We start from the raw sequence: 71,013 nt of genomic DNA, 5'->3' as shown, positions 1-71,013 counted from the left end.
CAGTTCACAATTAGCAGGGACTTACCAAACAGCCCCCGCCTAGAATAAATCACTACCGTCACCATTGGCTATAGAGTCACATTTGGTGAGAAAACAAATATTATCATAACTTTTTAAGATCATGTTATAGAGACTCTTAAAAGACATTTGTTAATAGACATTTGTTAATAGATTATTTTAGAAAAAATTTCATACCAGTTTCATTGAAAATATTTAAAAAATAAGTTGTCTATTTTTTCTTTTTTCATAAAAAGGTTTGTAAAAATACTTCATAAATCAATGCTCTTAGTACATCCCTAATCTTTCCCCAACTTTTTATAGGTCTATTAGATTACATTTATTCAAGTACCCAAATTCCATAATGGTTGAAAATTAAATATTCAAACAGATCTAACTTAAACTAAAACTTTAATTAATAATCAGTAGATCATGGAAACAATCGTTCAATATCAGCATCAACAATTACTGCTGATTAAGACACCTTACTAAGCATAGCTACAGCAATGATATTAAATTTCAGTAAAGCCAATGCAAATGTCTTTAGTAAAGAACCTGCAACCAAACTGCAATTATTCCTTTTCATGACGCCAGGATGGCCAATTATTGTCGTTGTTGAATGCAATCAAGAAAACAATAGCATTTGCAAACTACTAATAATTAGGCCCCACAGAAGAGATGTTTTTTGGACACTTAGTGGCCCCTAAAGAATTTAATCTACCATTATAAAAACATGCCTAATGCACTATTTGGATATAAGCTAATTAGCATGCCTGCAAAACAAAATTGCTACCCTTGTTCTTAACAAGAAATTATAACGAGGTTTAAGAAATGCACCGCAACTTGAATCACATAGTAAATAGCTAACCACAACCACTAATTCAAAAAGGCATGGAAATGATAAATAGGTAAAGGAAAAAAAAAACGTTGTCTAGTATAAGAATCGAAAAGAACAAGGCATGACCACAGGGGCCAACACTAGACGGTGGTGGGCAACTCATTCCAGCTTTATCCTGTCCACATCAGTGATCACCCCTTCAAGCTGTTACCAAAGAAAACATGGAAGATCACTTTAAACAAATAATAATAATAATAATAATAATAATAATAAAATAAATTTCTAGATATTGGAGTGACAGAAAATAGCTTCACAGCAACAGAACATGCATACCTTGACAATCTGTCTCAAGAAGTAGTCCCCATATCTCTTAGCTGGTCTAGATTCAACAACATGAATCATGTCCTGCAGCAATATAAAAAGATGACTTCCAGCACTCTTAATGGTCCTCTTCAAAACATTTCAATTGTTCAACAACCTAGTCATGTTTGGCTTTAAAACTTCATGTATGTTTAGCTTATTTATTTCTTATATCTTAGCTACATAGACAGAAGTAATCCAAAACATTGATATAAATAAGAGATATAACAAAAGAACATTAAATAGGCAGGGCAACTGAGCAAGAGAAGGCAAGGTCACAGTCACCAATAGTTTCCAGAGACTTGAAGCACCATTTTATTATTCAACAAACATGTTAGTACTACTTGTAATCCATATAAGGGTTGAAAACGCATGCATTGATAGGGATAACGGCATGACTTCAGCTGACCATATTACATTAAGTTAGGCTATGAAATTTCATATTTAATTTGCAGAAACTCCATCAACAAGAGCTCAAAATTGTCTTTGAATTCAACCATATGATAAACTCTATTTTGCAGTTGAACTATTTCTGACCCATACAAGTTTCCCAAGGACCAAAAACAAAAAAAGGAAATAAAATAACTGCAGAAAACAAAGTGGCATACATCGTCAATGTAGAAATCCAAATCAGCATTGGATATAATTTTTCCATCACCATCAACAGCATGCGTCTTATGCTTGTATGTCATCAAGATAGTCCTGTATGGCAAAGCAGGAAAATGCTCAAGATACCATTTTCACAAATTACCATACAAAGAAATAGGTATAAAGCCAAAACCGTGTTTCTCATGAAATACCTCAATGTGGGTTCATCAACTTCCATATAGTTTGCAAGCTTCCCAAGAGAGATGGTTGAATACACTTTCAAGAAGGTCCTCACGCCTGATAATAACTGTTGTTGCTTCACCTCATAAAGGAATAGTTTCAACTGAAGCCTATAGGCGTCCTGCAATAAATAAATGCAGTTGGTAAAACAAGAGAGAGAGCAAACATGCAACCAAACATAGAGTAAGTTAAATAACCCAGCCAAAGTATGCTTTAATTTTAGGTAACCCCACAATGTGGAATGACATGATTTTTTTTTTATAAGTGTGGAAAATTTGAGGATCATAATTGAGGATCATAACCATCTTCAAAAAATTAGTGAGATATTCACATAAAAAGATGAAGAGGGCAGACAGTATGCTTGCACAAAGTGATGGTGAAACAATGGAAGCCCCTAGAACATAATTGGAGAAGCCCATACCTTGTTCAGAATGTCTAAAGTTACATTCATGGGGAATTATTAACACTCGCATGATGATATTTCTAAACAAGTCATTTCACATCTATTTAAGGACGAACCAGTTGATGTTTCCAAAGAATCAACAACAACCAAGCCTTAGTCCCAAAGAATCAAGCACCTAAAATTAGTTCGCAAATTACTGAATACTGTTAAAGATGAATAGAATATTTACTTATAAAAAAAATGATGAATAGAATAGTTAAACCATATAAAATTAGTCTTCATGAGAGATCTCTACACTGGCTATTTTTCTTTCCCCAGCAATCCCCTTTTTGGCTTTAAAGTTACAATATCTAAAACAAAGTGGTTCATTTAGCCAATGAGAAAAGAATATCTTCACTTCTAATCTCAAAAGTATTCTGTCAAAGACATCTGGTGGGGAAAAAAGCCTAAAGGAGATACACACTTAGTCCAAATCTTTTCCAAGCACATAGGCTCCAAAATTAAAGGGCAGGTAAATACCTGGTTGTAATTTACAAGAGGCTCCTCAAAACTTGGAGCCGAGGGGGTAATGAACTTAGGGCATGCATATGAGAAGAGCTCATCATAAATAGCAAATGCCTCATCATCATATCTTTGCATTCTGATCATCTTTTCACCATACTTCTCCCGCAACTGAGAGTTCACAGTTTCCTCAACAAGCTTCACTTGGGGACAAAGTGAAAGGCAAATAGCCAGCAAGGCATACATCTGCTCATTCTTCTTTAGTATTTGCTCATACTGTGGAGACTTCTGATGATATTGCTTGGTCTTGTAAATGTACAATAGAATCTTATTGAATTCACGAATTGCCTCCACATACCTGAAAGTTATGTAACAGTAGATGTTGAGCTCAAAAAGAAGGGGAAAAAATGTGTAGAGATCTAACAAGCAAATTTATAGTAGTTTTATAACAAACAGAACAATTTAAATGAAAGTAGTTTTGGTGTCCACCCAAAAGACTCCTTTACTCTCAGAATTCATACCGTTTTGTCAATCTTGGCGCTACTGTATTGTCAACAAAACAATCTAAGAACTACAGTATCAATAATATTTGTCTCATGTCTAATCCATGTCCCACTCCCCTGTTAATCTTGGTGCTTCCTAGGTTTCTTCTACCAATACAGACTTCCTAAAAAAATACTCAATGACTACTATGTAATGACATCTGAATGATTTCACAATCATAAATGATCATAGTTTCCATTAGAATTTTTTTGAATTTTGTTACATGCTTGCACCTCTAAACTCTGCTGACAAGGCAACATTCTAAATCATCGTTAGGACCATACTTTTGAATTGGGGAAGTAAGACAACCATCCACAACTTATATATACTCAATAGAAGACACTAGTAGGAATCCATAAGTTTACTTTAATAACTAAATAATCAATAATAATTAGGAGTAAAATAACAACAAACAATCAAAATTAAAATGGTTATATATGAAAAGATAAAACAGAAAACTGGGTAAACATACCTCCGCAACATTAAATTGGCAAACCCATAATGATATATGGTGGTAATGTGGCTTCCTATCACACTTGTATAAACACCTTGTTGACTAATGTCAATAGGCTGTAAACACTTTAAACCAGTGTGATAATCACCTAAAAGGCAATGAACCCTCAGCAATCCCACCATGCTGAAATAGCCCAATACCTTTAAGACATTACTCCCTCCATTGTAATCATATCCATCTGTCGAAGTAAATTGTTCCAAACCCTCTTTCTCCTGCTCAAGAATCTGAACGATCATGGACTTCTCCACAAGTGCTTGCAAGAAGTTGAGCACACCATACACATTCCAAGCCTGTGTTAAAAACACCATGACGCAAATTTCAATACACAGATTGTAGGAAGAGATCAGAAGAGGAAGTACCAGTTGAGCTATAGCACACTAGTAATCCCCTATAGTTTCAAAAGTAACAAATTAAACCCTTACCATATTTTACATCCTAAACACAATATCATTAGACTTAAATGAGTGGAGGTTTAATTTGTTAAATTTTAAAACTTAGGGTTTAATTTGTTACTTTTTAAAACTTTTTCACTATTGAAAACTATAAGGTTTAATTTTCTTTGTGTAAGTGAAGCCCAGATGCGTGATTGAATTGTTGGAATGTTGGCGAGGTATGGCGAGCCTTGCCCTTGTGTGTCATGTGGAAAGAGCATATTTTGCAGACATTGTTTGATTGGGTACATGCTCTAGGCGGCACCCCAGCCACATCTTTTGTCAATTTTATTGACCATCTCTTTCCTTTTGAGTTGTATTCTTTGAAAAGGGTCCAGTACATAGTTTTTTTTTCTTTCTCTTTTTCTTCTTTGCTGTTTGTACATATTTTTCTGGCTACTTCATTATTCTAATGAAGTAGTCTTCTCTTAATACAAGTTCTCTTACCTATCAAACCAAAAAAAAAAAAAAAGGGCTACTACCTAGGAAGAATGAACACTTCATTTAGGGTGCCATACTTGTGTTGTACCAGCCGTTTCATGTTATAATTTTTCAGAAATTGCTTGTGTTGCTGTGTCTAACCGTACCCGTGTCCGTGTCCGTGCTTTCTAGACTAATACACATCCATTTTGTGTCTTTCCCTTTCTTTTTCCTAATAATTTTTTTTACTTATAAAAAAAAATAAGTTCAAAAAGAGTAATTATATACACAACAATTTTCACATCAGTTGAGTTGACAAGCTATCACTGGTTCTTATCAGCCCAAACTAACATTACTTTTTTTATCTACCAATAACAACTTTTAACATCAATAATTGTGAAATTTTTTTGCAACGTTAGACTTAATAATGCCAAAATTTTAATTTCTTATCACTCACCACATTTGTTCCAAACAATTAACTACAACGCAATTTGAAACTATATCAATTCAATTACGCAATCAAATTCACCAACCGAGCAATCCATTCTCATTAAGCAATATAGAAACAAAAGAAGAAGATGATGAAATGACCTGATCGAATTGAGTGAGAAGCGCAATCTCTTGTTCTGTCTTGTTCTTCATCTTAGCTCTATACTGACAGAAGCTCTGAAACTGGTACACAAACTCATCCACCATATCCCAAAGCCACTGATTCGGCAGCTGCATGTTCACAACACCGTGAAGCACAACCTGAAACAAGCTACAGTAATTGTCCCAAGAATCGATCCTCTGCTTCAGCGTAGGTGAAAGCCTCGCGTACAAGTGCCGGAACCACATCTCACGGTAGAGGAGGCAGAACACGTGGTCGTTGTCGACGTAGTGAGCGACGGCGTCCACCGAAGGCCACGGCGTGTCCTTGAAGAGTCGCTCGGAGAGTGTCTGGAACGAGGTCTCGTACATCTGGTGGATCTCGTACACGTTTTTCTCTCGGATGTGACGGTACAGGTGAACCACGAAGGATTTGACGGAGTCGGGTACGAAATTCGGGTCGTACCCGAGGGCATCGGAGGAGGCTACTGGTGGTGGAGCCGCCGAGTTGGGTGGTGCGTCGTCGTGATCGAAGTTCGCCATTTTTTGTGTTAGCGAAGCGTTTGAGGCTGAGAGAAGAGGAAGAGAGAGTGAGAAGAGAGAGAGGTTAGGGTTTATGCGTTACCGTGGGGGAGAGAGAGAAAGAGAGAAACGGATCTACCGTTATTGATATTTGGGTTTTTGGATGATTTTGGACTTTTGGTTATTATGAATTTGTGAGAGACCCAAACACCCAAAATCCAATATATTGGCCCTAACTGTATTATAGCCTCATAGGTTAGCCTGCCTGATGGGCCCTTTTTTGTTTTGATAATTCATGGTTGGAGTAGGGGATTTGATTCATTTGAACTTATGACGTACCCGAAAGATCCTTCAGAAAATGTCAATTGAATTATAAAATCTTGACCTACTTATAAGCCGTTAATTCTTAACATGAATCCATCTTCAATAGTAAATTTTCATATGTTTCACATTACCAATTTAGCATAGAAATTAAATCGAAAGTCGAGACTGACCCAACTGGTCAAACTGATGAATTGGTGATTAGTAAATGTATTTGGATTATTTATGTACTCTAAATTAGTTATTTATTTGATAGTTAATTTTTTTAAATAAATAATTTTAGGGGTTTGGCTTGGATCTAGTGTCCTGTACACTGGACTCGATAAGATGCTACCACATGACAGCATCCTATTGGGTCAATGCCTAATTTATTTGATAGTTAATTTTTTTAAATAAATAATTTTAGGGGTTTGGCTTGGGTCTAGTGTCCTGTACACTGGACTCAATAAGATGCTACAACATGGCAGCATCCTATTGGGTCAATGCATAGGACGCATGAGACATAAGCCTTTCTATTTTTAGATAAAAATTAATAATTTGTATTTATTATAATTTGGGATTTCTACTTTTTCCAATCACAAAAAAAAAAAAAAAAAAAAAAAACCTAAGGGTGTGATGAAAAAATTATTTCCCCCATAAATGCATAAATCAATACTACCAAGAATTTTGGAAGATACCTGTTTACTCAACGAATGATTTGAGTATTGATTGCATTTGTCAATCTCAATTCCAGACCTCGTGAAATGTGTCCCTCAAAACGTGAGATTAGAGTAATGAAATTTTTTTAAAAAAAAAATTGAAAAAAAAGGGGGACAGAAGAAACAAACACATCGTGATGAAGTTAAAAAAAAAATACTTCGGGTGAATTTTGTAGATTGGAGGGGTTTTAAAACTAACAAAAAGAATGATTCTATTTTATAGGGAGTAAGTGAGTAGAAGTATAAATTTAAATCAACGTAAAAGTAAGAGTTTATTAGAAACAGAAACACATTTTAACGCAGAAGTAGGAATTTATTATTTTTGTCAATTTACTATTTTAACCTTATTTTTAAGTTTTAGGTAAGGGTATTTTTGACAATAAAAAAATAATAACTAACTTTCTTTTGCCAATTTACTATTTTAACCTCATTTTTAAGTTGTTAGTTAATTAATTTAAGAGTATTTTTGACAAGAAAAAAAGCAATAACTAACTTTCTGAATCCTCTTAATATATACAGATAGATAGAATAGATAGATAATGATCATAAAGAAACATAAAATTTTAAAATCATTTTCATTATTTTCAATTCAAATCTTTTATTTTTGCATTTTATTTTTCTTTACATTAATTATTTTTACTTTTACTTCTATAAACATCCTAGTATATGTTTATCTTTTGTTTCATTACTGGTCAGAGTCTCATAAGCACCAATCCATTCACATGCAGCAATTTCCACGGCCTAATCACGTGGAACAATTCCATGTTTGTAGGCTGCTTGGCTGGGAAGGCGACTCAAGATATGTTGACAGTTGAAACCACAATTTTAAGCTTGTCCTTGCTGGACTCCTTGCCAAAGTGGCAAAGTAACCATTTCACAGTGTCATATTATTTTTTTATAAATAGTTTGTAAGAATAGTTATTAGATTTGCGATTTAAAACCAATTCACTCCCATATTTTGCTTAAGAATAGCATCCCTTTTTTCTTTCCCCAATCTTCTAGACATATAAATGCTCGATAAATAGCTCAGCATATTCAAATCTTAAGAGAAAAACAATAAGAAAGAATAAATAATTGAAAAAAGGCATCCATTTCTGTAGCCAGGTTTTAAAACATTGTGCACACATGCACAACACATCAGCTGGAACCAACTAAAAATTATGATCACTCATGACCACAGCCAGATTAAAGTAAGCACAACACCAGGCTCATAACTAGTAACTTATGGTAAACTGGTAGCGCATATTGACAGCCAAATTAAAATATGCACAGCCCCGTGCTCAAACAAGGGATCTGCACCAACAGGTGCACCATCTGACCATGTTTAGTCAGAAGCAGAAATTTCTCACATCCATTAGTAATTATCAGTCATCAAAGAATTCCCAAAACTAGATACAAAACCCAGCAAGAGTATAAAAAATGCTTCCATTTCTGTGACTCAGGCTTCCCGTCTCATCCCCCAACCCCCCAACCCCCTTTTTTCCTCTTCTTCCCGTTCCAAGTAGTTAATTATTCACAAGCTATAAAGATTACCTAAGAATAAGATGACAGAACCAACACCTTATACAGTGTACATCATCCCAAGCCAATTTAGCATTAACTCGTGTTATAATGACATCAGTGAGACCATCACAAAGCTCATGCATTCAATAAACAAAACTGAACTCCTCTCCCAATGCTTCAGTCATAAGATGCTTGCAAGGAAGATGTCTAGCTCTGAACACCTAGTTTAAAGATCACGTTCTTTGCCTGTTAGAATTAGTATGAATAATATGAGGCACTTCCTGATAACTCTCAGATTCATCTTCTTCATCAGAAGATAGGAGGGATGACCCCATCCATGCCTTAAACCCTTCATTAACATGCCTTTCCACCTCTGGTGTGACGTCCAAGGGATGTGCTTCCAACATTTCCAACCCAAGGTTTCGACCACCAGAGTCTCTCTCATCAAGAGAAACTGCTGCTTTCCTTTTTAGGAAAAATGCAGTTCCCCCATAAAGAATAACCAGTCCCCATGATGAGATCTCATAGCACCAAAACAGGGGCTCACCACAGCTGTTCCCTAAAGTGAGGAGGGTTGATCCAAGAAATAATGCAAGAAGACCAAAGATGATGGCAAAGACAACATTCAGCACAGACAAACAACGAACCCCACCTGTAGATTACAAGGAAGCTTAAAATCCATTTATTTGAGGTTGTCAGTCAACACCCAAACAACCAAACAATAATTCACTTAAAAAATAATTGCAATCAAGTACCTTATATTCCTGGCCAAAAAGGTGTTAATTATTCATATAAATCGGCCTCAAATCAATAAAGTCATATCCAAACTACCTAGAAGCTATAAGGCTCCTACCTTTCTTTCTTCAGTCTTGTTGGCAAACAAAGGAAGCATAATACGGCTATCTTAGGAAGAATATATCATCATAAACCAAAATTTTGCAGGCTAAACTGAGTATAAACTCACCTTTTTTTTTTTTAAAAAAAAAAAATATGAATTTAATTAGTTAAAATCTGAGCATCAGAGATGAGAAAAACACCAATGATTTAAAGAAGAAAGCATTGAAACGCCCAAATATTAAGTCCAGCTATTTCTAAAATACAACAGAACATGCTCACTCCTGATCTATTTTGTAAATAATTATTTGTTTGATGTCTTCAAGAATTGAAGAAAGAGAGAGAGAGCAGGGGGTGTTATTTAGCCAAACATTCAGCAGGAAAGAACAATACCACATGAGAAAAAAGCCAATCACAGAAAGGGAAAGAGAGAGCATACCTCTTTTTGAAGCACAGTAATTATTCTCAACTACTTTTAAGCACCCATGTCTTGTTGGAGCAGAATAAGCAACAGTTATTCCTGTGGCAAAACTAAAACTATGAGAAATGAAAATCATCAGGCTTAAAAAAAAGTAGTAGATTACCTAGTTATAATTACAAATAAACAATGTAGAACCTATGTGAGAAATTTTCCAATGAAACAACATCCCTCAGATTTGATCCCAGAGCAACTAAATATCAATGCAGACCATGACTTTTCCATATAATAGTGTACAACTGAAGGATCAGAGCTTATATACAAGAGGCCAGAAAATATTGCCAGGTTCTTTCTGGTAAACAACAATGCTGCAAATAATACAACCCAATTGATAAATACATAGAGTACACAACAAAGGGTGTTTGGTCCTTCATTCTTGTCACATATATCAGTTTACACAGCAGTGCAGTGACTTCAAATGCTTCAATGCTCAATTTTGCAAACCCAATATCTAAAAGATCCTACATTTGATAAAACAAGTAGCAAAAGTTTATAAATTTAGATAAAAATTCTAGGTCTCTGGCCAGAACCCTATGCCTCAGACATGATTGGAGAAGATGAAGATAAAATTTCATAACAAGAAGTTTGGAAAACTTTTGTACTTTCTTGACTTAGCACAGAAGAAGAGAGAAAAAGGGTTTTCATAAGGCAATTATAGAGTTTCCAATTAGACTCCCTGCATCTCACTGTATACATATTTCAGACTGGATTCCCATTCAAGTAAGTATGCTTTATGCTTAGGATGTTGCACAGACAGCATATCCCCATGCTACAGCATGCAAATCAACTACTTAAGAATACAAATTAAACAGTTGACGATGTTAAGTCTGAATACTTAATTATTAACTTTTTCATTTAAATTTTCCGCACACAAAATGCCCTATAAATCAAATTATACATAAAATGACTAACATTTGGAATCAAACCGAATACTTCGTTATTAACCTTTTCATTTAGATTTTTTTTCCACACACAACATGCCCTATTAATTACATTATACTTTTTTTTGATAGGTCTATTAATTACATTATACATACAATGACTATTTTTTGGAATCAATATCAAGTTTAGAAAGGCAGTGAATCCTCAGAATTTGATAATCTTATAAGCTCCTAAATAATATAAAAAGGTCGCACCCAGTGCACAAAGCTCCCCAAATACTATAAGAGCAAATACCAAATAACCCTGCATTCCATTTCCCATATATCCCAATTCCCAAATCTGCAGCTACATCTTAAATTCACACTACTTTCCAAAAACTTAGCATCGATATGAAACAGAGGAAAGGAGCCATAAGCAACAACAAATTTTATTCTTTATACAGCTTTTGTTTTTTCTTCTTTTGATAAGAAGCAAATCACCTATAATCTTTTTCTATTCATATACCAAACCAACACAAAGAACTGAAAACTGAAAAACCCAATTCACATATCAAAAAATCGAAACAAATGAGACAGCAAAAGTCTGCAAAATTTTTGCTTACCCGCAACAAGATAGGCAAGCGAGACAAAGAAAATGAAGATTGAAGGAAGGAACACAACCATCCAGTAATAATCCACAGTTTGCTGATCCGTAAGAAAAAAAGCACCCGGAAAATGCTCGATATAGCCTCGGCCTTTAGCGTTAAAAGGCAGAGGCTGAAGCCTCTCGTCGCTACAAAACGGTCTCTTTCCATTGCTACCGGGGAACACGATGTTCAAGCTGATAACCGTACTTACGATCACCGTGACCGAAACGAGCGCCATGAGAGTCACCACAAGAGGTCTCTGAAGCTTTCCCCAAGCTTTCTCTTCGTCCCTGAGGCTCTGGTACTCGTGCTTCGGCATGAACGCTTGGCGAAGAGCGTCGCCGATTATCGCCATCGGAACCAAACCAAAACAAAAAACCCTAATTGAAAAGGCTAGGGTTTGGGGATTTTAGAAAAATCAATTTTGAGGAACCCTAATTGGAAGATTTGGAGACCTAGGTTTCAAAATTAGGATCTGTTTGATATATATAGTAATGAATGAAAAACAGAAGATAGAGATTGTGTCGTAGCTTTCAGATCTTGGAGAGCAACATTTTCACGCACGTTTTGTGTTTTGTGTGTTTTTTTTTTTTTTTACAGGGATTTTTGGCGGGTGTTCTCGTGCGGTGACGTGTACAGTGACTCGAACTCTAGGATTGGTTCGTAACAGGATGAGCTAATACGAGGAATCGAAACTTGGGACCAATCTGTTTCGTTTTAAAATTAACGTTCAGTTTAATTTTGTATATTTTGATTGATTTTAATCCCCTGACTTTTACTTTTATCCACTGTTGTGTTTCTTTTAATTCGGTCATAGTTTGTTGTAACGGCTAGAAATAAACTTGTTCAACAATTTGAGTTTGACTCGGAAAAAGTACTTGTTTGTGTTTATTGAAAGTTTTTAGGCTCGAGTGTTAAAAACTTAAAATACTAGTTTCGACTTTCAAATAAATATTTGTAATTCATTGATAATAAAAATAGCTCATCTAATAGTAAAAATAATATATAATCTTAATAATATAAGGTTAGCAAATCTAATTTTTATTAGTTCATGAGAAAAAAAAAATCATTGTATTTAATTAACTTAGATATATGGTATAGTTTATAATTTAGTTAGTAAATTTTAGTATAGATTTGAAAGAGTACAAAATTATTAATCATTGTGTTTATTATATATGAGAAAAATAATTATTTGATTAAGTAACTCATAAACAAGCTTGAACTTGTTTAACAAGAAAGTGAATCAAACTTGAACATATAATATAGTTTGATGTCAAGTTCAAGCTTGATTTTTTTTTTTTTTTTGGGAGAATCTGTTCAAGCTTGATTTGTGTGTGAAACGATATTAAATTAATAATCATGAACTTTGAATACTTACTTGTTTATAGTCCTACTAAGGCCACATCCACATGGTGACCGCACTACCTACTACAAAGTGCCTCCTACCATCCTTCTCAAAAAAAAAAAAAAAAAAAAAGTGCCTCCTACCACCCCCACATGTTGGACCAAAGCTTAGGAAATAGGTTGTATTATCCTCTCTGGCTCTAATTTGGTGGCAATGAATTTTTGTTCATTCCACCACCATGTTCTATTACAATCTTTAGTGTAGTCTATCTCTTAAATATTCACCCTACAGTATCAAACATATCTTTTATCCTTATTGTTTTTTTTTATATAATTTCACTATCAAATTTACATTAGCTATTTTTATATGATGATACCTTATATGCATTGTAGACTAGACTTGCCAGGCAAGATGAAATTCTCTTGTTCGGTGATAGAAAGTTCTCATTCTTAATCTAAATTATTGTGGATTAAATATAACCATGATTTTGAAACCCGGTCCGTTCAACAAATTGAAAAAAAGAGAGGTTAAAGATTTTAAAGGTCAGACCAAGGTTCAACCAAGGTTAGATCGTAATGACATCATAATGAATTAATAATTAACTAAAATATAAATAAATGAAATAAATTTTAAAAAACTAAGCAATATTGATTAAAAAAAATATCTAAGCAAAATAAAATTATTCTCAAAAAATTATAAGAAAATTTATAAAAATAATAAAGCATAAAAAAAACATTGAAAGTTATATTTGATTATTTAAGAATAAAACTATGAAATATGAATATATTTAAAGGATTTTAATTATAATTATTTCAATATATTCCCCCTTTTGAGATGGCTAATAAAAATAAATGATATAATAAAATATTATTAATATTGATTATAATATAAATATATAGTAATGAAAGTTTAAATTATTCTTATGGCATTCTTACTTCATATATATTAGTTTGCCACAAGGAGCATAAATAACCAGCTATGGCGAAGTGGCATAGTGGTTGAACCATGACTAGTTTTGTTGAATTGTCCAATCTAACTGCGATTCATTTCAATTCGGTTCCTTGTTAACCTGATTGGACCGCTTGATTCGGTCCTATCCGGTCCGGATTGGGTTTCAAAACCATGAATATAACTTGATTTTTTTATCATTCATCAATGCATTGCCTTCCAAACCTAATGCTACATAGTTTCTAACATCTTTCACATAAGTTTCTAACAAAAAAAAACATCTTTCACATAAGTTGAGAGACAAAATTTAGCTACAAAATGGTTATAGCCTTAGGCTACAACCTTATTCAATATCTTTTTACTGGAAGTGAATTTTGACAAATCTACCATTAGATTAAATCTTTTTCTAATATTCTCCATACTTGCAAAATTTATAGAAAATTAAAAATCAATAGGTATGTCATCAATAAGTTGTTTAAATTGCAAATTTTTGTAGTTTAAAATTATGTATAAAATATAAACTTATAGATTATATAGTAAATAATATCCGATTAACACAAAATTTAACATGTGTATTAAAAGTGTAAAGAACATGCAATTCAATGATTATATTTTCAAAATATGTAGTGATGCTTATTTTATTGAGTAAGGTTGTAGCCTTAGGTTATAACCAATTTTGTCCTAAATTAGGTTGACATGATTTTTAATGGCTCTCATTAATTTGGATTCAATACTAACATCACTTTATTATTTACTATTCACAACTTGTCACCTTAGCAGATATGAAATATTTTGTAAAAATGACTGCGACTCAAGACCTATTAAATGGATAAAGTAATGTTACGTACACAAAATTCGAGGGACAACCTAATTGATGTAATTATAGCTTAGTGAGTTTGCTAATCTTGTTAAGCTATCTCTTTATATATCCAAATTGATATAATTACAGCTCAGAAGGTTTGTTAATCTTGCTAAGCTATCTCTTTAAACATTCAAAATTGATATAATTACAGCTTAGTGAGTTTGCTAATCTTGATAAGCTATCTCATTATATATTAACTAAACATATTTGTTTAAAGTTATTTTCTGTCAAAACAAATAGAACATAAGTTGTTGACATTCATGTCATTTCACTGTTGACCGATAGCTTTTGTGATGTAATACTGTAGGGTAAAATATAGGGTTGTATTTTTAACATTTATCAAATTTGTATATTTTAGTATAATTTTTTGTAATTTTAGGATTTATGATTCTATCTCATTGCTTGTAGGTGTTTTTAAACGTTTCACAGTTAAATTACTCATTTTTTGGTACTGTATCAATTATGATGGGTTTAAGAAGATTTTTAGTTGTAAATTTGGTATTTTTTGGGGAGAATTTAAATATAATTGCAAGTTATAAAATAAAATAAATCAATAAAATAAAGATTTTCTATATTTCTAGTGGATGCTAGTAAGTTGCTACAAGCCTACAACAATGCTACTCCTACGTCCTACCTAATTTGATGCTGATGCCTTCATGATCCAGGATTCCATTTTCTTCCGCTAGATGAATAAGGTTTATGGGATAGTTCATAGTTGGTATTGACTTGTCTTGCACTTTGTCGTAATGTTATTCTTTGATTTCCCAAAAGGACAAAGCTGATTCCATGCAACTTTGCAAGTGGTGGGTAAGTGGGTTGAATTTTCAATTTCCAACATTCGTCGTGTTGTGTGTTAATTGGAAGTAAGCTTGTAACTCCTAGCGTAGGATAATATTATAATGCTCCCACTATAAAAATAGTTATTGAAGTTTTCAATGGAAATATTTACGTTCCCATTATTTTAATTATTAAATTATTAAAAAATAATTATAATTAATAAGCTTAAACTCATTAACCCGAACAAAATTCCATTTTTTTAACAGTTTAAATACCCATGAATTTGCTCGAATTTAGATTATCAAAATCCATGTATTAAACTCATGCGGAAATATCAATATTTGTCATGCGAATATTTATATTTTTGGTTCTGAATATTCATTTTTTATTTGTTATAAAAGCAAATCAGTACGATAACTAGGCCTTAGGCCATAAACAAAAATTTATGGTACTGCCCCTTATATGATATCAAGAGACAAATAAATTTGTTGATGTAATTTGGCAAATTTGTGAACAAAAATTATGCTTTCTCAAACTTTTTGTTTGTACTGGACTTGCCCCTCATCATCCAAGGGTTACCTTCTCCTAAACTAGTTTAATATATGTAATATATATTTTTTAATATGCTATTAAAAAAAGTAATATATTATTTATTCTTAATTAAAGCATTTGCAAGCATTTATAATATGAATTTTTAAAAAGAATCAATTATATTTCTGAAGTTATTCATATAATTTGCGATGAATTATCAGTTTGGATGAATTTGCTTGTCAATCAGTTGCATGAATATTGTAAATTGTACCATATTATCCTTTTTGTTTTTGTTTTTTTTTCTATAGTGAGTTGGGACAAATACAGCCAACCTTTAACGTGCGAACTCTAATGTCGTATTTATCCTCTGACTATCGGGAAAAGAGTCAGTTCAGTCTAACTGGTTAGCTGTTTCGGCTTGCTTCCATGGCATCTCTCTCACCTCTCCCCAAAATTTTCTCCCAAAACCCACATGTTCATGCAAATCTCCATGATCATTTGCGTAATCCCAACGTAATATACCGAAACCTTTCATTTTCTGGACTCGGATTTCGGTGTTCTCAACATGCATCGATCGGAGAAACGAGAATTGTTAGAAAAAGTTCTAATCAAACTGAAGTTATGATTGGTGAGTTTTCCACTTCTCTTTATTCATTCATATATAAAGGAGTAAGGACTGAGGACTCCCACAGATTCATGGGTTAGCTATAGTTTCTGTTATTAACTTGATTTGATTCGTAAACTTTGAAAGGACAAATACAGATAGCTATGTATGTGTGCTAAGCTTGCATGTAATGCTTTTGGTTCAATTACACACTGACGCGACCTTGATTTTTGTTATGGCAGAGTCTGCTACTCAAGTTTTTGATGTTCCACTCTTGTCTTGCTCAGAGGTTAATTTCTTAGTCTCTACTTTTAAATTAGCTATTGCAATGGATTGGTTTATGCATTTTTTTTAAAAAAATTTGAGTTATGCCAAAGTTGAGTCTTTGGGTTTCTAGACCAAACTTCAGAAATTAGTAGAATTACTGTTTCATTGAGTAATGATTTGTTCCATCTGGACATTTATTAAGGCTATTGAAAGGCTAAAAACAAACCGAGAAACTCAAAATGTCAAGCAACCGTTTCTGGCCATGTACTCTAGCGTTTTTGGTGGAATAACAACGGATCCTGCAGCTATGGTGATCCCCATTGATGATCACATGGTCCACAGAGGCCATGGTGTTTTTGATACTGCAGCTATAATGGATGGGTTAGTGATTTCAACCCCATAACAATGAGAATTTGTTTTTTGAACTTTATTAAGTACATTCTATGCTCTTCTTCACGCACACATGCACATATATCATACCAAGGCCTCAAAATGGTTTATATACAGATATAGCATATTATGAATATATATCATATTGATAACGTTTATAGAATTAGAATTGGTCTTAAATCTTAATCAATTGTGAACTTGAACTATTACAACTCTTTCTCGGATAAAGCAGAATCAAATTGTAACTTATGCATGTTATTTGAAAAGCAAAAACAATTACTCGTACATAGTGAATCATATGACAAACTTTGTTGGTAGCAGAAGAAAACGGCTAATATGCATTTTCTAGTTCAAGTCTTAGATCAGTTCAATACTTCAATTCTATGTAAATATTTTAGTTTTAACCTGGTCTTAGGCTACCAATTCTAAAGCTAATTATCAACAGAGCTCCTAATTGTATCTTTGCTTTTAACCCCAGATTCCTCTATGAGTTGGACCAACACCTTGACCGAATTTTAAAGTCTGCATCTTTGGCTAAAATTAAGCTCCCATTTGATCGGGAGAGCATAAGAAGAATACTGATAAAAACTGTGAGTGCCTCCAAGTGTAGAACAGGATCATTGAGATACTGGCTCTCAGTAGGACCTGGTGATTTCCAGCTCTCCTCATCTGGCTGCCATCAGCCAGCTCTTTACGCTGTTGTCATTCAAAGTGAATCACCATTTGATTCAAAGGGCATTAGAGTAATAACCTCATCAGTCCCAATAAAACCCCCTCAATTTGCTACCATGAAAAGTGTGAATTACCTTCCAAATGTGCTTTCAAAGATGGAGGCAGAAGAAAATGGTGCATATGCAGCTATTTGGCTGGATAGTGATGGGTTCATTGCTGAAGGGCCTAACATGAATGTGGCATTTGTTACAAAGGACAAGGAACTTCTTATGCCTAAGTTTGACAAAATTCTAAGTGGGTGCACAGCTAAGAGAGTTTTGACTCTTGCGGGAGAACTAGTTAGAAAGGGTGAGCTTCGGAGAATAGAAATGAGAAATGTGACTGTGGAGGAAGGGAAGAAAGCTGATGAGATGATGCTTATTGGCAGTGGGGTTCTCGTTCGGCCTGTAGTGCAGTGGGATGATCAGATCATTGGTGATGGTAAGAACTTTTCTGCAATGTACTCACTGTGAACGCCCTAGAAACAATAATTTGTTTAGTTACACATATATGTGCAGGTATATTTGCACTTTAGGTTTTTTGTAAAATCAACATGGCATTATTTCCTGTTTGCTTATAAAAAATACATGACATTATTTACTGAGTTGACGTAGTTATATATACATGATTGGAACCACAACCTTAGATTGATTACTGCTAGTTATACTTAAAGGATGCATTAGATTTCCTCTGGTATGTGGTTTATGATGAGATTTTTGAACTTATAAGTGTTGCGAGAAGCATTAGTTCCTCCCATAAAGAGCTCTAGGAAGCATCATTCAGCAGGTACAGCTCATTTGGCATCATTCAGAGCAGGTGGAGCTTATAATTTGAACATTTTTCCTTAAACAATAAGTCTATAGGCATTGAAAACTTCACAGAAATTTCCCACCCTTCCTCTTTCCTTTGTGTTGTAGCGGGCCTAAATGAGGTGAGGGGCAACTATACATGAGAGAGTGAAATATTCAGTGCCAGTAGCATAGCTGTTTTTTTTAAAAAGTGTTACATGTCTTAGTTGCTTCTCTATGCACTACATTGTAAAATTGATTCAGAAATATAAAAAATGATGCATTATCTATCATTCTATGGCCCTTGAAAGTCATTCATCCTTCCTTGAAGTGGGACATCTCCTCACTTAAATTGTTGAGTTGAAATCATGTTTGCTTATAAAGCTGCGAAAGTTGACTAGTTGCAATTTTTGTTTCTTTTTAGGCAAAGAAGGTCCTGTGGCTCTCAGCCTCTTAAATCTCATTTTTGAGGACATGAAATCAGGCCCCCCTACAGTCCGAGTTCTTGTTCCTTATTAAGCTTGCTTAATTGGTGTTACATGATCAGAGCTCTGAATGCCGGAATTCCTCTAATTGTGGATCACTCCATGGTTGTGATCTTCCTTTGTGACAAATAAGTGCTTTGAGTTCTTGACGTATTGCCCATCATCTATCTTTAGTACTGATGGCAGGCATTGGCAGATTTGAGATAGTTTATCTCTTTGGTCTTGTATCAATGATAAGAATAACAGTACTCTTCATGTGTGTTTATAAGCTTCTAGGGTGTACAGCTATATGTTTTGCATTTTTCTTTTTCTTAGTGTGACAGGTTAGTATGAACGCATAGTGCAATGTTAAAAATTTCTCCCTCCCTCTAAAATGCCCCCTTAAAAATTCCTCTCAGGTGCTGTAATTGCTTGAATTTTGCAATCTGAGCAATGGAGTTCGTGGGTATTTTTGTTGTTAAACTTTTAGGAAAATGTTTGTTAATCATCATCATAAATTCAAATCTTATCTCATATATATAATGTTATTTAAGATTTATCGCCGTCTACAATAGTATGCACAAACTAAAAAATTAACCCGTCCCAGCAAGAAATTGGAGATCATAGATACAATCAAGAATTCATATAAAATTCAAATAATTGCAGAGATTAGGCTCTAATCTAGATGTTAAAAGGCTCTAATCTAGATAAATTGTTAGTATACTTCTGTATAGGACGTAAATAACTAAATATATGGAAGTTTAAACTACGAGCCATGGAAGAAATAAACACATGTTTCGTGCTCATGTCGACTATAAAAAGGCTGGTGGAGCATCCATCTAGTGTTAAATATGCTGTGTAGTTGTTTCCTAAGCCGCTGCTTTGCAAAAGCTGATACGTACTTGTTTTCTTCTTACCTTTCGCATACCAAAAAGATATTCCAATTCACATTTTGTTAAGTGGGGTAGAATTATATAAAAAGCATCTTCTAGTTCTCACAATGGCTTATATATATAGCATGGCGCTGTTGTAACAGTCACTCTATACTTCAAAACTAAACAATGTTTTCTCTATTCTCCCCTAATTATCAAATTATTAACAAAAAAAATTACTGATTAATTAATAATAAACACTATGTCTTATTGACTGAATTTCCATTTATTTTAATAGAAAATTCAAAGTTCTATCAGACATATTTAAGAAACAAATTTTTTTTTTAGTTATATTTAACAAAAATCATAATGGAATGAGGTAACTACTTACTACTAATAAATTCCTGGGGGCATTACTCAGTTTAGAAGTTTAGGAGGACTAACTACACGATAGTAGGAGGAAAATTGCCTCTAACCCTATAAAAAGGTTTAATATTGTAGCTTTCCATCCTATACTATGGAGGCATTTGTAGTGTGAACTATAAATTTCAAAATTTGTAATCAACATCCTAATTTTAGAATAATTTGTGATATCCTTCAAGGCTCCAACCATTCAAGTAATAGTCTAATGGTAATAATATCCTTTATGGTGCCTCATATCTGTGATTTGAACTCCATCTCGCCCCTCTTCCCTTCACTATCTACATTTTTAAAAAGGTATTGCATATTACAAATGTTTTCATGGTTTGTGGAGGGTGGACATTTTTAGTACTCTCATAATTTACGCTTTTAAGAGTTGCCCACCAAATTATCAGTTCTTACACTAATTAAGAGTTGTTAATAATTATGAGTTGTAGTGCACATTTTTTTTTTTCCAGTAAGAAATACCTTTTCCTTACTAATTCCATAATTCATGCATGAATTCATTAAGGCTGTGTGTGTTTTAATATTTGTGCACAATTTGACTTTTTTTTTATTTTAAAAAAATGTATAAAAACATCATCTATTGAGAGTATTGAATGCCATATAAGCTATAAGGGCACTCAATAACCAAAAAAAAAAAAAAAAACCTTCATTTAATAAAAGATGATACATGTAAACATAAGATAGTTCAATAGTGATCGTATATATTTTTGTGAAGCTTAACAATGGAGGTCGAAATCCTTTAATTGACATAGAGCTTAAAAAAAATAAGGAAGGTTAGACAGTCTATAAACACAAACTTTTGCATTTATTTGTAAATTGTAAGACATGATATTGAATTGTCTAAATTTATAAATGATTTGGTTAGATGTCAAATTATTATTTGTAATTTGTTGATAAATAAAAATAGTCAATTTCTTTAGTTAATATTAGATATGACTTTTCACTAAACAAAATTAGTTAATCTAGTTTTATAAATTAATAAATGAACATGATTTTATGTGGTTAACTCTAATAGTATAGTCTAAATTATAAATTTTTTTTTGGTGATAGGATAAATTATAATTTTTATATAGAAAGAACTCAAATGAAACTTTGATTGAAAACAAACTAAGTAATGTCATGCATTATAAGACAAAAGATATCCCGAGGAACCTCTTCTAATCATGCTCAATTGTAATCTCGATTGTCATGCATAATGCACTACAAGAGAAAACAAAGTAAGTAATCTCAATTGTAATTTAGTTTTTAATTTTAATTATTAGTATAGGTTTTTTTTTTTTTTTTTTTTTTTTTTTGGGTGGGTAAAACTAGATATAGAATTAAAACTAAGAAGGCCATAAGGGTTTAGGACAAAGCTTGTTAGAGTACAGCCCATGGCAATCAGCCTCCACAAAAGATTGCAAGTCCACAGGCGGACAGGAATGCATTACAAAATCTAAAGTTTGCAAAATGCCTAAATTAGCAAGATAATCAGCGCATTTGTTAGCTTCCCGATAGATATGCCTAATACAAAACCGAGGAAGCCAAGCCATCAGCACCCTGCGATCATCAAATAAAGGGGAAATAACTGAGTTAGCATATACAGGATTATTCAGAGCATCCACCAAAACTTTAGCATCCAATTCTATAATAACTGCAACAAGCTTCAACCGGTGGCATAGAAGGAGTCTGTCCCTAAAGGCCCAGATTTCAGCCATAAAGCTATGGACTTTCCTAAGTTTCCTAGAGAATCCCTTTACCCAGTTACCCTTATCATCCCTTATGATGCCCCCTCCCCCTGTTGCACCGAGCGCATCATTTGAGGCCTCATCTGTGTTGAGCATCATCCATCCCGCTAACAGCTTTTCCCATCTAACTTGCTTGATGGTTGTGAGAGTGCTTTTTTCTTTAGCACACAGGCCCAAGGATCCTGGGCCAAATAGTTGTATTTTGGTGGACTGGGCTTGGTTCACCGCAGCTAAATATGGGCTGATTACGAACCAAGTTGTGCGCAAGTCACATAAATCTCCTCAAGGCCAAAATGCGATTCCTCCTAAGCAATAAAATACCATTATAAGTGTTTTAGTATCATAAAAGGATCCTTTACTCTTACAAAACAAGTAAAAGAGATGTTCATAATATTCATAATGAGAAAGAGATTGAAATATAATATTTAAGGCTTATCTTTTATCGTATAAACATTTTGAAGAATTCCTTCACTTGCTACCCCGAGCGTACTGTCGTGGGATCCCGGGGCGTACTGTCGTGGGATCCTGAGGCGTATTAGGCCTGTAAGAACCCAGAATCTCTGGTTCTGCACTATTAGGATATATATATATATATATATATATTAATACACATACATATATGTAAGTGAGTTTTATGAGAATGATTCAGCCACGAGGATCCTGGCCCCAATTCTCACAGACTTATACTTTTGCACAAGACTTGTGGGATTTGGAACTCAAGTCCGAGTGGCTTTGCTTGGGCAGGGACTCAGCTTTACAAGCAAGAATATATATGTATTGAGTAGCAAGAAGCAGTAAAGAAATATGCAAAGTAATTGTTAGAAATTCTCAAAATAATATGAGATATTTCATTATTTTTCTTGATTGTGGATTACAAATGTGCTCACTAAGACGTGATACAAGGTTCAAATAAGCTCAAAAATTACAGACTTTGATGGCTATTCAAGCCTCTAAGACTTGCAAAGTTTGAATCCTTTTGAATCCAAGTATGTGCTATAGTGGCTGTTTCTGGGATACCGGGAGACATTCCTCTGTTTTTCTTAAATTTTACAGAGTTCTAATGACTCTGTTCTGATGTTCTTCCTACTGAAAATCCTCTGCCCTTCAACATGGGTTTTCTCTTCCTTTTATGGTGTGTTTTCTAGGGCTCCATGGTACTAGTGATTTCTCTCTTTTGCCCCTCAGAGCTCGTGCTGTGACAGTTGCTCAAGGGCTGGTCTCTTCCCCTTTTTCTCATGGTTTTCATCCTTTAATACTGTTTCTCTAAAAGTCACTTGCTGACTTTCCATTCCGGGGCGTCCTAGCCTTCAATCTCTCTTCCTTCAAGATTTCTCACTTTTCAGACTCATCCGTCGGTGTTGTTTCCTTGTTGTCATTATTCCCAAATAGTTGGAATCTTTTACTGCTGGGTTGAAAGTTCTCTTCCAGTTGCTTCTACGTATGATTTTCTCATTCTTGGTTCCTTGTGATACAGCTCCTTTGTTCATGAATGTTTGCTTTATACTTTCTGATTCTTTGCTGCATCAGTGGGTACTTGAGAATGACATCTCTGTTCTTCATTTCTTGTATTTCGTGGTACCTTTCTTGAGTTGTCTCAATCCTACAGCAGCTGCCCTGCATTACCTGAGGATCCCGGGCCTCTGAGGATCTCGGGCCTCTGGCAGCCTCTGGGTATCCCGGCCCAGTTCTTTCACTGAATTTTGCTGGACTTTTTGATGACCTTTTTGCTGGAAATCTGAATATAAATTGGGCCTTAATGTTGATTCTTCTTGCTACTTGAATTGGGCCTTCTTTTCATGGAATGGGCATTCTTGTGAAATTTTGGCCTTCAACAATGGTCATCCTTGGATTTTGTCTCAGACGATTGGCACACAAGAGAAATTTTGAGGCTTGCGAAACGATAAACTTGGCCAAGTTTGGATTAAGGTCCCCGTTATTGAAAACAACTTGGTTTCTCTATCTCCAAATAAGCCAAATAGCGAAAGGAAAGGTAATGTTCCAAGGAGGTTGATTAGAAGCTTGAGTTGTCTTTTTGACCTGTTAGCATTGGAGGCAATCCAATCTCTGGTGTCTTGTGTGAAGAATAAAGTATCTGAGGTCCCGATTCCAAGCTGATACCATGTAGGCTTAACCAAGGTGCAGTCCCGAAGAGCAAGGGTAATGGATTTCAACTCCCTGTGACATCTCAGGCAAGTGGTATCTAAGGCCATAACCCTACTTGAGAGGCACTCCTTGATCAAGGGAGTCAATTCCATACTGTACCGCCCGGTACTGTCGAAATATACCATACTGACAAGCAAACTGGTACATATAACCCCCTGTTTCCTACCGGAAAAAATACTGGCCGTACTGGCCAATTTCGGGCAATACCGGCCAATACAGAAAAAAGTTTTTATTTTATTTTATTTTTTTTATTTTAAGATTTGTAATTTTTGAATTTTTGTTAAGGCAGAATGGTAACTTATTTTGCATTAACTTATTAGTATTATTCGTTTTCTTAGTATGCAATGGTAACTTTTAAGCTCTTTATTTTTTATATTGTGTTTTTTTTCTTCTTTTAATTGATACTAAAGTCTAAAATCATAAATAATTAATTCTGAATTGAGAAAATGTTTTATGGTAAATTTTTTATATTTATTATAATACACACACACACACACACACACACACACACACACACATATATATATATATATATATTTATTTATTTATTTATAAATATAAAAAATAGCGGTAAACCCAAAACGGTACACCGGTATTGATCGGTATCTGAAATATATCGTATCGCTGGCCAAACCGGTACAGCCTTCGATACGGTATTGACTCCCTTGTCCTTGATGTTGATGCTGAGATGCATGCACTTCCAAATAAACAATTGAACTTTTGGAAAGGATGGAAGTTTCCAAATCCATGAACCCAAGATGGACTCCCAATCCTGACCTTCTGAGGCTAATAAATAGGCGCTTTTCATATCAAAACCTCCTCTGGTCAATAACTTCCATGATAATTTATCACTGTTTCTTGCTACAACAGAGAGAGGAACTGCTTGAAAGTCCGCTTTGACATCAACGAGTGGCTTAAATGGAATATAATCCTAGTTCTAGCCCGATGAGGATATCACATCCTTGATCTTAAGATCAGTTGTTGCTTGCATTAGAGGGCCATAAGTAATTTGCCTAATGGGCCCCAAGTTTGACCAACAATCCCACTAGAAGCTCAAATTGCTTTCATTACCTGGAATCCATTTAGTCCATTTTCGAAAAACTCCTTCTCCTTTTATCAATCCTTTCCAAATGGGAGACTCTAGTAGTCTAGCATAATTTCCGGAATTAATTCTCTGCCTAGTATCGTATTTCATTTTGATCACCTTAGCCCACATGCTATTACTCTCTGTGTGCAATCTCCAGTTAAGTTTGGTGAGAAGGGTTATGATTCTCTCTTGGCAGATTGTAAGCCCAACCCTTCTAAATCTTTGAGTTTTGTGACTTTTTCCCATCTGACCCAGTGCATTTTCCTAGTCTGTTTAGTGGACCCCCAAAGAAAGTTTCTATTGACTCTATCGATACCTTGGAGGATCTTATTGGGCAGGTGGGCACATTGCATGGTATAGGCTAGAATAGTTGAGGATGACGCTTGGATGAGCACTAATCTCCCAGCCATAGACAAAAGATTTGCTTTCCATCTCACAAGCTTTTTTTTTTTACTCTATCCAAAACGAAGCTGGAATCCTGGTTTCGACTCCCTAGGTGTTTTAGAGGAAAACCTAGGTATTTACCTAAGTTTGGGGTTGAATTAAACCCAAGAATATCCGAAAGGGCCTCTCTCTGATCTCGGTTGACATTGGGAGAGAAGTAAACTCGGGATTTTGTTGCACTAATGGATTGACCTAACTTAGAGCTGAATGCTTGTAATACTTCCTTAATGGCGGCACAATTATCGGGGTCAGCTTTGGCAAATAGGACAAGATCCTTTGCAAAGAAAAGGTGCTATAGAAGGCAAGCCCACTCCTTGAAGTTTTAAAAGGAGTCCAACACTTCTACTCACATTTTGCCTTTATTAAATACCCCAAGTATTCCATGCAAAGGATGAAGAGGTAGGGAAATAGCGGGTCGCCTTGCCTTATGCCTTGGGATGATCGGAAAGGCTCAAGACAACATCCATTAAACAAAAGAGAGGTGGATACTGAAGAAACACAACTCATTATCAGATCTATGAGGTTACTCGGGAAGTTAAAATTCACTAGTATCTCCTTGATAAAACTCCACTTGATTTTATCATAGGCCTTCTCCAGATCAATCTTGATGGCCATGTACCATTTTTTTCCCCTTGGATTTGCTTATGAAGTGAATTAACTCTTGAACAATGATGATGTTATCAACACCCCTCCTCCTCGAGACAAAGGCAGCTTGGTACGGGGCAACTAGGGTATCAAGATGCGATTTTAGGTGAGCAACAATAATTTTTGAGATGATTTTGTAAACGGAGTTGCAAAGACTAATGGGTCTGTAATTTCCAATAATCTCTAGTCCTTGAACATTGGGAATGAGCACTATGTTTTTTTGAGATAATCAGGGACCTTCCTTTCCACAAAGGCTTTCATGACCTCCTCCTTCACCGAGTCCCCTACTGTGAGCCAAAACCTCTGGAAGAACCCCGCATGTAGTGTTGTTAAAAGTGTTGAGTGCACTTAAGCGCAAAGGGCTCATAGAGCCTAGGCACAAAGCGCAAAGTGCAAACGCGTGCCTGATTGATGTGAAGCACACATTTAAAAAAAAAAATTAATAATAATCAATACAACAATCAAGTGATCGATTAATCATATAAATTACAATAAAACATTTTATATAATTTATATAACATATTAGCATTTATATAATTCTATCGTGCTTTACAAAATATATGCAACCATGATATTTGATGGCCATGATTACAAAACATGGTTGAATCAAAATAGAAGTATAGAACCAAAAAGGCAGAGGCTAAAAAGTACTAGAATGTTAAGTAATGTTATCTTTGCCTAACAAAATCGATGCAAATATGCAATGAAATCCTAATCTACATAATCATCATCAACCTCATCAAGCAAGGAACCATCCTCATTTTCATCACAAGATTTGTAGCCCTCATCATTTTCCTCATCATCTTCATCTCCATCATGAGGAGCATGTTGTGAACTTGAACTTGAACCTGTAGCTTGCCCTAATGGTCCCATTCTTGATCTGCAGTTGAATCTTTCTTCTTCAACTCCAAAAGCTATAGCAACACTGCCCCATGTCAAAATATCATCATTAGACACAAGATCATCTTCAGCAAATTCTTCTACTCTTCCAATCAACCACTCATTGCTATCATCTACATCTTTCAAGAAGATTGGATCAATTGTGTCAGGCAAATTATATCTCTGCTTCAAGGCCTATTGTACTTAATATATACCAAATCATTCATCTGGGATTGTGCTAACCTATTTCTTTTCTTGCTATGCACCTACACAATCCATATAACCATATATTAATATGCATAGATGATGATATCATGATAATTAAATCATGAAATAAATTTCACAATTAAGTCCCTAACTTTTTAGTCACTCATATGTTCAAATAGACTTTAGTTTCGCTCGCACCCTGATGAACTACAAGTTAGGCTAAGAACTTTTACAACAAATTGATGTAAACTTGGAGTTGAAGCTCTATAAGCAGACCACCAATTAGCTGTTAAGGAAAATAAAAAATGGTCTTAACTCTTAAGTCTTAACCCTTAACTCAAACTTTATAAGAACTAAATCATTTTTCCATTTAATAAAATGGGCAAACTAATAAGCAACAACTAACAAAAGCTAACAAAGCAAATACTTGGTGCTTTTTTCTTTCTCTGCCTCTTAGCCATTATCAACCCAAAGAGGCCCTCTTCTCTCTTATATGATGTCAACTCTTCAAGAATCTTATCTTGTTGTTTAATGTTTGGAACCAACCTTTGTATGCATTTGTATAGGCTAGCCATCACATTTTCATCTCGTTCAATTTCAGAGCGATTATCATAAAAATATCATGGATTCAAGAAATAGTCAGCCACATGCAAATGTCGATGGAGTTGACAATCCTACCTTCGATCTATTATTTCAAAGATTTCTTTGTATCTTTCTTCCCTTCCATTAAAATATTTTTCAATTGCTTCTTTAGCTCGATCTATAGCCTCATAAATATATCCCATGGCAGGCCTTTTCTCCCCATCAACCAATCGAAGCACAAACAATAGGACCTGACACTTTAAGGCTATAAACAACAGTGTTCCAAAATGTAGGCATTAGAACTGTTTGAGCCACCCTTTTTCTTGTTAGCTCCCTTGCCCACTTGCTATGGGTCCAATCCTCTGAAGTAAACATCTTTCTCAAGTTTTCATTTTGCTTATGTATACTTGATAATGTGAGAAAGGATGTAGCAAATCGAGTTTTAGTAGGCCTAAGCAAGTTCCTTTGCCCTGTAAATTGTCTCATCATGTTTATGAGACCAGTACGATTATATATATACCCAGCAAGCTCAATTGCCCTTTTTTATTGTTCTCATGATTGTAGGAAGCTTTGCAATGTCTTCCAACATCAAATCCAAAAAATGGGCAGCACATGGGGTCCGATACAAATGAGGTCTTTTTGCCTTCAATAATCGTCCTAATAATGTAAAATATAAGTATGACAATTACTAACAATTAAGAAAAAAATAAAAATAAAATATGAATACTATTTTCTAATTTCATGAGATTAAGATATATAGTTCTATATATAACTTCTTACCTGCCATCACATAACTTGAGTTATTATCAGTTATAACTTGTACAACTTTGTCTTCTTCAATTTTCTCCACCATGCTATCAAGTAGTTGAAACATCCTTTCTCCGGTCTTCATATATGAAGACACATCAATAGACTCGATAAACATGCTTCCCTTAGAGCAATTCATCGAAAAATTTATCAAAAATCTGTGACTTTTATCTTTCCATCCATCAGACATAATGGAACATCCAATTCTTGCCCATTCTTCTTTATGGCTCTTCATTATATCATTGGTGTGGACCACTTCCTTTTTCAATAAAGGAACTCTCACTTCATGGTAACTTGGGGGCTTCATACCAATTCCATATCGTCCAATGGATTGAATTGCAGCATTGAAACGATCATAATTAACAACATTGAATGGAATTGCTGCTTCATACATCCACCTTGCTATATCAACACAAGCATTTTCTCTTAACTCTTTCTTGTAAGCATTATTAATTGTTGTTTAGACCCCTTTTCCACTCTTTCCTATTTGTGCTGATTTAGGAGGAGACAAATGCATCCATAGGACCTACATGCCTTGGTTTCTTTTTACTAGTGCTACTGCCACCTACATTTTGCACTCGTTTGCCACGAGCATCAACTTTAGCAACCTCATCCTCCTCTTTTTCATCAAAAGCCACATCATCAAATTCAACCGTCAAATTTACTTGCTCTTTTTCTGTTTTTTTTTTTTTTTTCAGCATATATTGATTAACTTCTTCCTTCACATGTTCAAGGCACTTTTGACAGCTAACAATAGCTCTATAACCTCCAACCAAGTTTTGCTTAAGCCTATAAACCCCTCATTTTGCAACTTTCCCACAGAAATTGCAAGTTAAATCATTTTTATTGTTTTGATTAGCTAGATACGCATACTTCCATTCAATATCTTTTCTTGAATTTGAATCTCCAGTAGCCATAATGCATTAATGCCCTATAACTAATTACTAACATTAGTTAATAATTTAATCACTTAATAAATTTAAGAAAAATTCAATATGAGTTTAAGTGCTATGTTGACATCTATTAAAGTAACTAAAGTTACTAAACAATTAACACATATAAATAATTTCATACATTCATACATGTTTTTTTTTTTTTTCATGAATGACCCAACTAAGAAAGGGAGGAGCTTTGGGTTTCATTAATGAGGGAAAAAAATGGAATAGGTTTAAGAAAAAAGAAGAAAAAGAAGAAATAGAGGAGCTATGTGACTGGGTCGTGAATTTCAAAATGAGGGGAGAGAGAGAGAGAGAGAATGGAACAGGTTTAAGAAAACAAAAAAAAAAAAAAAAAAAAACAAAACAAAAGAAGAAAGATGAGCTATGTGACTGTGTTGTGGGTTTTAGAATGAGGGGAAAAAAAAGAGAGAAAGGGGAAGAGAAGAAGATTGAGGACTGGGTTTCAAAAAGAGTAAAAAAAAGAAAGGTTTAAAGATGAAGAATATAAAAGAGAGAGAGAGAGAGAGAGACGTACCTTTGAATCTTTGAACTTGATACCGATAGAGCACTGTGATTAGGAGGAAGCAGTGGGGTTGGGAGAGTCTAATTTAGTGTTTGTTTGTGTGGTTGTGGTTAAAAGTTCAAAAATATTTAAAGAGATAGGCTTAGGTGTATGGTAGGACACCACACTATTAGTTTTTATATATTAAATCAATGGCTTATATTAAACATATTTAGATCTAATGGCTAAAAATCAAATCAGGATTAAAAAAAAAAAATACAAAAAGCTCAAAAAAGCGCACTTTGAGCTTAATAAAAAAGCTAAAAAAAGCGTTCTTTTGTGAGGGCGCTTTGCTTTAGAGGGAAAAAGCCCCAAGGGCTCTACGCTTTGCGCTTAAGCACGCTTTTAACAGCACTGCCTGCATGTAAGCTGTCTGGACTCGGAGCCTTGTATGACTTCATTAACCAGAGGGCATCCTTTATCTCCTACAAAGAAACCATGGTTCCGAGAGAGCAACTAACTTCATCTGATAGATATGATTTCCAAGAGCTAGTTTGAGTGAAGACCAGAGGAGAGCTCATATGGGAAGAAGTGTACAGGGAAATAAACCCTTCTTTGAAGTGATTCATGACCGCTCTCTCATCTGTGATCCAATCCCCCATTTCATTTTTTTTATCGAGGCTATGTGATTCCTTTTCCTTCTAGCAAGAGTCGACACATGGTAAAAAGAAGTATTCCAGTCACTTTGAACTAGCCAGTTAATCCTAGACTTCAACATCCATAGATCTCTTTCCTGGTCTAGGATGAGCTCAAGCTCTTGCTGGAGTTGATGCTCGAGATTAATGAGAAAGGTACAAGGTTGGTTGGCCATTGCTTTTTGAGCACTATAAATTCTAGCCATTATCCTTCTTTTCTTGTGGAAGATGTTGTCAAACTGATATTTATTCAACTCTATTGCATCCTTGGAGAACTTGTCTATGGATTCTGCTAGACTTCCTATTCTACTCCAAGCTTTTGAGACAATATTCGAGAAGGGTAAATCTGATAGCCAACACTTTTGGAATCTAAAACGCCTGATGAGTCGGATTTCTCAAACAAGCAGCACCTCTATGAGAACAGGACAGTGATCCAAATGATACCTGGGGAGGTGTGCGACTCTCGCATCTAGATAAAGCATGCACCACTCTGGGTTGATGAAGAATCTATCTATCCTCTCAAGAATTAGATTATTGATGTTCCTCTTATTTGTCCAAGTGTACCTGGGTCCTGAGAAGCCCATATCAATCATATTGCATTTGTCTGAGTAATCTTTGAAAAGAAGGGACTGACTAATGCTCACCCTCTACCTCCAAATTTATTTTCCTCCACTAACGGCTCGTTAAAATCCCCAACCATAACCCAGGCCTTATTATGAAGCTCTGTAACTTTTGTTTGGTTTTCCCACATAATACATCTCTCCTCACTCCTAGGACTAGCATATATAGTAGAAAAAAAAAACCAAACAAGGTTAGAGAAAAGTACCTTGACTTCCATATGAATTTCTTGCTCAGTTTTTGCTAGCAACTTGACCTCCACTTTGTCTGAATTTCATAGCAGCCAAAGACCTCCCGCATAGCCAATGGTATCAGTGTGAATTGCACCATTGAAGGGGAGCCTATCGGTAATCTCCTTTGCCCTATCCCCTCCCAATCTGTTTTCCATTACCACAAGAATCGTTGGATCATAGTTTTGAACAAGTTCTCGAATATGAGTCTGAAAATTGGGCTTTAGCACGCCTTTGCTATTCCAAATAATGATATTCATGATGAGATGGTGGTCGGGGGTGGGACACTCATCTAAAGGCGGCTTTACTTCCACACCTTTCCTCAAATTCCATCTGATCTTCTCTAGCATCTTTGTCTCTTGACCCCTCATTGGGCTGAGAGTCAAGCAGTGTTCCAAAACTCCTATCTCCAATTCTCGAGCAATCGAGTGTAGGTTGAACACCATTGTAGGCTTGAACACTTGAATGAGCTTGGTGTAGTGTCTGTTCCCCATTATGGTTGTAGAAATGGTTTGAGTCTCTAGCATTCTCCTCTCGAACAGTGACTCTGATGGGTTTGTCTCGCATAAGATGGGGATTGGTGAGATCTGAGGAATGGATTGCCAAACTATCATTCTCTCCTCCTCTAACGAGGGGCCATCAGTTAGAAACTGCCACCATGGGTTTGGTATCACCCCCCGCAATGGATCCGAGAATGGTAAGGAGCCCCTTTTTGCACTCTCCTCCGTTAATGGAAAGATGCTTTTCCACGATTTTTTTAACTTGTGATTGAACCAACCCATCACTCGAGTGGGATTTCGCCCTTATTTCCCAAATGATTGCCTCCTATATTTTGATTGCCCTGTCCAAGTTTATCGCCCATTTCACCTCTGGCTTTGGCCGTGAATTTGAAAGCTACACTGGGGGTTGGCATGGATCCATGGTTTGTGTTTGAAGGAGCACTAGATTTGAGAGGGGTAGATTTAGAGGAAGAGGGAGCAACTAGAGAGAAAGCGGCGCTCTGAGGTTTAGTATCAGATGAGAGATTCCTTGCCACTCCCTTTTTACCCTTTACTGAAGAGGACATCTTTTTATGGGTAGCTTGGGGAGGAAAGGTCAGCCCATGGTTTTGTTGCTTATTTCAACATATAGTCATGTTCTCAGAGGCGTTTTGTAGCTCCATCTTGGACTTGGTCATTGGGCCAGGTGAGTTAGGGGCCTAAGATGGTTTTGTGTGTGTTTCATGTGCCCTTCCCATGGACTTAGGCTCCTCTTGCGACACATGTTTGTACCCTTTTGTACCTTTAAGTGGATAGTGCAATGTCGTCTCCAGACTGATTTGGTAGGTCCTTTCATAGTGGAGCTGGGCTTTGTCCCCTTGTGACCACCTCTTTTTCTAGTAACAACCAGCCAAGGCCCGTATTGTCCTTCCGCCTCCTCTGTTTCATTCCTATTAAGCGTGGCAGTAGCAGACACGTCATTGCATAGTACTGAGGTGTTGTCTTCATGCCCAATGCATGAGGTATCTGCCTTGTCCTTGGGAGACATTTCCAGTCATCGAATCTTTACCCTTATGCACGATGAATGGACAAGCATCTACTTGATACCCCACTTTTCCACATGAGAAGCAAAGCTTCTGAATCCCTTCATAAACCACTGCTTGCTCAAAATGGCCTATGAGAATGGTGTTCACCAATGGTTTGTTGATGTCAATCTGAATGTAGAGCCTAGTATACTTGCCCTGAGCCTCCATCACTATGTGTGTGTCAATCCTTAGCACCTTACCAACAGCCTTCCCTATTTGCTTTAGAACTTCTGCTTCATATAACTCTATAGGCAGCTCGTTTAGTTAATCCACATGGCAATCAATGAAAAGTTGGCTGTGGATAGCTTGAAAAAGGGTTCCCCTAGCCTCAAAGAGAGGAAGTGATCCCTGATAGACCATGAGCCTCTCTTCAGAACGTTACCAAGGTCCTTCTTAGAGAAAAAGTGAACTAGAAAGAAGCCATAGTCAGGGTCCACGCAGTCCATCCTCCCCATGGGCTTCCATAGCAGGTTAAGTCTGCTCTGCATATATAAGAAACTCACAAACCTTCCCACTAGTTTAACAATGATGGCTTTTGTCCAGGGTTTTCTAATATGTTGCTTGGTTTCCTTTGAAAGCTTAACAGCCACCCGTCTAGGCCTTTCCCTATTAGAGTTTACTTCAACCTCTTTATCATCAGTATCATCCTTTGCATCCATATCATCTGCGAAGTCGAAGGCTTGAGCAAAAGCCCTTGGTATTTCACCCACCAGTTTATCTTTGAAAGATGCATTAGACTGGTTCTAAGGACTATGCATTTCATGGGATGGGGACCTTTCCCTAGAGCTCCCGCTGTACTCAATGTGATGAATATCCTTTACCTTCTTATTGCTACGAGCTAGTTTCGCTTCTTCTTCCTTAAAGAGCAACCGAATTTTCGAGGCTATTTTCTTTCTTGAAAATAAAAATGTGTATAGGTTTTTAAATGAGTAAAAAAAACTCATTAGAGCATTTTTCTCTATACATGAAATGAATAAATTAATCAAAGAAAATGAATCAAGTTTAAACTCATATTATAGTTTAATATTGGCTGAGCTTGTATTTAAAATAAGATTTATACTTTTAATATTTGACTTGATTAAGTTCACACCTTACTTTAAATACTATTTTTTTTAGTAATAAGTCACAAAAAGGTCTATGGACACACACTTTGTTATACTCATTTCTATAACTTGTGCATATATTAAGTAGTGATTGAATTATTTTCAAGGTGGTCCCATATTTTAGTCACAAGTTAACAAATAGAGTAATTATAATGTCACATAAAATGCCACAATTTTTATCACAATTATCTTGCGTATCAAATTATGATTATCTGCTTGTCATTTTCACATGAACCTATTAATTTTTTTTTTCTGCCACTCATAATTTGCCATATGAACAATTGTAACACAAGTTGTACCATTTTATGTAATTTTAGAATTTTTATAACGAACATGCATGTAAGTTGTAACAAAATGTGTGATAAGATGCGTGTCTCTAGAAGAGTTTGATAAGTCATATAAACTTTTACAAAATATTTTACAACCGTAAATATGATAAAAAGTAGTAAATGACAGATAATAAAATCATCTCAATGGTTGACTAAAAATGAAATATATTATCGATCAACTGTTTATTTATTTATTTTTTATTTCCTAAAAAAAAAAACTGTTTTTTGTAGATACACAGTTGCACGGGATAATATATCGAAACTAAAAAGTGACAAGCCTAACGAGGTGGGCCCACATAAAAACACGAGGGAACTACAGTCAGCACCACTGGCTGAAAATGGTCGGCTTTGAGATGTAATACACTTCAGAACGGCACGCGTGAGCTGTGACTCTGGCAAACACGTGGCCCATTATGACTGGTCCATCATTTTAAAAACAAGTTAAATTCTACCTCTGAAAAACCAAAAACCCAAATGATAGAGAAAGCAATTAACGAAAACTAAACCCAATAGCAAAAAAAAAAAAAAAAAAAAAAAAAAACAAGTTTTCCTCAACAGAAAAGTAGCGATCTCGAAAAGAGAGAGAGAGAGAGAGAGAGAGAGAGAGAGAGTTTTTTCAAACAGAATAGTTAGAGAGAGAAAGCAGGGGAGAGAGAGAGTCGCCGGAATATTTTTGTGATAATCGGCGGAATTTGTGAGCGATCTTTGGCGGCGTTGAAATTAGTGGATCGGAGAATTTGAGCGGAGCGGAGATGGTGAATTCGATGGTGGATAGAGCGACGAGCGATATGCTGATCGGTCCAGATTGGGCGATGAACATCGAGATCTGCGATATGCTCAATCACGACCCTGGGTATGCCTTTTGCACTATCTACCTAATCTTCATTTTCACTTTTTATTTTTATTTTTTTTGGTTTGTGCTAGAATTCAATATTTTCAATTATTCAAATTTCTCTATCTTTTGTGTTATTTTCGCAATTTTGAATTTTTGATGGATTTGAGTTGGGGATGGTGTTTTAATTTGATCGAACAGTTACCTTTGGCTTAGGAATAAGAACAAAAAAAGAAAAGAAAAGAAGAATTGAATTCTTATTCTAAATTTTGAAAGTTGAGGGGTTCGTTGCTTTCATACCTCTCAAACGGTTAATCAATAAGTTATTTTATTTTATTTTATGTTTTACATTGTGTGAAGCAAAAGAGAGTTGTATTATAGGTAATTGGGTATGTTGTACCATAATTTGGATCTAGGAATATGAACTGGGTGGTTTAGCTGATGGGTTTAATAAAATTTTGTATTCATTTTGTGATAAAGTTTAGTTTTTGTTTGTGTAATTTGGTGATGAGTGTGTTTGTTCAATAAGAAAGGGGTTGGGGGAGAGGTTGTGGTTTAAATGGACCCACCAGGTATGCGTAATTTACTAATAAAAAAGATCTACAAACTTTTGGGAGTTGTTATATATATATTTGAATGGTTTACTTATGGAAAGGCACAGAAAGATAGGATTCGAATGAAGAAATTCGCTTAAAGATTGTAGTAACCCTTATTGATGAAAGGATGAGAGAGAGTAGAGGAGAGCAATTAATGGGAAGAAAGAGTAGTTGATCAAGAATAAAGGAACAGAAAGAAGGTAGAGGAAGACCAAAAATCACATTAGTAGAAGTAATAATAAAGGACACGTCCATTAGAGAAGTAACAGAGAGTATGATTTCAGATAGAATATAATGAAGGAAAAGAATATATGTGGCCGACCCAAAATTTTTGGGACTAAGGCTTTGTTTGTTGTTGTTTAGTTAGTTGGGATAAAATGCAGCTCATGGTTGGTTATTTGTGATCATATAGCCAGTTGGGTCATTTAAACGATTAGGATTTCAATCATTTGAATGGTTTACAAACTTTTGGGAGTAGTTATATTTATATTTATTTGAATGGTTTGGTTATTTGGGATAAAATGCAGCTCATGTTTGATAATTTGTGATCATATAGCTGGTGGGTTCATTTGAATGATGAGGATTCCAATCATTTGAATGGTTTTAAAATTATTTTTCTATTAGGGAAAGTATGGATACGGTCATGATACTTTGTGTTCACTATTGTGAACATAGAGTTCTTGTTTCTTTATTAATAATTTCTCTTTACCTATAAAAAAAGTGTGGATATGGTCAATATAAACTTGTTTGTAAGAACTTAAGAATGCCATCGTATGACTTCATCTTGTTGTTGTAATGCACTAATGGTTGGAAATGATGAATTGTACGAAGTTGGCATATATATATAAATAAAGGTTGTACTTCTTCCGCTACATGTTGCCTGGTGGCTCCCTATGATGAAATAGGGTCCTACAAATCATTGGGCTACAAGGGGAACCACATGCTTGGTTTGCGTATTCATTTTTAATTCTAGCACTTGTGTTTGAGGGCGTAAATGGAGTTATATGTGTTGATATTCATTGTCTTTCTCATTCAATTTTCCTAAGTTTAGAATTCTTTTCTTTATCATATTTTTTTAGGCAAGCAAAGGATGTTGTTAAAGGTATTAAGAAGCGCATTGGCAGTAAGAATCCAAAAGTTCAACTGCTTGCCTTAACAGTAAGTTCACAAAACTTGATATTGATACACATCTATGTGCGCGCACACATGCACACACAGAGATATGTATAAGTATATGAATTAAAAAAAAATGTAAATACGGTTGATTTCTGTGACCTCTTTCCGCTTGTGTTAATTTTTATTTATGTAGAGGTATGTACTGTATACATTATAAATTATGTAGAAAAATATTGGTTATATAAAGATGTGTGTGTATCCACTTTATAGTGTTTCTCTTCACATCCTGTTATTTTCGTTGGGAGACTACTTGGCAGAGCTTGTGTTCATATTATTTTCTCCATTGTTCAGGGTCAGTTATTTATGGAAATTGAGAAGGGTTATGTGTGCTGTTTGAGGCTTTGAATGGGCCTTTGTTTTGTGTAGTATGCTGGACTTCTGGAGCATGGGGAACTCTTTTAGGATATATCAAGACATAAAGTTGGCATTTGGGGAAATGGATTTAGTTTGTATGGTGTGGATAAAGTTTAAGACCAGACTTACTTATCAAAAAAAAAAAAAAAAAAAGTTTCAGACAAGACAGTATGTTTAGACTGCTCTCTTCTATGGTGATTTTTTAGAGGGTAGTGGGTTATACCTGAGATTTTTTTATAAATATTTTCTCAATGGAAGATGGTCCAAACATTTTGATGACTGCAAATGGTTGATTTTTGGGAGAAATTTTCTTAGATTAATTTGCTTAACCTTGACACCGGTTTTATCATACACAAGATGATAATTGCAAAACTGATGAACTGTTATCTTCACCTCAACCTTGACACCGGTTGAGGTGAAGATATTGCACATGCCTAGCTTGCTTAAAATGGTGTGAAAAACTTTACTTGATTCATTCTCCTTCAGTTAAGATGTCCGCTAGTTGCTTTCTTATCTTCACAAATGGAATACAGATAATGTCTTCATCTAGCTCCTCCTTGATTAAATGTCTGTCAATTTCAATGTGTATCCTGTCAATGGAATACAGGATTGTGAACAATATTAATAGTTGTCTTGTTGTCACAATACAATCTCATAGGTTCTCGTGTGTTAAACCCCTGCCTTTTCAACATCATTTTCACCTAAAGAATACCATGAACAACTGCATGGAATTTTATCTCTGCACTGGACATGGCTACAATGGCCACCTGTTCCTTCCTTCCCCAAGTGACCTAATTTCCTCCAACAAAGGTGCAATACCCTGAGTTGGATCTCCTATCTGTAATTGAACCTACCCAGTCAGCATATGTATAGGATTATATTGATAAGTGATCATGATTAGAAAAGAGTAATCCTAACAGGAGCTGATTTCATATGTCGAAGCATAGGAAGTCTTACTAATGGCAAAATCATAAATGTTGGGCCTTTTTAATTTAACTAAATCGGACCTATCAAACCTCTTCACTTTCACATGCAAAGACCACCAATCCTTCCTCCATCGCACATGCCCACCACTCCACAGTGTGGCCTTTACGTTGCCCCTCCACCTGTTGTGTGATCCACTTAGTGCCTCTCTCGATCTCAGTTGGGGTCAATTTCAATGATTTAAAAAAAAAAATTATAAGTTTATTTAATAAGGGAAGTCTCAAAAAGGAGAGCTTCCTGAATAATTACACACGAAAGTCCCAAAGATCTAAAAAATAAACTAACAAGTTACAAGATAACTGCTCCCTCCAAATCACCCACATGAGACAATGAGGAACCACAATACATATGATGCTATTACTATGCTTCCCATACAACCAATGCCTACAAATATAGACATCTAACACCCTCTTCAACATCACCCAATAAACCACAAAATCCAGTACTTGTCACACATTAAGACAACATACTACCACTAACCTAACCCAAACTATTCTTTCACCATTCTTAATGTCTTCCACTGTTTGCCTTGTTGGATTTGGAAAAATATTGAACTCCCATACTAAAATTTATCAAGAATAAAAAATAAAATCAAGTAAATATGATTTTTATTTGTCAAAATAAAAAATTAATGATAATATTGCAATTATTAAGCATAGGCTAAATAAATTTTATATTGTCTAATAAAGGGACAAATTTGGCGAGCTCACTAAATTGATTAAAGTCGAGATCCCTTGGTGTATGTTTTTTGCAAATGATATAGTTTTAGACTTTTTGTGGATAAAACTAGACGTGGATCTAATTTCACTTTAGAAACTTGGTGAGACATGTTAGAATCTAATGGCTTTCTGTTAATTAAGACTAAAACAAAGGACATGGGATGTAAGTAAATGTAGAAACAAAGATGAAGGAGCCATAAGACTTGATGGTCGAGATACCAAAGAATGAGACCTTTTGATAGCTTGGATCAATAATTCATAATGATGGAGAGATTAAAGAGGATGTGAATCATAAGATAAGAGTAAGGCAGGTGAAGTGAAAAAATGCATAAAGAGTATTGTGTGATCTTAGAATACCTATTAAGTTAAAGGTGCAATTTTATGAGATATAAAACCAGTTATACTCTATGGTACGTAATGTTGGGCTGCTAATAAATGAGTGGAGTTGAAATGAGACTGTTAAGATGGATAAGTGGAAAAATACAAGGAAATATATCATTCAAAATGAGGAAAGTTGCTTAAAGATAGGGGCGACCCTTATTGATGAAAACATGAGAATCGCTTGAGATAGTTTGATCACAAAGGAGAGTAAGTTGATTCATGTTGAGGGAACGAAAGAATGTAGAAGAAGACCAAAAATAATATTAATTGAAGTAGTAAAAAAGGACATGTCAATCAAGAAAGTAACAGAGAGTATGATTTCATATAAAATGGAGTGATAGAAAAGAATTTATGTGCCTTACCTTGACTAGTCTGTTAAGGATCCATAATTGACTCTAAAATTTGGGACTAAGGTTTGGTTGTTGTAATAAAGAGAGAAATCAGCACAAAAATTTATTACCAAACAATTTTATTAGTTTTAGTTTAGAAATTGTTTTTAATTGTCATTGCCCAAACAAATTTTCAATTTTTTGTTTGTTTTTCAAAAAACAGTTTTAAAGTTTTGTTTTTCCAAATAAATTTATTAAAAAAAATAGGAAATAATTTCCTGTTCTCACCTTGAAAACATGTTTTTTAGAATAAAGAGTTGGAAAATGATCTGGTAAAGCACTATATCTTTTGTCATTTTTAACAACTTTGTTTTACAGAGGACCAACTGACTGGTGCTACATTTGTAAACCTAATGTGGAGTCGTGGATTATCTTTTTTTACATTGTGTAATTGCGTGGAAGGTGTAGCAATTAGTTTTTTGTTTTTGTTTTTTTTTTTTTTTAGGGGTAAGTTAGGTATTGCCAAAATTTGTGTTGCTCTTTTGGCTTCTTGGAAGGGGAATTATGGAAAACTTAACAGAGGAGATTTGGAAGGTAGTTCCTTTGTGCCTAATGTGGAGCAGTTGGAGGGAAAGGAATTTACACACTTTTTAGGGAAAATCTATCGGTGGTACAGCTCAAGGTTTTATGAGTGGACTTGCTACTAGTCAATTATATTTTTTGTTTCTTTGAATTTCTAGATAATATGAATTTCAGATGTTAATTTCTTTGTATTTCTTTTTTGGTTCTTCCTTTGTATATTTCTTGTGTACTAGGGTTGCTCCCTGTTTTGCGCTTCTCTTTTTTATTTTATTTAAATGAAATTCGTTTACATATACAAGAGTTTGGTTGCTGTATTCTAGCTATTGGAGACAGTCATAAAGAATTGTGGGGATATTGTTCATATGCATGTGGCAGAGAAAGATGTTCTTCACGAAATGGTGAAGATAGTAAAAAAGAAGGTAAGAATGTTTCTAGAATATTTTAGTTGCAGCCAAATGTTGTTTTTATTATTTACACTCAATTTGTATAATCTGTTCATAGTATTTCTGATTTATATTGTAGCCCGACTTCCATGTCAAAGAGAAAATATTGATCCTGATAGATACTTGGCAAGAAGCATTTGGAGGACCAAGGGCAAGATATCCACAATACTATGCTGCATACCAAGATTTGTTGGTATGTCTACTTAAGTTTTTCTCTTGAAGGTTTTCAGTCACAGAATTTTTACATAGTTGATGAGCAATGAGATAAGAATCTTTTATGCACTACTAAATGAGCATGAATTTGTCATTTCAGTTCCATTACACTATCATAGTGCTTATTCTCATAATTAGTTTTTAACATTCTCTGAGTCAAAGCACTTATTTGTTTCAGCGTGCTGGGGCGGTATTCCCTCAGAGATCTGAGAGGGCTGCACCTGTATTCACACCTCCCCAAACACAACCTTTGACATCATATCCTCAGAATTTGCGCAATCCTGATAATCAGCTAGAGACAGCTGAGTCATCTGCAGATTCTGAGTTTCCAACCTTGAGGTACGTCCGTAGCTCTGTTATGTTGCTTGAACGGAAACTAACCTGACAACCATTTTGGTAGTCAACATATAAATTTATCTGGCTACTTGAGATGGTACTTCTCTATTAGTTGCCCATGATTATGATGGCAAGACTGTTATTTGATTTTTAAGCACATCTGAATGTGGGGCAGTATGTGTTTTACTTATCAATTTCTATAGCCAGCATGTGATTTTGCTTGATTTTCAGGCCAAGTGTTCTATTCTGTCCTGTCCTTCGCTTGCAGATGAATTCAATAATTTCCCTCTCCCCCTGATTGAACTCAATATATTAATTGAGGATAAAATTGTGTTTCCTGGTCTCATCTTGTCCTTTGCATAGTTAGTGGTAGAATATCCTTTCACTACTCATTTAGTTCTCAAGCATTCAGGAACCAGAATTTAGATAAATTTGATCCATTGGGCTCGATTAAAGGGGACTTGAAGTAGCATGATGCTGATGTTTTAAATATTTTTCCCTATGAAAGTGAACAGAGGGATGTTCTTTGGATCAGAAGATTTGTTTGGTCAATATAAGAATGAGCATAAACTAATTTTTTCCAGTGCTGATGAGTGCATAACATTATATGCCCTTTTTAATCGTTTTTTATCAACTAATGTCATTTTTTTAATGGAAAATTCTTTTGTTAGCCTGTCAGAAATTCAGAATGCACGTGGTATCATGGATGTCCTTGCAGAAATGCTAAGTGCAATAGAGCCAGCAAACAAAGAGGTATATTTGAAACGTGAAGAATATTGAAACTAAACTACCATTATCATGTGATCAATGCATCAGTAATATAGAGCTGAATGCTTAACAAATACACTATTATCTTCATCAAAACTGCACTGCTATAACTTGATTTGGATCATAATTTTAATTTCTCTAGTTTATAATGTTACGCAATATTTTTGTGCATATAAATTTCAAACAATTAACACCAAATCCTGGAAATATTTCTCACTTTTTTTAGTGCATATTACAATTCTCTTATCCAATCTCTGTTTGCATGCTGGAAAATATTCGTTCTAATTTGCAGGGGCTTAGGCAAGAGGTTGTTGTCGACTTGGTGGAACAGTGTCGTACATACAAGCAGAGAGTGGTGCATCTTGTTAACTCGACTTCGTAAGACCTTGCTTCTGTTTACATTACTCAAGTTCTTTTATAAATAGATCCAGGCTTGGCTCTTCAGCCATTTTAGTAATGCCTGTAAAAGCCACTCTTTATTCAGTTTTATTTCTTCTTCTTACCATGATGTATCACATGTGGATGTTTTTTTATGTTATCATGTTGGCATTCTGATGTGTTGTCCCTTCCAGTGCCCTCAGTTTTTTTTTTTTTTTTTTTTTTTTGGGGTGGGTGGGGGGGTGGTTTCAGAATGATGTTGGCATTACTCTTGGATGTGCTTCTCTGTTTGTTTTTGACTGGATTTGTTAACACTGTAGTAAGTGCCTATGTTGGCTAATGGTGCCAATCCTGAACCTGGCTTAATGCCAGTTCATTGGGAAACAGTTCTCTTTGACACAATTAGTTAAATCTTTCAGCATGGTCTCTCTCTAACATGCGTGCATGTTTCACAAACATACACATACGTTGGTTGTGTGTGTTTTTGTCCAGCATCATCTACCGACTTTCAGCAATGACATTATTTTTTTGAAAAGTCCTTTCTTTAGTGAGCAAATCCCACAACCCTGTGAAATGTTATGTGGATTTATATAGGTAATGTATTTGGTTATCACAATCATAATTTCATCTATCTCTTCAGGGATGAGTCACTGTTGTGTCAAGGACTATCGCTGAATGATGACTTGCAGCGAGTACTGGCCAGGCATGAAGCTATTGCATCAGGAACTTCTGTTCAAATGGAGAAAACCAAGCCTGAACCAGTTAGATCACTCGTTGATGTTGGTGGTCCTCTGGTTGATGCTGGAGATAATACTAAACAGCCTGACGGGAGGTAATAGGGCTTTCTTGAACTGTTTACATTCACTGCACTATCTATTGTAGTATAATAACTAAATCCACAGGTAAACTGTGTAATTGTTGAGATTGACCTAATGTAAAAATCATCGTATTTTATTACTTATAATTCTATTAGTTTTATTACATCAATTACAAAGAGATCTAATAAGAAATCTTTTAAGTAGGTATTCACTGCCTATGTTTTTTTTCCCTTTGTTGACACTGCTAGGTTTAATGATTGGTTTTTACTTTTTATAAACAATTGAAGTTCTAAATTCCTTTTTACTAATTAAGAAAAAGGTTGAGAGTCACGTATTGTGCCCTTTTATAAATGAAATCGGTGTTCTAAATGCAGCACTATTTATAGATGTGAATCTTTGTCCTGCATCTTCTCTTGTCATTGTTGTTTTTAATGGAAGCATGTTGCTTGTTGGTCTCACATACATCTCGAAATTGATAATGGGTCTCTGCTGGCCTGTAACTCCTGGGACTCTCTGAAGTTCTAGATCTTTCTTTTTGCTAGTTCTTTTCCCATCCTTTGTTCTTCTTTTAGATTTTTTGTAGCGCAAATTGAACTAGGGTCTTGAGAAATTTTTAGTGAATTTCATCTACCAAGGATTTGTGGAATTCACATTTTTGCAAGTGCTTGGTTGAAAATTTCTGGCCATTGCACAACGTTGGATTATATGCATCTTACCTTCAAGTTCCACCTTTTGAGCCTACTTGTTTTTGGAATGTTTTGAATCAAAACTAAAGGTGCTCGAAATTGGAAGGGATTTTTGAGTTGTGTGTGTGTGTGTTGCAAACCTGATCCTTTCAGCATACAAACTGAGGACCTAATGGCCTTTCCCTCACATAAGCAAAGGGTTGAGCGGAAGGTCATGGTCCTGTCAAGTAGGGTCACATGAGTTTTATTTGCCTATAAAAGGAGAAGTTTTGATGAAATTTAGTACATTGATCAGATACCATCTGGTTATTTGAGCTGTAAGAGGCTAAGAGCTGGACTTTTATGCAGATCCACTTCAAGTGCCAGTGCAGGGGCACAGCCACTGAACCAGTTGTTGCTTCCTGCACCTCCCGTAACTAATGCTGCAGCTCCTTTAGCAAGGGTTGATCCCAAAATGGACCTGCTCAGTGGTGATGACTATAGTTCACCAAAGGCAGATAATTCACTTGCTCTTGTTCCTGTCGGGGTACAGCAGCCAAACACTCCTTTGTCTCAGCAGAATGCCCTTGTTCTTTTTGACATGTTTACAGATGGTAACACTCCAAATTCTGTCAATACTCAATCTGCCAATCTGGCTGGACAAAGCAATCATTTGGCTCATCAAACCCAACAGCAGCAGAATACTCATTCTCCCCAAGGTGGATTTTACTCAAACGGAAGTGCCCCAAATGTTGGGTCGCCTCAGTATGAACAGTCAGTGTACATGCAAGGGGCTGGTTCAGCCTGGAATGGCCAGATTCCCCAGCAGCAGCAATCTCCTTCGTCAGTCTATGGTGCGGTTCTCACTTACATATATGCTATTCTTTACTATAAATACATATTGCTTTTGACAGATCCTATTTAGCCATATTCTCCTGTCTCAGCCAAAGCAGTCTCAGCATGCCACATCACTATCATGTCAAAAACTTGTTAATGTTCACAATAAATGCAGGATCCTTACATTTTATGTTTTCACCAACTAGTATGCTGTGATGTGCTGGGCTCAAATTGTCAGCTTTTATCATGCAAATGCTTGGATTTGTGTGCTGAGAATGATGGACAGGAACTTAAATGCTTACTTTTGAACAGGTGCTCAAAGCAGTGGGTCATTTCCACCACCACCTTGGGAAGCTCAGCCAGTGGACAATGGTAGCCTTGTAGCAGCTGCTCAATACCCTCAACCGGTGCAAGCTGGTCAGGTGGTTGTCACTCATCCTCTGGGATCACAACCAATGAGGAATGATCAGGTGGTAGGTATGTATATCCAGCCAATTACAGGTGGCCATTTGTCGGCAATCAATGGCCAGGTTGCTCAGAGCCAGCAGTTGGGTTTGCACTCTCAGCCGATCCAGGGAGGGCCATATATGGGAATGGTTCCGCAGCCAATGCAACCTGCCCAAATGATGCCTACGTATCCTCAACAGATGTATGGTAACCAATATGCGGGCTATGGCTATGGCTATGGTCAGCAACAAGGGATGCAATACGTAGAGCAGGGAATGTATGGTTTATCTGTTAGTGACAACAATGGCTCGAGAAACTCTTACCAGATTCCTACTTCATCTTATGTCACACCTAGCAAACCTTCTAAGCCGGAGGATAAGCTATTTGGGGACCTGGTTAATATGGCAAAAGTGAAACCAACGAAACCCACTCCTGGAACAGCCGGTAGTATGTGAAGTCATGAAGATTTCGTGATTTTTTTTTTCATCCTTCTTTTTTTTTTTTTTTTTTTTTTTTTTTTTTTTTTTTTTACGGTTTGCTAACTGGTTTCCTTGTCTTATTATTTTTTTTCCATTTAATTTTTCAATATATATAGTTTTTGCTTTTGACCCACATTTGTGTTGTTTATCTAGCATTGGAATCATGTATATTCCTTGTAGAGAGAGAGAGAGAGAAAAAAAAGGGGATACCTCCCTTTGGATTAGGATGGCATAAACGATATTTGGACTTTATTTCCTTCTATTAGTTGGAAGCATTCTTTCTTTTAGATACCTCCATTCGTTTTTTTCTTTTTTCATAGATGATTTCATTAAATTTTTCTCTTACCCTGGCTATACCTGGGAACTTTTAATGCGCAATGAATTTGAGGGGATAAGAAGTAGGCTCAACTTCTATCTCTATTAGAATGGCGCACACGAGGGTCGTTAGGATACCGTGTATAGATTTTAGATGCAATAAACCTTCAATTACGATACGAATATTTTGTAAGCAAGCAGATATGAAGTTCACTCCAAATTCATATTTTATTCCCATTTGTAAATCATGCATTCTTATCTGAAGAAATTTTAATAAAGCCTTTGGATCTGTAGCACATGTTTGTTTGGCTAAGTAATTTAATATAAGGTGAAAAGTAGCATGTCCTATGGTTTATCGTTGTACCTATACGCATTTGAAGAAAGTTTTGATTTCCTGTGCAGAGAGTTTGTTCTTCCACAATATTTAATGGTTTATATTTATGTTTGTTTAGAACCTTTCCCAGTAGAGAAGGTATACACTGGAATGCAATCATGCCCCTTTAAATTCAAGGCAAGTGTTTGAAAAAAAAAAATTCCCATTAATCTTAAAAGAGTTATTATTACTTTTAATGATTTGAACAGTTGAAACATTTCTTTATGCCCATGATGTAATCATAAACATTTCTGCTCCAGATCTAGCTCCATCCAGGTTTAAATAAATAAATAAATAAATAAATATATATATATATATATTATGATCAGAAGTGATTTGGCCTATTATCAATTTACTTCTTCTTTTTTTATTTTTTATTTTTGAAAATTGATATTATCAATAATGTGCCTAGGGATGACTAAGGGTGAGGTGGGTCAAATAATGATTATCATCTTCGTCCCGTCCCGTCTCTCTAGTGAGGCAGATTGGGGTGGGATGGATTGAGGCCTTGGAGTTATTTTATTTTTCCTAATAAGGTGACTTTAATATTTATGAGAGATTTTTTTTTTGGGTCATTTAAACTCATAATCTATAAATTAATGCAAAAGGAAACAATACAAAACAAGAATATAGTAAAACTCCGTTTTTTAAGTTTGGCCAAATCCGAAGACTTGGAAAAATCCTCTCGACTGTATTTGATGGGACGTGTGAGGCTACACGTGGTGCATAAACAAAAAGTTTCAATAAAGAAAGTATAATGTGTAGGCTTAAAGGAAACCCAACACTCGGCCTAAAAAATAAAGAAGAAAACCCAACACATTCATAATGTAAATGTCTTTTTATCCCAAGATTTTTTTATTTTTTATTTTTTATTTTTTAAATCTGGATAGTCATGAATTCTTTTATTAAACAAAATAACAATGCAAATACATAAAGGGTTGGGCTTTTTCCATAGCCCAAACTATACAGGTGGGAAGATCAAAGATCCACCAACCTTGACCGCCTATAAAACAAGACCCAATAAGGCAAACAATGGGTCATGTTACAACCTCTGCAACCAAAAGAAATGGAACAACTATGTTACTGGTGAGCCATTTCCAATGTCAATGTCATCAACCATCCAATGAAATCTTGTACCATCAGATACAAAATCACAATCCAACTCCAACACTTCAAGTTTCAATCTATATATTCTCCACTCTCCACTAAAACCAAGGTCCTAATTAGTAATATTACATTAGATCGGACTCAAAAAAAAAAAAAAAAGAAAAAGAAAAAAAGTCCCCCTCTATCCCAAACACATGCCCCCCCACACCTACAACTTTGACACCAAGTCAAAATAATTTCTTGTTAATTTTGAGATCCTGAGAATTCTAAGTACCGATATCTTAGAATTACGCTGCTTGTGCTTAGAATTCCCAAATGGAACGGGTTTAGAATTCTAAACTCATTTAAGTTTAAGATTTTGAGAAAGTGATTAATGAAAATTCTAAGCATTATTTATATACAAGATCTTGAGATTTTGAACAATGAGGTTTTAATATTGAGAAATGAGAATTCTAAGCATTAGAGTTTTGATTCCAAAAGTTTGGGATTTCCAAACACTAAGAGTTGAATTCCAAGATTTTGATTATTTTAATCTTTGAGGGGTTTGCTCATGAGAAACAATAATGTTAAACACTAAGGAGGCGTTTGGTTTGCCATGATGTCACATTACCATGATATGCCCTTGATGTAATACACATTATGGTAATGTGACATTGAGATGTTTGGTTCACTTAGGGGGCGTTTGGTTTGCTTGATGTAACATCAAGGTGTAATGCTACATTATTGTAATGTTAGATTACGGTATCACATTACAGCAATGTAATGTTATCATATTGGGTTGAATAGTTGCACTTCCATCACATCTCAATAATGTATTGTTTTCTTTATTTGATTGGTTTTTAATATTCCAAAAATAATTAACAAATTTTCAATAAACTTCCAAAAATACCCTTTTAAATAATTAAACAAAATTTTATTTCATTTTTTTCCCCTTTCTCACCAACCAAACAACTTAAGATACATAAAAATATTAAACAAATTTCTTGCACTTTCCCACATTTTTTCACCTACCAAATAGTTGAAATCCACCAAAAATAAGAAATATACAGAAAAGCCCTAAAAAATATAACCCCAAATCAAAGAAATACATAGAAGCCTAACAAATCTAACACCAAAAGAAGCCATACTAAATTTCACAATATATATATATATATATATTTTTTTTTAGGATTCTTGGAATCGACGGCTTGGGATCTAATATCTGAGATTGTCTCCGACGAGGTAGCAACCACGAGTTGACAACCACCACAAAGCCACCTCGAACTCAGATGAGTCAGAACCACCGCTTGCCTACAATCAACCCCTGGAGAATGACCTGGACGCAAACATTACAAGGCACACTCATTAGCCACGATTTTTCCTCATTTTGGATGCGTGATCCAAATTGTGAAAACATTATCAGATCTAGCTGGGATTCTCTGCTCGACTTGGGAACTACTATCACTGCTACCACTAATCTCACTACTACTCTCGTAGTTGCCACTACTACCAGGGGACTCGTCTTGATACTTGTCTATTTCTCTCTTTGTACTACCACTAGACGCAAGCATATTTATAAGAATGAATAGAATTTCCTAAAAGACGAAAACCTAAGGATGAAGGAAAGGAAGTACCTGACAAGAGACTAGAGACGAGGATGACTAGACGGAGCTCTTGGACTTGAAGACAGAAAGGAAAATATTAGAAAAGTGAAGGGTAAAACAGAGAATGTACATATTTATAGGGCCCAGAGGTGGGTTAATGAAGTGACGCGGACCAACCAGAAGCTGACATGTGGCATATTCCTCAAAAAAATAAATCGACGCAACTAGTCAGCCAATAAGATTGTGACACGTGGCGTAATATGATATGACGAAATCCAACCAGAGCAAGGACAACATGTGGCATATCAATTGACCATTAAAGTATCGACACATGTCAAAAGCAAATAGTTATACAACAGTGTTCAAGACAACCTTTGGACAAAGGGGGCAATTGATGGTGAACCAAAAATTGGACCTATCTCCTATTCGTCCATAGTGTTGTCCAAGTCCAGAAAGGTTGTCCTAACATAAGAAGGTCGTCCAAGGGTAAGAAGGTCATCAAGCATGGAAGCTGATGATGTAGAAAAAATCACCAGTGAGCCACACGGTTCTCGCACACTCGAAACAACACTTGTACAACAAAAAGAGAAGACCTCGCAGAGAGCACCGATGTGGTGCCGGCCAAATACCCTCCAAAGGTCAAGTTAGGACTTCTCACAACTCTAAAGTGCTAGAGCAGGGTCAATTATGCGTACCTTGGCTAATGAGGGTATTGTGGCTTTTATAGTAGTAGAGGGTTGACCTCTTTTTCTTGCTGTAGAAGTCTTTTCCTTATAAGAGTCTTTGTGAGCGTATTTTGCGAAATCCTTTCCTTGTAGGAGTTTAACACTGAGCGTGATGTGCAAGATATTTCCTTATATAACCATGCGTGGAAGCCAAGTCAAGGTTATGTCGGAACCGTTAGCTTTCTGCGTCCCCTACAGCCTTGAGCCGTCAGCTTTCCAACGTCAACAAGTTGACCTCGTCACCCTAAAGTTCTTGATTCCCTATTGTCACTTGCCAATGGACAAAAGTGAGGCTGACGGGTCTAATTGGAACGTCGCTTCACGCCACATCAGGGTTGTCAGCTTCGCCTACTACCTCATCAGGGTCGTCAGCTTCACCTACTCCCTCATCGGGGTCGTCAGTTTCGCCTACTCCCTCGTTGGGATCATCAGTTTTGCCTACTCCCTTGTCAGGGTCGTTAGAAATTCATATATCCCCTTCAGCTTATTCTCTTCAGCTCACTGTCTTCAGCTTACTGTCTTCAGCTTACTCTCTTCAGCTTATTGTCTTCAGTTTACTATCTCCAGCTTACTGTCTTTAGCTTACTATCTTCAGCTTACTGTCTTCAGCTTGTTCTCTTTAGCTTACTATGCCCAAGATGCAGCCGTCAGGTATGGGGTAGAGTTGTAGACTTTACAACAAGGTTGTCTCTCATGAATGAAGTTGACAACCTTGTTATGTCCGTCGCCTTTTTGTTCCGTCATGGGTTAATTACAAAATTACCCTTATCAGAAGCATTTGGACGACCTCCCAACACTTAGAAATTATCAGAGTAAATTTATGTTCAAGAGCTTATAATTTGGACCATGTTCCACTATTCTGAAGTATGAGCAAAATCCTTATTCATCGCTCTAGCTTTCCACTAAATTCTTAACTTTTGATAACAGTTGTAAAAGATAAGTCTAAACCTTCTAACTTCCATAGCAGTTGTAGAAGTTAAGTCTAAACCTTCTAACTTCCATCCATGTTGAGGAAGTTACTAAATAAATAACCACTCCAAAACTCACTATAAAAGGACTCATCCATATTAAATGAAGGTAAGTTTCCACCACCCCTAAAGTTGGAATTCTTAAGTTCTAGAGAGAAAACTAACTTAAGCATTGAAGGGTTCTTGGCCAGTTCACCTCGGTTACCTTTGATCTTGTGTTTCTTTTTTGTTCAGGTCTTCCAAGCAACCACTAGCCTATTGAAGCCCGGAGCATTCAGCTTACTGATTTTCTGTGCATCATCACAATCCATCAATGCAAAGAGGAGTTTACTCACCAGTTTGGAATTGGAATGTCAAATGGATCCTTCAAATCAGCAACTCTCTAATGCAAGGAATGCCACCAAATTTGAACTCAATGAATTAGTGGCTCAGGAAAATACTTATTGGCATCAGCGCTAAAAAATCTCATGGATGAAGGATGGAGACCGCAATTCAAAGTACTTTCATGCAATGGCTTCTCAGAGAAGGAGGAGTCATGAGATTCTAAAGCTTAAAGATTCCTCTGGTATATGGCACTCTCAACAATTTGATTTGGAGAGGGTGACAACTGATTATTTCTAGTCAATGTTCACCAGTGTTTCTACCAGTTCATTCCAATAGGTAATTCATCACGTTCGAGAAGTTGTTACCCCAGACATGAACAACACTTTATTGGCCGATTTCACACAAGATGAGGTGAAGAGAGCTCTATTCTAAATGCATCCAACAAAAGCATTGGGACTTGACGGTATGAATCCTTTATTTTTTCAAAAATACTGGCATATTGTAGGTATTGATGTTTCTAATGCAGTTCTTTACTGTATAAGCTCTAGTAATATCTTGCAAAGTATTAATTTTGCTTATATCACTCTGATCCCAAAAAGAAAGAATTCGAAAATCATGTCTCATTTTCGACCTATCAGTCTCTGCAATGTCATCTTCAAGATTGTTTCTAAAGTCTTAGCCAACAGACTTAAGTAGATCTTGGGCAATATTATATCTGAATGTCAAAGTGCATTTGTAGCGGATAGAGTGATCACCGACAACATCCTTATCTCCTTTGAAACTTTGCACTATATGAAGTCCAAATGCCAAGGGAACACTGCACATGTGGCTCTTAAGCTTGACATGAGTAAAACCTATGACAGAGTTGAATGGGATTATTTAAAGACTTTGATGTTGAAAATGGGGTTTCATCCAAAATGGGATGATCTGATCAAGGCAAGGGTTTGATCCGTATCTTACTCAATGTTGGTAAATGGATTTCCTTCAGGCTTTATCAATTCCTCTAGAGGCATTCGCCAAGGGGATCCTCTGTCACCCTACTTATTCTTACTTTGCATCGAAGGATTCTTGACGCTACTAAGGAATGCTGCTCACCACAGGGATTTACATGGAGTTAGCATCTCAAGGAATGGGCCTTAGATTATCCACCTATTATTTGCAGACGACAACTTACTCTTTTGCAATGCTTCTTTATCGGAGTGTTGTATTATCAAGGAAATTCTTCATGCTTATGAACTTGCATCAGGACAGAAGGTAAATTGTGATTAAAGCTCCATTTTTTTCAGCACCAACACCTCCCAATCATTAAAGGAGGAGATCAAATGTTTCTTAAATGCTAACTCCAATGAGTCCCTAGAAAAGTATCTTGGGCTACCACCCATAATTGGCAGAAGGAAGAAGCAAGCATTTGCAGATATCAGGATCAAAATCCAATCCAAACTTTGTGGATGGAAGGGGAAGCTATTGTCACAAGTTGGTAGGGAGATTCTCATTAAATTTGTGACTCAAGCTATTCTAGTATATGCTACAAATTGTTTTCTTCTTCCAATGGGTCTATGTGATGACATCAACTCGATGATGGGGCAATTCTGGTGGGGTCAGAAAAATGAGGAGAAGAAAATACATTGGCCGAGTTGGAATCATATATGCTTAGCAAAAAAGGATGGAGGATTAAGGTTTCGAGATCTCAAATGCTTTAATATAGCTCTATTGGCTAAATAGTGTTGGAGGCTTCTCCATAATCAGGATTCTCTATTTTATAAGGTTTACAAAGCTAAGTATTTTCCCAACACATCCTTTCTTGAACCTGTTGTTCCTAGTCACTCCTCTTATGCTTGGAGAAACATTACTCATGGGTGACAACTTATCATTCAAGGTAGCTGTTAGAGGGTAAGCAATGGTACCTTGATCAACATCTGGACATATAAATGACTCCCCTCTAAAGCCAATCAAAAAGTCCCTTCTCCCCATACAGTCTTACTACCTGAAACAAGAGTAGCAGATCTTATGGAGTTCTCTTCATTTTAACCTAGATGGAAAACCATACTCATTGATACAATCTTTTATCCTTTTGAAGCTTCAATCATAAAAGCCATTCCTTTGAGTCCTTGAAGACCTGAAGATTCTCTAGTTTAGACTAGAAACAGATCTGGTGCTTTCTCGGTTAGAAGTGCATATTTCTTACAAATTGAGATTGAAAGAAATTCAGGAGGAAATGAAGCTTCATCCTCAAACTCATCTCGGCTTCATCCATTTTGGAATAGAATATGGTTTGCCTAGGTGCCACTTAAGATCAAAACTTTTGTTTGGAGAGCATGTAATGATAGCTTACCAACATGCACAAAGCTATTGAAAGGAAGATTTTGAACTCTTTCTCTTGTGTTCTTCGTAATGAGGAAGCTGAAACCTGTGATGATCTCTTTTTGGAATGCTCCTTTGCCCAAGCCGTTTGGCTGTAATCTCCTTTGTTGAGTGATTACAGAATCCATTCCAACATAAAATTCATTGATGCAATGAATGCTATCCTCAAAAGCTTATTTGCATCAGTTTTTGACACATTCTGCATAGCTTGCTGGATGATTTGGAAGTGCAGGAATAAAGTGGCTTTTAACAACATTGCTCCCTCTCATAAGGACTTATGGTCTCGGGCAGATCTGTACAGAATGGAGCTTTTAGAAGTGCAGCAGAAAAACACGCAAGAAAGCAGTTTGACAACAATGAAGTGGAATCCTCCTTAGTCAGACTGTGTTCATAAACTTAATGTGTCTATTTCCCAATCAAAGAAGTCGGCATCAATGGGTTTTGGTCTCATTATTCACAACAATTTGGGTGAAATGCTATTTCCTTCCTATAACAGAACAAAGAAAAAACTGAATGCCCTGTGCACAACAGCTTGTGTGATGAGGAAAGCATTACTCTTCTGCCAAAACAACAGTTTTTCTAAAGTCCAGTTTGAGTGCAACTTTACAGAATTGGTGGATTTGTTAAATTCTGACAGAACATGCTCATTAGAGGTTGCTTGGATCTTTGAAGACATTTCAATTATTAGAGATAGTTTTATTTTTATTTCTTTTGCTAGTACTCTTTTACGATGTAATCGTGCCGCACTAGCTTTAGCTAATGCTGCAAAAGAGAAAGAAGAGGTCATTTTTTAGTTAGAAGAATGCCCCTCTTTTTTCTTCCCTATTGTACAAAGTGATTTACATCAATAAAGTCTACTGTCACTTCTGCTTTAAAAAAAAAAAAAAAAAAAAAAAAAAAAATCAAATAGTTGGAGAAAAAAACAATGGGTGTGAACTATATTCAAATAGTTGGACAAAACTTACGGTGTTGATTATCTATATTCTCAAAGAAGTTGCAAACTAATGATCTTAACTCTATTTCTTTTCATTCCTCTTCACTTCCAATCCCTCTCTCATTCCTCAAAACTGGATAAGTTTTGTGGACCATTTTTCACATGCCTCGATGAAAAATTCAAATATTGTAAAGAACTACTAAAAGCAAAAGCGGTGCACGTTATTGATTATTCCAATTGTATTATGAGCAATTATAAACACTGCATGTCTGATTTCACTGAACTTGACCCGGACTATTTGAAGGCTCATCGTGCATGGCAAAGATGCATCATATAAGTTTCCATTTCTGCGGTTGCCGAATGTATGGTTAAATGGTTGGAAACTACAAAATATGAAAATAATGAATGTGAAATCTCTTAGACATAGAATAAAAGAAAGGTAAATTACGTTTTTGGTCAATATTTTTTACACCATATTTCAATTTGGTTCTTAACCTTTCAATTAGGTCAATTTAATCTTTAACCTTTCAGTACCATGTCAATTTAGTCTCTGCCATTATCTTTAAATGAAAATTGGTAAGATGACAAGCGGCCAAAATAAAAATTTAGTTTGTTGCCACATCAATGAAAACTAATTTTTTTATTATGGTCATTAGTCATGTCAACAATTTTCATTCAAGAGATAAAGGAAGTGACTAAATTGACACGTCAATGACAGGTTAGGGACCAAATTAACACAATTGAAAATTTAGGGACCAAATTGAAATATGGTGTAAAAGATAGGGACCAAATGTGTAGTTTACCCATAAAAGAATTTGCTCTAATTGCATATTTGGTACTCTCTCTCTCTTTCTCTCTCTCAAGCTTGGAATGCACATACGCGTGAGAAGTATATCTGAACAACCAACACCTGTTCTTTCTATAGTCGATAGCATCAAGGTTGAAGGATAATCTAGACCGTAAGGTTTACCATAGAGCATGCAGACATTTTCCATAATTTCTATTATGTTTCATATAACTCTAGATGGCTATGCTTCAATCCAACCATCAAAATTTTCTCTCTTATACTCTTTAATCCTTCTTCCGCACCCTTCTCTTTTCCTTAATATTTTACATCTTCTCTTTTAGTTGTTTATTATGCTACCCAACTCTTTTTGGCTTTTTTGGGGGGTGTCAATTTCTTATACGGTGGTTCTCTCTCTTACAGTGGTTCTATTTGAGTTTCTTTTTTCTTTAGTTATTGTTTAAAATGATGATTATTAAGGTGAAGAAATGTATAATACTATTGTTAAATATACATTTTGTGTCACCAGTTTGTTGGTTTACTTAGTCACATGTCAAACATGTGCAACTCTATTATTAAATTAAAATAAAATTACTAATAATGTTATTTTAATCAAGAGAAGAGATTGGAGGTTTAATATAAGCTATGTAAAAATGAGGGAGATAAATTGGAAGTTAGGGTTGTTTTTGGTTTTTTTGTTTTGTTTTTTTTTCTTAGGCATAAACTTGTAAATTAAGTAGTAAATAATCTAGTGTGCTTTCAAAATGGCCATTGTTTTATAATTTTCTTTCTTGAAAAATCAATTAATTTTGTTATGATTAAGTATATTTTTATAAGAAAAATATGTCTTATATAGTTATATCTATATTCTAATTTATGATATATATCAGAGAAATTTTTGGTAGTATAATTAATAATATGGTGGTTTGTGTGGTTTTGTACATATATAATATTTTCTTGCACAATTATGAAAAAAGTGAATGTATTTGTTATGAAATCTACACTTATAATTCCCCTAAAGATTTTCTCCTAAGTGCTATAATGTTGTGTTTTGTAGGGAATAATACCTTCTTTTTTCTTTTTTTGAGAATCAAAATTGGAATAATATTAATAAAAAAAAAAAGCGCAGTCCACCTGAACTACATTGTGAATATGGTGGAGCATCTTCCATCCAGACTACATAATCTGAAACATTCCTAGCATAGCTAGCATACCTTGACTGTAAAAAAGGTAGACAGAGATTATATTACATAGCACTCATAATTCCAAATTCAAACGAAGACATGAGGAACAAAATGAGTGCACTATCTTGTAGTTATGGCCAGCTAACTAATCCAACTCATCTTGAATACATAGCTTTTGAATGACGTTCATATATTTATTGATTTGATATTCAATTATAAGTTACAATGTAAAATATTGCTCTACCAATTGATACACATAATTTGTTTCTCAAAAAAAAAAAAAAAAAAAATTTTGATACACATACGTGTTTAGTGGCACTGAAAACCTCAAGCTTTTACATTTTCTTGCATTCATATGTGCACTAAAAATAATTTTTTTTGTAACGTACCTCATACTTATTTTACAAGATAAAATTTTCTATTCAACCAGCATGTTTTGGCACCACAAACAAAATATACCTTTATATTTGCTTGCTTCCTTTTTGTGCATTAAATCATCATTTTCCTATGATTCTAAAAAAAAAAAAAAAATCATTTTCCTATGATTTATCTCCTAGTTTTTTTTAATTATTATTTTTACTATAAGCATATTCTTCATTTTCTATTTTAAATATTAACTTACGCTTCATATTTTTGTGAATTATGATTTCAGATTCACTAAGAGGAATCTTGTGGTTGGTGCAAAATCTATACTTTCAATGTGGCGATTCTCAAGTGACCCTGATTTTATATTATGTTTCCTCTCCCAAAAAAAAATATATATATATATTACGTTGTCTTGAGGTGTGTAAGTATTATCCAAGAATGTTAGAATACCGATTGCATGTTTTGGTATTTTTTTTTTTTTGAAAGGGAAATATACTGACATTAAAACCATAAAGCAAAACACATAAGTATAACATTAAAGGTTCCTGCATAAGCAGTCCAAAAACAACATAATTACAAGCCGTTTACATTCAAATCAGATTGCAGAAAGGAAGAGATACAGTGGGGAGCGACTCCTTTCCAGAGGCAATGGAGACTAGATCTTTGAGCATGTTGAGCAAGCTCGTGAGCTACGATGTTGAAGCTTCTATTGATGTGCTTGAAAAGGCAGGACTCAAAAGAAACACTCACCTGGAGAATTCCTTGAATGATATGCCCTAAGCTACTCCCCGTGGCACCTTCATTGATTGCTTGGATGGCATTTAGGGAGTCAGATTCAACAATGACCCCATGCCAGATGAAGCTCTTGAGCTAATAGAATGCCATGCTCCAAAGCAAAAACCTCAGTTAGTTCAGCAGAGAAGCGAGTTTGAAGAGGTTTACACAGAGCAGCCACAACATCACCTTTGCAGTCTCTAATGACAACTCCAACACTAGAGAAACTGTCTAGCTCAGAAGAGGCCTCATCAACATTTATCTTGTGGAATCCTGAGGGAGGAGGAACCCAGCTGGATGGGGTGGTTCTAGGTTGGACAAGATCCCAAGTTGCCGAACTAACAAAATCTTCAGAAACATTTTTTGCCAATTTCCACACTTGAAGAGGAAGTAGACTAGAATCCTTGTGCACAATCTTATTTCTGTTAAACCAAATAGCCCAAGCGATGGCAAAGAAAAGCTCCAAGTCTTGAAGAGTTGCATGGGAGAGAATGAATATTGTGGAATCAAGAAAGGATTTGTTGATGCCATGAGTGTGAAGAGGATTATCTGACCAAAGACACCAAACCGATGTTGAAAAGGCACAATGAAGAAGGGCATGGTCAAGACTTTCAACTTCACTGCTACAAATAGGGCAGCCCCTAGATTGAGTAATCCCACTAGAAGTTCCTCACCATGCTTTCAATATCATCACATAAGCCTTGTGGAAGAAGGAAGTAACTCATGGTGTAAGTGGGAATTGCTTGAGCTATCGCTTTTATAAGGATTTCCCTCCTCCCCATAGAGAGGAGCTTACCCTTCCAGCCAACTAGCTTTTGCCCAATCCTCTCTTTTAGGATAGAGAACACTTGCATTTTTGATCTTCCAATGAAAGAAGGAAGGCCAAGGTATTTTGAGTGTCTATAGCCTTGCATAAGACCTAGGGTAGCAAAGATCTCCTCCTTGACTTCTAGAGCAGTATTGGGGCTAAAGAAAATTGAGGACTTATCAGTATTGATCTTCTGACCCGAAGCATCCTCATATTTTTGGAGTAAAGACTTTAACTCATTGCTTTCCCCCGCACTGGCCTTGTAGAAAAGGATGCTATCATCCACAAAGAGAAGATGGGTAACTCTTGGACAGCCCCCACAAATGGAAATGCCTGTCAAAAGCTGGTTCTAGGTTGCCTCATTGATAAGAGCTGAAAGCCCCTCAGTGCAAATAAGGAAAAGAATCGGGGAGAGGGGGTCCCCTTGCCTAAGCCCCCGTGTAGGCACAATGTTACCACAAGTAGCCCCATTTATAATAACTGAGTATGAGACTGAAGTGATACACTTCATTACAAGGTTTACCCACCTTGAGCTGAAACCCAGTTTCTCAATAACCCCCTATATAAAGCCCCACTCGACTCTGTTAAAAGCTTTACTCATATCTAATTTGACAGCCATAAATCCATCATTCCCTGCATTTTTGTGATTCAGAAAGTGTATTAACTAAAAAGCCACAAGTACATTGTTAGTGATTAATGTCAGGAGTGAAAGCACTTTAGTTCTCTGAGATGATATGAGGGAGAATAGCCTTAAATCTATTTGCAATAGTTTTAGATATGAGTTTATATACTACATTACACAGACTTATGGGGCGAAAATCAGACATCTTTTTAGGGTTATTTACTTTAGGGATGAGGGCAATATTGGTTTTATTGAGAGAAACCAGAGACATATCACTATTGAGAACATTTAGAACCATATTAGTAATGTTACATCCCACAATACTCCAATATTTTTGGTAGAAAATTGCAAACATACCATCGGGGCCAGGTGCTTTTGTGGGGTGGATCTGTTTGAGAGTGATGGTAACCTCCTCCCTAGTGAAACACCTGTTAAGGCTTTCATTCATATCTTCTATCACCCGTGTGGGAATGGCGGCAATTACTTCATCGATCCGTGATGGGGAAGCCGTTGTATAAATGCTGACAAAGTAATCAATGGTCGCTTGAGCAATACTATCTTTTTCATTACACCATCTGCCTTGGTTGTCCCAAATTCCCAGAATAGTGTTTTGCTTTCGTCGTTCAGAAGCTTAGGCATGGAAAAACCTAGTATTTTTGTCACCCTCCTTGAGCCAGTGAGCTTTGGCTCTTTGCCCCCAATAAATTTCCTCATCATTCAGAAGGTCATTGATTTCCCTTCTTAAACTATTAATCTCATAGCTAAGCGTTCCATCCTTGTCTTGTAAAGTCAGGGAGTTCAAGGCATTTCTTTTTGTCTGGATCTTCTTTGGAATCTGCCTATACACATTAGAGTTCTAACTCTTTAGGTACGCAGCACAACTATTAAGGTTATCCATAACCCATTCCGACGTACTGAGGTCAAACCCCATTCCCCAAGAATTTTAGATAATAGCCTTACAATCTGCATTTTTTTGTCCACCTTGCTTCAAAATGAAAATGATTTGTATGGGTTTGGTGATGGACAGTTGAGTCAGATAGAAGCAAGGCACTGTAATTAGAAGTTGAGTCTTCCAAATGATACACTTTCATTCCCCCAAAATTTTTAGTCCACTCAAGGTTGGCAAAGGCTCTATCTAATCTTAAATATATTCTGTTTTCATCTCTTTGCATATTACACCAAGTAAACTCAGAACCACAGTATCCTAAATCCTGAAAAGCACAATAATCAACCACCTTTCTAAACCCATCCATTTGTTGTTGAGTCCGGATAGCCCCCCCAAATTTTTCAGCATTAGACAATATTTCATTAAAATCTCCTAAGCATAACCAAGGGAGGTGCAGTTGATTATTCAGGAAAGCTAAAAGGTGCCAGGATTCATATCTTCAATGCATCTCCGGATGGCCATAGAAGCCTGTCAACCTCCACTTAATGCTTTTCTCTGCATCATTGATCATAGCATCAATGTGGTTCTGTGAGAAACTCTTAATCTCCAAATCTATCTCCCTAGTCCATAGTAAGGCAAGTCCCCCTTTTTTGCCTACACAAGGAATAATAAGCCCATTTGCCAGCCCAATCCTGTTCTTTATTCTTTCCATTCGCCTATTTTTTGCCTTTGTCTCAATCAGAAACACCATTTTGGGATTCCACCGTCGCACCATGTCATGTAATGCTTGAGCTGACCGAGGGTTCCCCAGCCCCTGGCAGTTCCAACTTATAACCCTTATTGCTATTGTCATTATAGCAAATTTTCCATACCAAACTCCATACAAAGTATATGCAAAAAAGAATAAAAAAATCCAGGGGTACAAATAGAGCATCAAGCAGAACCAAATACAAGGGGAAGACCCGAAATTTAGACCCTTAAAAAGCAATAAGGAAAACCTAAATCAAGTAAAAACTACTCACTAATGTCTTTGAGTAGCCACCCCTGGCCAAAACACACCAAATCCGGAAATGCCCTCACTTACCGGAGATTCATCCCACAAAAAAACTTCTGGCAGACTGAAAAAGATAGCACCACTGACATGGCAGAGAAAATGACCCACTTGGTGGTAGAGAAGTAACCCACACTAGCCAAGAAAAATGCCCACTGACAGGGTAGAGAAAGCCCCACAATGGTGGAGGAAGACCCATAATTGGGCGGAGCAACCAGACGGCGTGTGACCCACAGCAAGGGGAAATCCGGCCCACCAAGGAGGCAGATAAGGCCACACTCCGGAGCAGAGCTCGCGAACGTGGCAGAGATTAGCTCAAGCGTACAAAAGCAGGAGTCTTTCTATTATGTGCCGAGAGAGAACACTATTCCGCCGATAGTAGGGAAGTTCAGGAAACATAACTTTAGGTCCTTGTTTTGGTATTTTTTAGCCTAAATCTATGTTGATTGGGGCATTTTGAACCTAGAATTTATGTCACGTAAGATCTGAATTTCGTATTACGTTATATTTATTTATTCCGTCTATGTGTTGAGATATTCTAGTGTGTGACGGGCGATGTGTACAGGGTTCGAGTACATATTCACTGCGGCATGCTGATTCGTTATTACCAGCGATTCCAATTGTGTTGGATAATATCTCAAATAAGATACCTTAGGTAGAGCATTCTTGAGGCCATGACAAAATGATATTAGAGCCAACTTAGTAATGCCATGTGTTATATGGTGTGATAGAAGGGGAAGAATATGAAGAAATATAGAAGATAATGAGAATAAGAACAAACCTTTTAAAATTAATTTTTATTGATAAATAATTCTTTTGTATAATAAAGTGGTAGTGCTCACTGCTCATGACCTCCTTTTTGATAGTTAAGGCGTAAATAACACAAAATTATAGTACAAGTGGTCCATATGAAATTAACCCAAAGCTAGGGGGTCTTTTTGCATTTGCCTTAGATCACATCATTATACAGTGCATTTTGTTAGTTATTTTTTCCCTATATTTTAGAAGAATATATATAAATTCAAAATTTTTATGATTGGGTTTTGTTGATATTGTATTTTGCCCTTATGATAATTGATTAATTTCCCTCGAAGCTTTGAAAATTTGAATTAAGCTAGCCCATTCACACCAAAGAGTATTAAATTGAAGAATTTCTTGAATTTATATTTAAAGTCTTATTTTGACCAACTTTGACTAACTTTTAGACGAACATTGACAAATCTTTATCTGCACACTTTTAAGTTTTAACCTAATCAAATGATAATAATTTTCACAAATTTATGGCCAAAGTCAAATTTTGGCCAAATATATGACCATTTGATTTGACTAAATATGGTTCCATCTAAAAGAGTATGAAATTCCCTTCAATTAGACTATTTATGAGTAAAAATCAAGCTAGAATTAAGTGAGATATTGAGAAAATACAATAAAATTACCTTATTTTTAGTTTGTTGCCTCAAATAGCAATAAAACCAGCCACCCAAGTCACTAATTTGAATAGCATTTGAGTTTAAGAATTGGCTACTATAATGAATAGAAAATGGTTATATATTGTGCACATATTAATTTAAAAATAAATTTCTTATAGTAGAGTGGTCCCGCGCACACTGTGTGACCATTTTCTATATTATAGTTAATAGAATTCTTTCTCAAAAAAGAAGAAGAAGTTAATAGAATTAAGATGGAGATGTTTCGTAAACCTTAGGGGTTAATTATTCAAAATTGACAGCATAATGCGTTAATTTATAATTGAACCGAACCCCAGGAAGTCTCTTTGCATTTTGGACTTAAAATAAGTTATGTGAGTAGACACAGAAAGTTAGTTATACGAAAGAGTGAGACTACAAATGAAGAAAGGAGAAAAGAGAAACTAAAATAAAAAAGCATTGAATGCGTCACTTTTAATTGGGGATAAATAATGTAGGGTCACAATTTGGGGCCCAAGCCCAAAATGTATGGAGTCTTGGTTCAATGAGCCCAATATAATGAATTTGTAGAGAATGGGTCAAAGAACTAGGTCCTAATGAGTTGGACAACGGCTAGTATTGAATTGCATGATGATCAAACACAAATAAAGGATGCTGATGTCAATGAACCTTCAGTTCAAGGAGGTTAAATCTGTATATAATGATCGCTCTAGAATATTAGAATGGTTCAGATTGCTATACTATCTTTTCTCTCCACTTTCCGATTCCTATCTCATGGAGGGTCTCTCACATTATATAGCCCCTTTTGGGCCATCTGGATCCTACATTTGTTGATTATCTGAGTCTCTACTTGAGTGTCTGTCCCATCAGATACCCCCTTTCAGCCTTCTATGAGTTGTGGTAGCCAAGACAGCACTGTTCAAAGGTCTTTTCCACATAAATGTGACCAGAAAAGTAGCTGCAATGTATTTAATGCGGTGGTAGCAGCTTTTCCTTAGATATTTTGTGTTTCCTTCTTCCCTGTATGTTTATGAGGCACATCCCTATCGCTAGAGCCTTTTGGAGGGACCCTCTAATTGCTAGAGTACATATTTGAGCTACATTCATCGTGTCCGAGGAGGTATTCCTCCTCGGATCATCTTCCATTTATTCCCTGCTTATGAGACTTTAACTGGGGATCTCTTTACAACCATTTGCCTCTCCTCGGACTTGTTAATTGTCCCGGGTGAAGCCTAAACCCCAATATATGATCTTGGGCCCTTACCTATACAAATAATATCTGAACCTGTAATGTTTGTTTTATGATGATTGTTTTTTATCATCAAGTTGAGAAACTAATTGATTTTTGGTATATTAGAATTCGAACTCATGCCCTTATTCAATAACAAATGATTTTACTAGTTGAGCTAAGAATCCATAGAAGGTATATTAGTTAGAAGTGATGTTAGTTTACTAAGACGGCTTTCTTGAATTTTCCTTCAACTATTCTAGTCTTTATACATGTTTGATATTTTAGTAAAACTATGTAATTTACAAAAAAATTATTTTGGATATTTAATAGACAATACTAAAAGAGGAGAATCCCCTTCTTGGTAGTAAAGACCCACTTTAGTTAAAGATTTGCTCATATTTAAATCCTTCAATTTTCTCTATTTTTTAACCATATTTGTGACACGTGTTATTTATGTATAGTGTATAATTGTATATAAAGTTTTTTAAAAATGTCACATATTTCTGATTTGACTAAAAATTTGAGAAAACTTAAGAATTTAAATGAGATCCTGTTCCACTAATATCTTCTATAAAAATTTAAGGTATCACCCTTGTCAGCATAAAAGTAATGAACATTGTCTGCACCTTCACCAAAAAAATAAAATAAAATAAAATAATTGTAGGCAAATAAGTGAATTACTCCACAAATATTTGGCTACAACGGCAATCCCAAACCAATTGGTGTTGTTATTCGGGACTCCTCTGGTAGTGTGATTGGGGGTTTAGCTTAGCGGATTCACCTCCCAAACTCTTCTGCTATAGTCGATGCATGCTTTAGCTTGTAGGAGGGTGGTCCTTTTTACAAAGGAAATGAGTATATTTAGAGCTGATTTTGAGGGTGATGCTGAGTTAATAGTCAAGAAACATGAGCAATCCTGAATTTGGTCACGTTCTGTATGATTCTCTTGTGTTAGCTAGCGACCTTCGTGTTTGTATTTTCTCTCATGTAAAAAGAGTAGGCAATTTTGTTGCTCATTTTCTAGTTAGACATACCAAATCTAGCGATAAGCTGCAGGTTTTGGGTTGAATTATCTCTGATGACTTAGTTCCACTTACAATTCGTAGCTCTGGGTAGTCTTTATCTGTGTTTTCTATTCTATTTCTAGGCTTTTGGGTCTAGTTTCTCAAAGAAAAAAAAAAAAAAAATCGCTAAATCTTTGTTGAAAAACGAATTATTTTTACCATATCAACGAAATGGTGAAAAGGGAAAAAAAAATTGTATGTTATCTGTATTCAAAAATTAAAGGATGTTACACAATTTTTTAATAAGAAAACTAAACTTTTAATTCTTTTTTATAAATTACAATGCACTTTTTTCAAGGACATGTCAACATGTTTACACAAGGAATAATACATGTAAAAAAAAAATTCACGAATTCAACCTTTAAAAACACATCACAAATTCAAAAATGATATTTATGTTTTTTTAATAATATTTATGCATAATTTATATTTATCGTATTTTAAACCCTACTAATATAACAATAAAAAAAACCACCCTTTCATAAAAATTAAAAAAAAAAAAAATCACCCAAACATTTAATTTTTTTTTTGGAAAATCAAATTCACCTCTATCAAATTAAATTTACAGCGGTGGACAAAAACAAACAAAAAAAAAAGAAAGAATTTATGATATATACATATATATATATATATATATATATATATCAAAAAGCGTGTAACAGCAACACGTAATCAAAATTATTCACCACGGGGAAGCGCATCGGGGCTTTATCTACCGAATCTCGAAAGCCTCTCTCTCTCTCTCTCGCTCTTAGATTACTTCAATTGGTTAGTTTTCTCTCTCTCTCTCTCTCTCTCTCTCTCTCTCTCATATTACTTTTGATGGATCCTCTGTATATAATGACTTTGTTGTGTAGATTTTCCATCTTATTCTTGTTTGGGTCAATTTCCCTCTAAAAAGCACCAAATTTTCTGTTATTATTGTTGTTGTTGTTTAGAACTAGAAATTGGAATTGGGTCTAAATTTGTTTTTATTTTAGTCCTAGCTGATGACAAATTTTTAAGGTTAAAAAAAAGTGATCCCCAACCCACAAATTTGTTTTTAAGCGACTGGAAGAAGGTTTTTGTTGCTGTGATTTGTGGGTGTGGTGTTAACTGTTAAGATTGTCTCATAAGCACTTTTCTTTTTCCTCTTTTTGATAGAAGTCTCATAAGTACATTTATATTTCATTTTAGTCTGTGGCTAAAACTTAGGAATAGTTCCTTAGATAGGCTTGAATTTACGATGCCATGGAAAAGATAACATCATTTGTGCGTTATTTATAAATGGACTCTATAGTCTATTCATAACGGATTTTGCACAACAATGGCTGCTACCTAGGAAGCATGGATACTTCATTTGGGGTGCTGTACCGGTTTTGTATCCGTGACATACCGGTGTTGTACCCGCTATGTCTATGTTATAATTTATTAGAAATTGCTTGAATTGCTGTGTTGTACATGTACCCGTGTCTGTGCTTCCTAGGCTGCTACTCTAATCTGTGCATAAGAGTTGCAAATAGCTGAACTACCTAATTTTGTTGTGTATTACAAATTGCCAACTCATTAATTTTCTATCGTATACTAACACGGTTACAGTTACGTTTCAGATTTGACGCAAATTTTATAGACAAGGGCACACAATGCAGGTTGGTTGCTTTAAACCAGATTAAATTTCTTTTTTATGTTGTCTGTTTCGGTGGGCATGTGTAAGTGTTATATGTCTTGATTGATAGGTGGTGATATTGAAGTCGTAACCAGTTGTTTGTTATTCTTTTTTTTTGTTATGCATTATCTAGATTAGATTTTGAGAGTTGAAACATTGATTTTGATATAAGACATGTACCTAGTTGAGCAGCGCAGTTGAACTCTACATGAACTTGTAGAAGATATGGATCTAGACTAGTATGTCCGTTAAATAGATTTGTTGTATGGTTTAGGTCTTTTCCTCATATGCAGGAACTTTTATAATGGATTGTGTTGTCTTCAGGCATCAAGGGCAAGGCTTTTCAAGGAATACAAAGAGGTGCAGCGGGAGAAAACAGCTGATCCAGATATTCAATTAGCTTGTGATGATTCAAATATATTCAAATGGACTGCTCTTATCAAGGTATGCTCGGTTTTTGATTCCTTTCAATCTGGTGTACCATGTTGTTGCTTGATCGATTTTCTTTGTTCAGGGACCATCAGAGACTCCTTATGAGGGTGGTGTCTTCCAGCTTGCTTTTGCTGTTCCTGAGCAGTATCCTTTGCAACCTCCCCAAGTGAGGTTCTTAACAAAAATTTTCCATCCAAACGTTCATTTTAAGGTATGATTTTTTGTATGATACCTCTCACAATAACTTCAGGATACATAGGTACTTGCATGCATATGAACTTGTACTGTATTGTAGAAGGTTCCTTTACGCTGCAAACACAATGGGAAGCCAAAATGTACAATGGAGAAACAGTGATATTGATCCTTTGTATGCATGAATGCTTCATTTAAAGTTGCATTCATGTATTAATTTTGATAGCTTTTCCATGTGCCTAAAAAGGCCCTGGAAAGATGCTAAAAATAGGGTTTCAAGCTTGTGGACTTGTGTGATTACCACACAGAGAAGACTGTTATCAGAAAATGCTGAAGTGCTTGTGAGGTTCTGAGCATGGTTATGATTTTAAAATTTCAGAGTACAGTGTCAGAGGTTTAAAAATAGTTAAAATTTTGAAATATGCAAAGTTTAGGACTTCATTGTTGAATGAATGAATTTGGTGTTGAGTGAATGTTGGATGCGGAATATTGCTGAAGTGATGTGAGGATAATCACCTTTAATTCCTGGAAACAAATTCAGTTAAAACCAAATTAACAGTTTATGTTCAGCTGATAGGTGAAACAGATCTCACTCAATACTATTGATCTGTAATATATTTTAATTTTACTAAAGATAGAGTTGAGGCCTATCTAAAATCCAAATTGGCCTACTGATTGGTGAATTTGAACTAGTCTCACCTTTTGGTGAGCTGTTAGCATCAAAAGGTAATAAGAGATGCTGAATATTTATCATTAATACAATGTTGCTAAAATGGTTAACTGAGTGTTAATTTTTTCTATAAGTAATTGAATGTCATTTATGTTATATATAATGTGTTTCTCCTGCAGACAGGAGAGATTTGCCTTGATATCTTGAAAAATGCATGGAGCCCAGCTTGGACACTCCAATCTGTTTGTAGGGCTATAATTGCTTTGATGGCCCACCCGGAACCTGACAGTCCACTTAATTGTGATTCAGGTAGTTTTATGTGTTATTCTTTCATTTTTTTAAATGAAACTATCAGATTCTAAAAAGTTAACTGGTAATGAAGTGCTTAGTTTTTAGTTGCTTAGAACCGAAAGAGTGATTTTTTTTTTTTTTTTGGGGGGGGGTGGGGGGGGGGGGGGGGGGGAGGAGGGGTGCATTTATCAAAGATTGAAATACTTGTCCAGCAGTCTTGAGGTAGCTGGGATGTAGCAGAGTGGAGGAAGTTGATTTGATTTTTTTGTTAAAGGGGGGATAAAGAAGGGAGTGGGGAGGGTCTGGTTATTCTGAATACTGAATAGGATGTGGATTTGTTATTAGCAGTATTTGCCTCTGATTTGTTTTAATGGATTTGGAAGTCCTGTCAAATTCGCATGCAATATATTCCAGGATAGCAAATCCCCTTGTAGAGCCTGAAAAATTATGTACGGTGCAAGTCATCAAGTTATGTGTGATCATAGTAGTTTTATTTGCGATTTTGACATGTGAATGCCATTTCTTTTGCCATTTGGTTATTAAGAAAATGAATGCAATTTCTTTTCCCACTTTGGTTATTTTATATGAGAAAATTCAATATCTTTTAGGATAACAATTTCCAGCTTCCATTGCCCTTTTTTTGTTTTACATGGCAATTCCACACCCCCCCACCCCCCCTCCTCTTCCCCAACTAAGGGGGAAAAAAGCACAGCCTATGATGCTTTTATTTCAAATAGATAAAAGTAAATAGAAGATGCACTTGCCAGGGTACAGCCTAGTGGTTGGAGGCTTGGGATGAGCTGTTGACCCAAACATATTCTTGGGTTTGATCCTCACTAGAAGTTTCCCTGGATTGCTTGATATTCACAGTTTTGGTGGGTGGGGTCGTGTATTTGTGGTTTACTCCCCAGGAGTGAATTCAAAGGGTCTTGTCTTGGTGAGGTTTCATGTCATAAAAAAGAGAGAGAGAGAGAGAAGTAAGTAGAAGATGCAATTTAAGCTTGTGGCGGTACATCAGAGATTCAGAATTCAGTTATGTGGGGATATATTTTCTTGAGGTTTTGACATGTAGATGAGTAGATCTGATTACTTTTCTCACTTAGGTTATTTCAACCAAGACAGTGCAGAAAATATTTTGTTGGTTTGGCATTCTTCATTTAACTTTGAGGTATTACTCACTTATGGTTTTTATTTCAATTGGATTATATTTGCTTGGGCCAGGTAATCTTTTACGCTCCGGGGATATTAGAGGATTCCAGTCCATGGCAAAGATGTATACTAGGCTGGCAGCCATGCCCAAGAAAGGCTGAATTGCTCAAGTGCTGTTCGTTCTCCTAGCATTGAGTGCAGTGTTGCTTCTATTGTGCAAAGAAACCTTAAATGCAATTGATGCCAGATGGCAATTGTTTCTTGTTATTTTTCTTTTTCGTAGCACATGTAATATGCTTACAAGTGAATGTTATCTTGGGTATGAAAATCTCCAAAACTGAAAGTGGTCGGATTTTGTCACAGCCATATTTTGTAGAGAATATATATTGCAAAAATTTGGATATAAGGACTGTGAGCCAGTATAAACAGGGTTTAGCTTGTGCGAGTGAACTTGTGCACTGGAGGTGACACAGACATGACACATGTCGGTCTAGTGTCTCGTCCAATATATAGGAGCACTTGACAAAAGCCATACTCATAAAAATACTATACAATCCTGGTTTACATCTTTCAAAAAACATAGGTGAAAGTTTTTTTCAACATGAACATGTGAGGATAGTATGTAATTTATTACGGATTTGGCTTGTGTCCAGTGCACTAGATGAAAGTCTTTTCTGTTTATTAAATCTATTAAACTATAACTAACTAGACATTCTACACAGTCCATCAGTCTAAGCCTGTTGATTAAATTTATTAAACTGTAACTGACCTGACATTCTATACAGTCCATCAGTCTAAGCCTGTTTATTAAATCTATTAAACTATAACTAACTTGACATTCTATACAATCCATCAGTCTAAGAGAACATACATTTATACTCACAATCTTGACAGCAATCATTGGAATGCATCATCTAGAGTATTGAAATGCTTAGGGTAGATTATGATTCTTGGTATATGTTATTCGGGCTATCCTGCTATCTTATTTGAACGTTATTGTGATTGCTAACTAAATATTGATAGTGACCAAACAATTTCCACCGATAGATACGTTGTTTCTTTGGCAGACAAACTTGTAAAACCCAATCAACTATAGTCATTGCTCTAGACTACGCAAATAGAGAAGCAGAATGACTGAGGGATCATTTAGCTAATATGAGTAAAATGGATTCTAGATACTATACATTGAGTTTGTTACTGATAGGTTGCAATTGCTCGAGCAAACAGTATATACTGTATAATGGTAAAAGTAGACATACGTAATACGTCTGAGAAGTAATATTGTGATGCAGCTGAGTAGTGACAGGATATATCCCTAGACTTGGTGAAGTCAATGGAGAATTTAGAAGATCCTTTGACTAAGGGATTAGCTATAAAGCCAATTAAGGATACATCAAAGGGATGGGCTTAAAGCCAAGTCTATAAGCATTTGAGCAGCATTAAACTATTATAGAGAACTATAGCTCTAGGTTCATCCTTATGGTGTAGATGGTGCTAACTGCAATTTGGGAGGTTGAGCACAATGCTCTTAATGGATCCATAGCCCGTTTCGGGTGGTGTGTTTTAGTTGCAGTTATACACAAGATGGAATCCAGCCATGTGAAGGTATTCTCTAAGAA

The 71,013-nt window shown here is 35.6% G+C and overlaps 6 protein-coding genes across 8 annotated transcripts; 3 read left to right on the top strand and 3 right to left on the bottom strand.

Annotated features, from left to right (window-relative positions):
* Positions 1-627: 627 nt before the first annotated feature.
* Positions 628-6,137, bottom strand: LOC115971608 (eukaryotic translation initiation factor 3 subunit L). Its single transcript, XM_031091608.1, has 7 exons — positions 5,427-6,137; positions 3,943-4,274; positions 2,946-3,285; positions 1,996-2,144; positions 1,804-1,897; positions 1,169-1,240; positions 628-1,039 (listed from the first exon to the last, which is right to left on the bottom strand). The coding sequence occupies exons 1-7, from the start codon at positions 5,964-5,966 to the stop codon at positions 995-997; spliced, it is 1,572 nt and encodes a 523-aa protein (XP_030947468.1). The 5' UTR covers positions 5,967-6,137; the 3' UTR covers positions 628-994.
* Positions 6,138-8,186: 2,049 nt separating this feature from the next.
* Positions 8,187-11,939, bottom strand: LOC115972470. The gene is made up of 3 exons (XM_031092772.1): positions 11,263-11,939; positions 9,741-9,821; positions 8,187-9,119 (listed from the first exon to the last, which is right to left on the bottom strand). The coding sequence occupies exons 1-3, from the start codon at positions 11,639-11,641 to the stop codon at positions 8,701-8,703; spliced, it is 879 nt and encodes a 292-aa protein (XP_030948632.1). The 5' UTR covers positions 11,642-11,939; the 3' UTR covers positions 8,187-8,700.
* A 4,123-nt stretch (positions 11,940-16,062) lies between these two features.
* Positions 16,063-19,265, top strand: LOC115970785 (D-amino-acid transaminase, chloroplastic). The gene is made up of 5 exons (XM_031090391.1): positions 16,063-16,377; positions 16,596-16,642; positions 16,823-17,001; positions 17,489-18,162; positions 18,934-19,265. Exons 1-5 carry the CDS (start codon positions 16,176-16,178, stop codon positions 19,026-19,028), a joined length of 1,197 nt encoding a protein of 398 aa, XP_030946251.1. The 5' UTR covers positions 16,063-16,175; the 3' UTR covers positions 19,029-19,265.
* Positions 19,266-35,315: 16,050 nt separating this feature from the next.
* On the top strand, positions 35,316-46,423 carry LOC115971282 (TOM1-like protein 9). 2 transcript variants are annotated; one of them, XM_031091100.1, is made up of 10 exons: positions 35,316-35,644; positions 37,299-37,377; positions 41,065-41,163; positions 41,267-41,380; positions 41,579-41,739; positions 42,408-42,489; positions 42,797-42,882; positions 43,523-43,714; positions 44,735-45,219; positions 45,515-46,423. In XM_031091100.1, the coding sequence occupies exons 1-10, from the start codon at positions 35,544-35,546 to the stop codon at positions 46,102-46,104; spliced, it is 1,989 nt and encodes a 662-aa protein (XP_030946960.1). In that variant the 5' UTR covers positions 35,316-35,543; the 3' UTR covers positions 46,105-46,423. The 2 variants fall into 2 exon arrangements, with proteins under 2 accessions (XP_030946960.1, XP_030946961.1); XM_031091101.1 differs by lacking the exon at positions 35,316-35,644 and having other exon boundaries at positions 37,311-37,377; positions 41,044-41,163.
* Positions 46,424-57,987: 11,564 nt separating this feature from the next.
* LOC115970505 lies at positions 57,988-59,804 on the bottom strand. Its single transcript, XM_031090131.1, has 2 exons — positions 59,714-59,804; positions 57,988-58,475 (listed from the first exon to the last, which is right to left on the bottom strand). The coding sequence occupies exons 1-2, from the start codon at positions 59,802-59,804 to the stop codon at positions 57,988-57,990; spliced, it is 579 nt and encodes a 192-aa protein (XP_030945991.1).
* A 5,876-nt stretch (positions 59,805-65,680) lies between these two features.
* Positions 65,681-69,818, top strand: LOC115972282 (protein PEROXIN-4). 2 transcript variants are annotated; one of them, XM_031092502.1, is made up of 6 exons: positions 65,681-65,783; positions 66,605-66,643; positions 66,985-67,104; positions 67,175-67,303; positions 68,134-68,263; positions 69,467-69,818. In XM_031092502.1, exons 2-6 carry the CDS (start codon positions 66,638-66,640, stop codon positions 69,553-69,555), a joined length of 474 nt encoding a protein of 157 aa, XP_030948362.1. In that variant the 5' UTR covers positions 65,681-65,783; positions 66,605-66,637; the 3' UTR covers positions 69,556-69,818. The 2 variants fall into 2 exon arrangements, with proteins under 2 accessions (XP_030948362.1, XP_030948363.1); XM_031092503.1 differs by having other exon boundaries at positions 66,594-66,643.
* Positions 69,819-71,013: the final 1,195 nt, after the last annotated feature.

The sequence above is a fragment of the Quercus lobata genome, chromosome 12, assembly GCF_001633185.2.
Source record: "Quercus lobata isolate SW786 chromosome 12, ValleyOak3.0 Primary Assembly, whole genome shotgun sequence".
In the NCBI taxonomy this organism is placed as follows: domain Eukaryota; kingdom Viridiplantae; phylum Streptophyta; class Magnoliopsida; order Fagales; family Fagaceae; genus Quercus; species Quercus lobata.
Note: the sequence above shows the minus strand (reverse complement) of the source record. Positions and strands in the feature narration are given on the sequence as shown.

Excerpts from the sequence above, each read along its gene's own strand:
- LOC115971608 (XM_031091608.1), bottom strand. The coding sequence starts at position 5,966 with ATGGCGAACTTCGATCACGACGACGCACCACCCAACTCGGCGGCTCCA. Across the intron at positions 3,286-3,942 it reads GCCAATTTAATGTTGCGGAG|GTATGTGGAGGCAATTCGTG; the intron begins GTATGTTTACCC and ends CATAACTTTCAG. Across the intron at positions 1,241-1,803 it reads TGGATTTCTACATTGACGAT|GACATGATTCATGTTGTTGA; the intron begins GTATGCCACTTT and ends ATATTGCTGCAG.
- LOC115972470 (XM_031092772.1), bottom strand. The coding sequence starts at position 11,641 with ATGGCGATAATCGGCGACGCTCTTCGCCAAGCGTTCATGCCGAAGCAC. Across the intron at positions 9,822-11,262 it reads GCTTGCCTATCTTGTTGCGG|GAATAACTGTTGCTTATTCT; the intron begins GTAAGCAAAAAT and ends GTTTTGCCACAG. Across the intron at positions 9,120-9,740 it reads TTACTGTGCTTCAAAAAGAG|GTGGGGTTCGTTGTTTGTCT; the intron begins GTATGCTCTCTC and ends TGTAATCTACAG.
- LOC115970785 (XM_031090391.1), top strand. The coding sequence starts at position 16,176 with ATGGCATCTCTCTCACCTCTCCCCAAAATTTTCTCCCAAAACCCACAT. Across the intron at positions 16,643-16,822 it reads CACTCTTGTCTTGCTCAGAG|GCTATTGAAAGGCTAAAAAC; the intron begins GTTAATTTCTTA and ends ACATTTATTAAG. Across the intron at positions 18,163-18,933 it reads TGATCAGATCATTGGTGATG|GCAAAGAAGGTCCTGTGGCT; the intron begins GTAAGAACTTTT and ends GTTTCTTTTTAG.
- LOC115971282 (XM_031091100.1), top strand. The coding sequence starts at position 35,544 with ATGGTGAATTCGATGGTGGATAGAGCGACGAGCGATATGCTGATCGGT. Across the intron at positions 37,378-41,064 it reads TTCAACTGCTTGCCTTAACA|CTATTGGAGACAGTCATAAA; the intron begins GTAAGTTCACAA and ends GCTGTATTCTAG. Across the intron at positions 43,715-44,734 it reads ACTAAACAGCCTGACGGGAG|ATCCACTTCAAGTGCCAGTG; the intron begins GTAATAGGGCTT and ends ACTTTTATGCAG.
- LOC115970505 (XM_031090131.1), bottom strand. The coding sequence starts at position 59,804 with ATGAATGAAAGCCTTAACAGGTGTTTCACTAGGGAGGAGGTTACCATC. Across the intron at positions 58,476-59,713 it reads AAAAGCACCTGGCCCCGATG|ATAATCCTCTTCACACTCAT; the intron begins GTATGTTTGCAA and ends GTCTTTGGTCAG.
- LOC115972282 (XM_031092502.1), top strand. Across the intron at positions 67,105-67,174 it reads AATGGACTGCTCTTATCAAG|GGACCATCAGAGACTCCTTA; the intron begins GTATGCTCGGTT and ends TTCTTTGTTCAG. Across the intron at positions 67,304-68,133 it reads ATCCAAACGTTCATTTTAAG|ACAGGAGAGATTTGCCTTGA; the intron begins GTATGATTTTTT and ends TTTCTCCTGCAG.